Source organism: Schistocerca cancellata, chromosome 6 (genome assembly GCF_023864275.1).
Source record: "Schistocerca cancellata isolate TAMUIC-IGC-003103 chromosome 6, iqSchCanc2.1, whole genome shotgun sequence".
Taxonomy (NCBI): Eukaryota; Metazoa; Arthropoda; class Insecta; order Orthoptera; family Acrididae; genus Schistocerca; species Schistocerca cancellata.
Window position 1 is genome coordinate 683489287 of NC_064631.1, and position 72089 is coordinate 683561375.

The window sequence follows — 72089 nt, forward strand, 5'->3', positions numbered from 1 at the left end:
TACATTCTCAGCAAGTACACAAGTCCTTTCATCCATACATGTATTTTTTCATCATGTGAGAATGCGTCTACCTGGACTCTAATCAGTCGCCGACCGAGATGTCATAGCTTACAAGACCTAGTTATGTATACAGTAATATGCCTTTTACATTGTATACCTTCTCCTGTCTTAAAGTTGGTAATGATGAAAAAATACATGTATGGATTAAAGGACTTTGTGTACTTGCTGAGAATTTAACAAACTGGTGATGTAACCCTGTACTATAATTATTAATAAAGTGTGATCTGTAGCGTCAGCCATTAACCGGTGAGCATACATCGCGAACCGGAAGCTCGAGGATGCAACGATTCTCTGACAAAAGGCTACTGAGTAATAGGAGCTAAAAAACAAATGAAATTTCTAACTTACATGACAATATTGATTTCTTTACAACTTTTATCATAATTAAGCAAGACTGATGAAACTGAGTTTATTTGAAAGCACTTATAAGGGCTTTCATATGATATAAAACAATTACCTGAAAATTTACATCCATTTCTATAAAACATGGAATTTACTTCTGAAAATCTCGATTTATATATTATATGACACTTTTCCTCCACATATTCTGAAAGTTTTAAATTAAAAACAAGTTGCACCAGAGATAGGCCTCAAGTAAGTTCAATCTTAGTCCTTGTTACTTATTGTTATCAGCCCAGTTCATCATGCTCTAGCAAATCAGTTCGTTGTCCCATTTCTGCTCGGGATAATGTATAGGATCACCCTCTAACAGGATTCAAGAGTGCCTTTGGTTCACTGCTGCTTATGGAAAGAATGTCTTCATGATTGGAGAATGTGGACAGTCCACTTGCATGTAAGAGGCTAATTTTATTCATTTCCTAACTTTTTCCAACTACACCATTGTAAATTATATCCACAAGCAACATATCTAAAAACTGTCAAAAACCTGACTTGAGTTTTTTGACATCATTGAATTACACGAAGTTCCTTTGGGGCCTGTGGACAGTGAGCTTAAAGAATGTGGGTTCTTAGGATTTTGCTAAGAATTACATCTGTTGCACAGCATGAAGTTCAAGGATACCACAACCATCACATAAGTAACAATTCATTCATTATTGCAATTATGGTGAAAAATATGAGCACACAAGTCCAGTCATTATACCAGAATGCCTCAACACTTGCCATCCATCTGTTCCAGTCGTCCTTGATTAACCCTAGGACTCACTCTGGGGTCATAGGTGACCCCAATCATCTTTACTATGGATAAAATAATATTTCTATTTCTTGTAAAAATCCAGAATTTTATGACTTACCACACAGTATTGTAGTTCTCTCACAAAAATTTTTAGAGCGCTTGACGCAACATTTAAATCAATAATTAACAAAAACTACTGTGGGGGTCAATTATGACCCCAGATAAATTATATGTAACATTCATAGAATGTATAGATTATCAACTATCAATCTCTTTCTTAGGTATTTTGAGTTGGTAACACTATTCAGGTGTTACTCAGAACTAACCTCAAACGAAGTTTGTTTGTACGTTTGTTGTAGCAGTGTAATTTCAGCATGGATGGAATACGTTTTGCTCCTGGCTATAGTGTAGAACAAGCTATGGAAGACTTATTTCGTAGCAGTAGTGATTCAGAAGGTAGTGACGCCGAAGATGATGGAACAGAGACACAGGTAGACCAAAGTGATGAAATTTGTTTACATGAATTAGAAGAAAATGATATTCTTGCTGAAAATGATGACAGTGGAGAAGATGAAAGTGCAGTACTGGTAAGCAGGGGTCGGGATATAGCATTAAGTACAAAAGAATTCGTAAATTTCCAATCCGCAACATACGATTTTCAGCAGGTATTCCTAGTACAGTTAGTGTTAGCTCAGCTGTTGACTGTTTCAGGCAGTTTATTACTAATGAATTGCTGGATATAATAGTTCAGTTCACAAATCAACGAGGAAATGATAGTGTTTGGAAAATTAGTTGACTGGCGTGATACAGACAGACGCGAGCTGCTTTCATTTTTAGGCTTGCTGATTCTGTATGGCGTACAGAAATACGGCACTCCTCTATTCCATGCTACTATATCGAGGAGGCGATATCAGGACATTTTTGAGTTCACTTCGTTTTGACGACCGCATCACAAGACTTGAAAGGAAAGAGAGGACTGGAAATAAGGCTCAAGCTGTACAGGAAATATTTGATTTGTTTGCCGTGCAATGTTAAACATCATTTATACCTTCCAGCAACATTACTGCTGATGAACATCTTTGCGTATACAGAGGTCGGTGCAGTTTCAAGGTCTACATTCCTTCAAAGCCAGGAAAGTATGGCATCAAGATATGGTGCGCAGTAGACTGTGAACATGGTTATCTGAAAAATCTTCAAATGTACACTGGAAGGAGTGGTGATGTGAGAGAAGTGAATCAAGGCAAGAGAGTGGTCTTAGATTTAGTGCGTCATCTGGCTGGCAGTGGTAGGAATATTACCACTGACAATTTTTTCACGAGCTATGGCCTTGGCCAAGAATTGTTGAAAATGAAGTTGACACTTGTAGGTACTCTACGTTCTACAAGAAAAGAAGTCCCAAAAGAGTTTTTGCCTTCAAAAACTAGGGAAGAATGCACTACCAGATTTGCATACAGTGGTAAAACCCTATTGGTTTCTTATGTTCCACAAAGAAATAAGGCTGTGCTACTCCTGTCAACGTAACATCAATCATTTGAAGTGCCCAAAGAAAACGACTTGAAACTTGTATTACAACTCAACTCGTATTACAACTCAACAAAATCGGGTGTTGATGCGCTAGATCAAATGAGCTCTACTATTCTGTGAAAAAGGGTACAAAACGTTGGCCATTAGCAGTATTTTATGATACTGTCGATCTAGCTGCACTCAATGCCTACAGACTCTTCTGTGTTGCTGTTGAAAAAACAGATGTCTTTTTCTAATGAAATTGGCCAAAGAAATGGCAAAGCCCCAAGTGTAACATCGTTTGAGTTTACCACAAGCAAGGAACAAGGATATTATTAGCAGTATCAAACGGTGTGGATTTGATGATCTGTTAGACAATGGACACCCAGACATAATACCCGACAATCAGAAGAGAAAGCGAGGCAGATGCTCCATTTGCCCCCGATCAAAGGACACAAAATACAGTTCAATAGGCAAACTACTTGCATAATATGTGCAGATGACTATGGTACAGATTCCGGTTAGAATTATGTTTCCTGTTGAGTTGTTCATCACATTTTCTGTAAATTTGAAGCCATTGTGAAACATTTATGAGTGAAGCAAATAACAGAGTAATATTGTAACTTCTGGTATGTAATTACTCTGCCATATGTAATTTAATCCTACTATGTACACACCTGTTAGAAAATATGAAGTGTCTAAATAATAAATAAAATGTAAACAAACAGTATTAAACGACAGTACGTTGTTCTCTGAATGATTAGTACACACAGTCAATTATATATTGATTGGGGTCATGTATGACCCCAGATGGAGTACTAGGGAAATTTTAGCAGAGTGAGTCCTAGGGTTAACTGAACAAAAAATTAAACTAAGAATATAATATTACTTCTCTAATGGAGTGGTAACTCAGTATAAAAACTCATCAACCTCTGCTATCAAAGATTATTTCCATATTGGAGCCCAGTGGCAGTTTTCAGCCACCTCACAGTAAAAGAGCCTAGCAATGGTGTTTGTGAACAGAAGTGACAGGCTGCTTGAGCAAGTCTGCAATACCCATACACTGACCAAATCATGGCACCTGAACAACTATTTGTCTGCGAAGGATAATGTAAAATGGATCAATTTCACGTATGCTACTATCGAAGATAAGTAAAATGAACTTTAACTTATGAGAAATGTTGCACATGTGTAGGGACAAAAACTTCACACCTTCAGTCCCCTTAGCAAAAATAAAAAAAACTGCATTTGGACTAATGAAAGCAAAATTTAACTAGTGACAGCTATTAGCAGTGACCCAATATTGTTTGATGACATCAAAGGATATATTGCTTGTTAATATAATGGATACTCGTGAGTGGCCTGTAATCTGTGTGGTTGGAACAAATCAGGAGAAGAATGAAATCCGTTAACATCTTACATTCACATGGACTGTGCACATCCACATTCTCGAGCCTTGCAGACAGACTTTCTGTAAGCAGTGGGGAACCGAAGACAATCTTGATTCCTCAAACTGCTACAGCGTGAACATACGTCACTTCAGGCAGGGGGGTTACCTTCATAGTCTTTGATGTTATTGAATTTAGTGTATGTTAAAATTCAGGAGCAAGTAAGAAACATTTGTTTTCTCCAAATAATTCCTGCCCTGGGATACAGGCCTCCAAAGCTGACACTGCGAACACCATTCTGAAGATGCGAATGATAGAAAATTTTTAAAACTGCTGTATATCTGTAATAGTTCTACGCACTCTGTTAGATTTTTTTTAAATTTGGAAGATAATTGCTCTACGATTAAAATGGTATCCTCTGTGTGAACAGATCTGTCTCAAGTACTTTTACTGTCGCCTTTCGAATTTTTCTATAATTACAGAATTTTTTTTCAAAAAATGTCAATCCAGGAAAGTTAAGATTTTTCCTGTTGATTAGTACCATGTAGTGCTGTATTCTCCATAAAGGAAAACTTCCACTTTTAAGTTCAACCGGTTTTATTTTTAAAAAAAATTATTTTAAAGGACTTTGAAATGTCTCCTTACTGGGGTCACAGGAGAGTGACGGGTGCTAACTATTTGCATATCCATAAAAGAGTTTTATATAAGACAAAAAAGACTTTGTTCAGGTTGAGAATAAGTGTTCTCATTTGAAGACTTGTTTCAAAGTTAAGATGTTTCCAGTGACTACTTTTGTGTTCTAAATGTTTTGACAGAATGACAACAATGATAGTATCTGAACAAGGCGAAGCCTCCAATAGTGAAGATTTTGCATCAATAGAGGAAGAATTAAATACCCTGAAACAGTCAACTACAGAGGTCACAGGTAAGGGCCTTGTGATGGTGTAGGAGGCCTGCTGAAGCACCATGCTGCAAAACAATCTTCCAGACCAAACAGAGCAGTCCTCATTCTTGTTCCAAAGAGGAAATCAAAGAATTCTGTGAGCAGGAAAAAGAAGAATGGTCCAAACAAACTACTCCTGTTAAAGGAATTCAGAAGACACCTATTTTAGACTCAGTGGTGGACAAACTCATATTGCATGCACTTTAAAGAGCAAGAAAGAAGAAATTTCATCCATTCAGCCAACACATCAGAAACAGCAAGATAACATTCAGATTCACAACCTGGATTTGGGGACATTTGTGGCGTGTGTGTATGACTGGTGGTTTGTAGAGATTATGGACACCAGTTACAAGTTAAGTGAAATTGTAGTGAACTTTATGCTACTGCATGGACCAGCTGCTAGATATAGGTTTCCAGCTGAAGAACAGCAACCACCACCAGTGCTCACATCCTGTTCACAATGTTTTGAAGATTTAAGTGCTCCGGTCACTATTTGTTCAACAGGAAGGCATCACTCTACACCAAAGGCAGATACTGAAGCAGTGGAACACATTTTTAGTTCACTGAACGAATAATTTCAGTACAAAACAGAGGGCACAGAAGTTGTATAAATTGAAACCTTGAAGTCTTTGGGCCTTTCACATACATTTTTGAACCATTTAAAATGCTTGAAAAATGAGTGTCTTACTCATCCTTCAAAACTAAATTTTTGTTAAATAAGGCTAGGTTTTGATTTTTATGGGCCTGTTATGTAATAACAGATTTTATGTATGGCAAAAATTTCAATTGTTTATAAAATCTGTTCAACCTAAAGGTGGAAGCTCTCCTTTTCAGGGTATGTAGAACTATATGGTACTAATAAAAAATTATGGACGGTCATTTTTGGAAAAAAGGTTTTCCATAAATTATAAACTTCGGAACACTATAGTTAAGAGAGCTTTGACAGATAAGACCAAATGGAGGATTCCTTTGTAATCATAAATCAATATCTTTCAAATAAAAAACAAAATATCTTAACTGTTCCAGAGATACAGAATATTTAAATTTTTTCTAAAATTCTCATCTTCAAAATGGTAAGCGCAGTGTCATCTTTGGAGGGCTGTATTTCAGAGCAGTATTTTTTTTGGAGGAAAAAAAAAAGTTCCTTACTTAGTCCTTCATTTTAAGATATACTAAATTCAATAAAATCCGAGACTATGAAGGTAAGTTTTTTTCTAACCTGCCTGAATTGATTTTGACCATGCTCTATACATTATCCCATGCATTAATGGTGATGTGCAACAAAGTGACTAGCTAGGAGCATGATGAATTTGACTGATGTGGCTCCACTCAATAAGTACAAGGATTAATATCAAACTGGTTTCTGGTATTAGTTCAACACTGATTAATTTTTCTGACTATTCTATGTTACTTTATTTTCAAGTCTAACTTTACCTATACAGTAGTACATAGCTGATGAGAAGTATGACTAATATTTAAAATAAATCAATTTTCAAAGGTGTTTTACAGCATCGGCCTACACATAAAATTACTTTTGATGATAATCCCATGTTCCTGTTGAAGTTGAAACTTTTGAATATGTAAAGGAAAACTAACTTTCACATTTTCTGACAATTTTAAATATCTTTACAAAATTCAGTTAAGATCTATGTTTTTTATAAAAAGTTTATAAAAAACGGGGGACAAGGAAGGAGCCTCCACGAGAGCATTCTAAAGCAACACCGGATTATAGCATGCCCGTGTCACTTGGAAATGTTATCAGTAACGGAAACAGTCAATCCTTCCACCACCAGAAACCTTGGAAGAAGGTAACAAATAGGGACTTCTCACAGCCAATCCTGACGATTGTACGGAAAAACTTCAAGGGAATTACAAACAAACAAGACATCTTATCGAAACTCTGCCAGACTCAAATGCCACGTGTTATGCATCCCAAAAACCACAGAGCCGCACAAGCAAAAACACCTGAAATACAAGGCATATGACTAGCCATGGAAGCACCACATCCTAAACACTGCAGTGCCAGTCAGAGCTGAGATGACAGTCACTTGTGTCGGAAAATCTACAGACAACGATATCGAAATACCAATAGCTGGAATTGGAAATTTTACCTTAACATTCTTGTACGAACCAGCAGGAAAAAGTTTGCTTTCACCCTGCCAAAGAACTTCACAAACCAAAACACCAAATTCATTGTATAAGATTTAACTGCCACAGCACCACTTGGGTATATAGTGAAACAGACGAGAAGAGACACCTGTTGGAGGAATGGATAGAAATAAGAAATCTCAGTATCCTACATGATCCAAAACTTCTCCCCTACTTCACAAGTAAAATATGGATATGTGGATAACCCAGACAACTGCATTACCAGCTCAAACATAGAAGACTGCTGTACTAAAGTAGTGTATCAACAAACAGCACAGACCAGCAGGGATACAGGTGTTTACAGCAGTCAAGACCACTAGAGGAACCAGACAAAGCCACAGTAAAGCTTGTCCCAACCCAAAAGAACTATCAGGCATTTGTGCAAATGCCTGAGAGAATCTCCAGACAACATATACCACAAGGCTGCCGACAGCAGTACATCCCAGGGCTCTCACACGACAAAGCATCTCCTAGCCAAGTGCTACAAATTATACCAAAAGGACCCCTGTAATCAAGAAACAATAGCATGTGGTACAGCTTTAATGGAAATGCTAAGTGAAGCCCACCAAATAGATGTATGGACACATTGGAGATGATGGATGACACAGCAAAATAGCCTGGAATCTTATTAAAAAAATTGACAGAGACCCAAACGGCCCCTAACAGTCTGCCATGGTAACACCTAATCAAATGGCTCATCAACTGCTCCTGAATGGTAAGACTAATACAAGACAAAGTAAAAATTAACAGGACTTTAGAATCAGAAACTAATATGTTTTTAACACCCTTCACAATGAAAGAATTCAACAAGGGTCTCAACAATATGAAACATGTCAAAGCAGCTGGGGTGGATGGTAAGTGTTCGGAGCAGATCAAACGCTTTAGACCGGGCACAAAGAATTTATTCCTGCGACTTTTTAATCAATGTTGTGAAACATGTAAGACCCCAAGACGTGAAGGAACTCTTGAAACCGAGAAGGCACCCGATTCACCAAAGGACTACCACCCAATCTCTCTCCTGTGTCATCTTTACAAATTGTATGAGAGACTTATTTTAAATCATATGTCAGACTACCGAGATTAAACTTATTCCTCAACAAGCTAATTTTGGACCTGGAAAATGATGTACTAGCCAAATTCTGTGCTTAACAGAACACATGAAGGAAGGATACGAAAATAAAAATATAAGAGGGCTAGCTTTGGTCGACCTTAGCTCTGCAAATGATACAATTAACCACAGGCTGCTGCTCCAGAAGATCTATAATGAACTAAGACTATCAATTTGTTGAGATTATCAAGTCTATTACAAAACAGACAATTTGATGTTCTCAATGGGAGAAGGAGCAGATGGGGAAATCAGAAAAATGGTCTTGCCCAAGGGAGCATTTTGGCACCCTCCCTATTTGATCTGTACACAAACGACCAATCAATGTCTAAGCATACAAGACGTTTTCTTTATGCAGATGACCTGGCTATTACAGCACAGGGGAGGACCTTTAAGGATGTAGAACAAAAGCTGGAGAAAGCTCTTAGAGAAATGTCAGTGTATTACAAAAGCAACTTTCTGAAGCCAGTCAGGCACCTTCGATCCTGGCAAGCTAACCATAAACGTAACATCTCTTGGAATAATACCACATTGGAGCAAACCAAAAACCCAACTTACCTGCGCGTGGTGCTCAATAGTTCTCAGACATGCAGGTACCATTGCAAAAAGATGCGACAAAAGGTAACTGCCAGAAATAATATTCTGCAGAAACTAGCTAATAGAAAATGGGGTGCTAAACCTTCCCTGTTAAGAACCATCACACAAGCCTTATTCTTCTCTACAGCCAAGTATGCATGTCCAGTATGGTCGAGATTAACCCATGCAAAGAAGGTCAACAAGTCTTAATGAAACATGTTGATTTACAATAGGACGCATGAAACTTACTTCCCTACCAAAACTGTACAGAGCTGCCGGGTTTGCAAGTTCCAATTCTCTGAGAACATCACATGAATTCACAGAGGCTCAGACAAACTATTGACTACAGCCTCCCTTTTTGGTAGCAAGTGTAAATCCAGAGGATTGAAATCCTGTAAAATGTTCTTAGCCACAATTACTGAAGAACCACCAGCTGATTACCCACCTGCACAGGAAGTGCCCAGCTGATTCAGCACAAACAGCAAGACATGAAGGACACTGGACCAAATAGGGACATCAGTGGCCCCAGTTTAGACAAATATGATAAGGTGGGGCCTTGGAACCATGGATAAGTGTGACTAGCACCGTGCAGGATATGGAGAATCTGCTCACCTGGCCAAACTGCACTTATAGGTGCAACCCCAATTATTTATCCCTGGACAAGAAAGATGCCTTACACATGGCTGGGCTGAAAGATTGTGACCTGGTTTCCCAAAATGAAAAAGTAAAGCAAGTTTATAAAAAATGAATACATATTTTCAGCTAATTATGTTTTATATCATACAAAAGCCTTTTTTCAAAGAGCTTTCAAATGGACTCAATTTCTTAGTTATACTAGCTTAATTAGAATACGAATTGTGCACATATCAATACTGTTCCAGAAGTCAAAACTGATTGTTTAAAATTTGAGCTCTCATGGCTCAGTAACCTTTCTGGACACACCAACTTTACTTGCAGCACGAGGAAAACAGGTTTTCTTGGAGGGGGTGGAGGTGGATACAATTATGAGGCAAGAGCAGTAAATGTATAAATTACTAAAGGTCAGGAAGACGCAGACAAAAAGCAAAATGAAGAAGAGAAACTAACGGTAGTCAAATTTGTACAAGATCAGAAAGAAATCACAAAAATTTAATAAGTTGTCAGAAAAATTATCCAAATACACACAGGTGCTCAAAGAGTTGAGATGCGACCTGAAGATTAAAGGCAAACAATTAATGGCACCAGTTTGACGTACAGTAAACAAGCCCAAGGATAGTAACAAAAAGGTAGAGCAAATAGTATAGGGGTGAGAATTTCATAAGAAGAAACGTGACAGCAGGGGAAATTAGCTGGGCATCTATGAAAGACTGCATTACAACTGAAAATACCCAAATTAGAAGTAGAACAAACATGTGGTGAAAATTTAACCATAATCATTTCTGCAGAATGAATAGAAATGTTAACTCTAAACTTAACAGAACAAGCATATAAGATATACTGTGATCCATGTAATGTTTGAGAATCATTGACAAAGAAATTAGTTATCCCAAATTAAACAAGATCAAATATTTTCTAATGGTAAAGGTGTAATTTTCACGCAGTACCACAAAATAATAACTAATTACAGAATGATTAACTGGAGGTAAATGAACATGGAAGTAGTAAAATAGTAGAAAATCAATTCATCTGTGAAGCAGGATAGATGTTAATGCAAATATATGGAAGATGAAGCAGAAAGTAGTCCTTCAAAATACCAGTAATAAGGCACCTGAATGCTGATGAACTAATAAGCATAAAAATAAGTAACAGTTGCAGAAAGGAACATGTTTGAAACATTGAAAAGTTGTAGAAGGTGAAGGCACTTTATTTAATGAAAATACTGCAGGACGTGTGATGTTAGAAAAAATTCTTAAATGCAATGGACATGGAGGCAAGCAGCACAAGTGAACACAAGTGAAACTGCTAACAGTCCCCAAGGTCACACAAAGGAATGGAAAAAAAGGACAAAATGGTACTCATTGACAAAAAATATCTAGTATGTAGTAAGGAAGCACAAAATAGTATATATTACACCTTAGGAAGACCAACAGGCAGTACTGATATGCAGGATTAACTGTCAGAACAGTGTCATTTTTTTAAAAAGCAGATGCCACCCAAGTTAAACAATTCTAAGGAAGTGTCACAAAGGATATAGATCACAAAACCCTCATTCAACAGATACTATTATACTGCTTATTAGTCTTGAGACAGTTAAGAATAAAGGAAATTGAGACCACAAAGCCCAAAAGGGTGTCACAAGCATCATCAACAGCAGTGAGACAGGAGTAGTCAATTAGCCACTACTGCCCTGACCAAAATTTAAAGCTAAAGCAAGTTACACCCACCTCGGGTCGCAATGAAATGTCATGACATCAACCCACATACCAGAACTAGACAAACCACACCAGGTGCATGCCTGAATGTCTCACGTAGTTTGCCCAACACACAGCTACTAAGAGGAAGCATAGTTCTGAGGCAGCCTCAACCAAACCAGGCACTGACATCAAATATGCAGTGAATAAGGTATGCAAAATACATCAACATTAAAAAAAAAAACAACAGGTATGGAGACTAAGTACCAAATTCACAATAGTGTAGGGCCACCTGCAAAAGCTGACCCAATAAGGACCAGACGTCATGAGAGCAGCTGGCCAAAGGATGTGGGTGTGGCAAAATCAAGTTCAAATACTGCTGCAAATATAGTGAGTTTGCTTCTGTGGCACCTGCTATACCATTTGGCTTTAGGTGGGGACACACTGCAAAGAAAGTGTGTGATAAATGTGTTAAAGGGAAAAAAATTTGAACCAACACCAAAGTAGAGAAAGTAACTTCAGCAGATACTAATAATGTTTTTTTTTTATCTTTGCCTGTGACAGATCTAAAATCATGAATAGGGTTTGCAGCACACACAACACATTAATACTTGTATCCTCCATCAACAGGCCAACAGAACTTGCAGATAAGACAGAGTATACTGGGTTAAGAGTTTTGATGCTGTCACAAGAAATGACTTATGAGGAAGAGTTAACTTAGTATGAAGTTTCCCTTTAATTCATTTGCAACAAATTTGGGGGGGGGGGGGGGAGCTGATAAAAGGTATCAGTATGACTGTCACCACTTGCTAATTTTCCAATGATTTGGCCTTCTGCAAAACTTTTTCACTTTAAAAATATTTTAGTACTAAGCTATTACACATATCGTACAATCTGATTTCAGCAGTACTCAGTTCCCATATTTACAGACAACCAAGTACAGGAAATACTTTACAAAATAAGGTAAAGGATTTGATCTCTGCACAGTTTGAAAACTCCAAGGTAATATACAGAAGCAGCTCCTCCTCAGTATTAGCGGTACTTAAGTTTACCAATTACATTCTCTGCTAAACACTTCAACCTCAATAAACTGGCACCTTGTAGTGGTTTGACAACTGCTACTTGTCTTCAGTACTGCCCTTGCAACTAATCCACATTTCTTCTTGCCCTTGCAACTAATCCACATTTCTTCACTTCTGAAGCAATTACAACAAAATTGGGAATACATCCACCATATAAAAACAAATTAGTAATGCAACACGTTTTGGTACATCCACCTGAAAATATTTTCCTGGCATGCATTCACTCAACCAATAACGTACATATGGCACAACTTAAGTGACAAATCATTAAAACAGATCAGTTGTTGCAATACACAACTGATGTCTTATTACCACATTACTTGAACAACATGAATAAATTTTCCAACTGCATTCATTCCTTATATCTAATTACAGTGGCAACATTTCAAACACAGAACATGGTACAGTAATTTAACATATCATACAAATTCAACACTGTGCTACAAACAAAAACATGATGTGTTAGCTTATTCAAAATTTGTTCTTTTACTTTGAATTTCTGATTTGCTTTTCACTGCTCACAAAATTAGTTTGAGACTTTAGCCAAGAGAAACCTACCTTCAATAATTGTGACAAATCATGTTTACAATTAAGACATCAGTTCTGAAGAAATACCCTAAAAAGTGGCTCTCCTATACTGCAAAAATAAAAATTAGGAAAACTGAATAATACTGAAGGCACATTGGTGTGATAGTTTTATTTTTCATTATAAATCCACCTTAACGTGCATCTGTTAAATATTGTTAGTATAAAGAATATTGTGGCTTTGTTAACATTTCAAGTTTGCAAATAATTATCTCTTATCACAATTCCATCCCCGTGAAGCATTTCAGGCAGATAGAAGTGTCATTATACTATAATATTCTTACTATAATAAGTGCAAGGGAATGTTTGATATTTAGAGATAAAATCTTTTCCAAAACAATATTATCCAAACACAAAAGTTACGGATGTATACAAATAGTACAGCACAACTGAAGCGTCTTTTTGTAAACTATTGACCATCAAATCAATGTTTTCTGCACATTCAAAAACCTTTAAAAGTAGTCTATTATCAAAGTGACTAAAATATGCTGAAAACTTCACTTGCACTTTGATCTTCACTCTTAAAAGTATGGAACTTTCAGAAAAGTTCTACAAATATTAACAACAAAGTTACATATGAAATGAGAATGAGTACAATAAAATATTAAAATGAAATGAAACTGGAAAGTTTAGGTGATGTTATACACTTGGAAGGAAATATGGGGGGATGATATGGACTGCCTGCAGGGCGGCTCAAAGCATCATACTGAGCTTGGCCACTGTCAATTCACAGAGCCTAAGGGAGGCCTACAGTATTTAAGTCAGTACAAAAATAAGTTCCGTATTATTAAATTACTGGGCAAGGAACAATGCAAATAAATTACAGAAGTATATGTAATCAGCACAGTTTCTGTGCTGTATAATAAATTATCCCATGGGGAATGAAGATACTTATGAGTCAAATGCTTATAAATATGTTTCAATTTCAATACAAAATCTATGCTACACACACAAAAAACATCAAAAACGTATTGACAGCACTATCATGAAAATGAATGATGATGCACAGTATTTTGTACTTGTGTGAACACCCGGCATAAAGGAGTCACAGACTATCATGGGCACCAGCACACTCCCATATACTTTACCACAAGAGCCCACACAACAAAAAAGCTTATCCAGGTCAGTCCAAACATCCCTAGAGCACCAACCGTTAATTCATACATTTTATAAACATTTCCTTTTTCCCAAATAAAATTAGAGACCTAATGCACCCTTCTTGCAGGGTATTTTCCATCTCTCATGGGATCTATCTAAATTTAGACATTCACAGCTCCCATCTTCACATTATCCGGCATCTATCTTCTCCTTGCGGATCACCCTGAAAGAAAGAAGAAATCTTGCTGGAATATTTGAACGTAACTTAGAAGTTACTTGCAATGGGTACAGAGAAAACATTGCAAGGGAAGGGTCTAGTTGAAGATCATTTTCTAACCCCAGTTCACACTGAACAAACTGTAATAGGGAACTCAAGTCGCTGTCAGTCTAAATACTGATGTGAGTACACTTGCATCAAGAGGAGATGCAGATTGTAGAAGAGTACTTTTCCTGATAAATATTTTATGGCTGTCCGAGGAAAAGTGATTGTGGAAATATAAAGTACCCAAATACACCATTGCTACAATATTTAAAAACTTACATTTTGAAAGTGTGATTAAACTTATGTTAAAATCATGAGGCTGAGGGGAAGCTATGATAAGATAAGCACAGGGAAGGAAATACTGTGCTTCAGTTTGAGGAGCTATCCTGAAATTTGCCTTTATTTGTGGAAACCACAGAAAATCTTATTTCAGATGGCCAGGGGAGGATTGTGCTAACTTATTTGTTGGTACAGTGGGATACTAACCGAGTCCATTGCTGTGTGTTCTAACAGTTTTAATATTACAAGGCTACATTTAATTTATAGTGGCTAAGCATTAAGTCCCTCTCAAATTTCCATCAGAAAGACTTAATTGGCAAAGAAAGGTGATGTTAATACTGAAGGACACACAAAAGAGCCAATCATTTCTACTCCATAAACACACTACAATCTGTCCTGAGTATCTAACTGAACATGTTACAGATCCGTAACTTCCATGCTATGTTCATCAGCTGCCATCCAGCAGTCACATATACATAGAATGCATAGGTGACATGCTTGTACCATATTGTTGAGCAGTAATCTTCCAACTGATCAGCCAATCTTTGTTTACAGACAAATAAAATATCAGATCATTCCTCAGATTTACTTTATCTAAAATCACAATTACCTTTTAGGGAATGTGGATTCTGCTGACTAATGAAAACCAGATGTGACACTCTGGGAAGCTCATCAATGTCTTTACAAAACTTTAGTAGCTTGTATGTTTGGGACACTAAAACATATAAAGTAAACTTTATCCCAAGTGGCTATTTTCCTGCATTTTCATACGTTTTCTACTTAACAACAAGGAAAAAGAGACTGCTACTCACTACATAGTCGGTGTACAGTTACAGAAAAAGAACGCTTCAGATTTTGGACTTCTCTTCTCCCCCCCCCCTCCCCCCCCCCAATCCAGAACTGTAAAGGCTGACATCTTACTTGAAAGTAGGTATGCAGTTCCACAATTGACATTTATAAACTACAGAGTATAAAATATTTAATACCTGCTGGTGATATAGTTCTTCACCATCAAATGTTCTATGGTGACCATAACCAGAAGAGATTTCCCTGTGATGGGATGATGAACTGGTCAATATTTGGCGTTTGCGCTCACTGACTGCCATTTCCTGGAAAATGCAGAAGTTTTATTTTACGTAATACACATTAGCTAACTATTTAATATTGTACTAGTAACTAAGAGTCAGTACCTCTCCTTGGTTGTTCAAAAGTGTAGTAGTCATACTTTCTCCAACAAACCACTTCTGTCCTTTCATCACAATATTATTCGGTGGCTCATGTGTCTGCCCTACATCTGATGACCACACAGTGATGGTAGCACCACCCTCAATTTTAACACTACGGTGAAATTTAAAAACTGTTTCATTATCACCTGCACGTCTTATCAGTTGCCAGCCACTCAAATTCACTTCCTGTGAAAAGACAGAAATATACAGTCTTCTCTTTACAGTGGAAAAATATTGACTGTCAGTCCAAATACTATCAAATTATATTCATAGGTTTATAAGAGTGTGTTATGCAAAAACATATGAACATTGTTAATTTAACAGTCAAGCACAGAATTGTCCAACTATGGTGGACAAAGGCTCACTATTAAGTCCTATTATTTATGAGAATTAAAGAGGCTGCACTGTAGAGAATTTAGAACAATTAATATTTAGCTATTCAGACAAATTCATGTATCCAAGACAAATTGGAGCCCTTTGTATAATTTCAATAATGCTAATTTGAAGTAGAACTTGTCAGTAATGTATTGGCATTGATATTTTAAAGTGCCTTCAAAGAAAGGACGTAAGGCCCTAGCAAAATACCCCAAAATTTCATGGGTCACCACTGATACAAAAATACAAGACCTGCCATTGAATCAAAACATCAGACTACCCCATCCAGTTAAAATACTGAGTAAAGTCTCAAAAGATACTAGTAAAAATCTCTAATGAGAAATTTAAGATTTGCTAAGAATACAGGACATGATGGTTCTTTAGAAATAACTATTAAAATACTGAAAGTGAGTCCCTAATACCTCACATCACACAGGTATTAATTCACGTTCCGCACGGTTTCCTTTTAGCTGCTTAAGGTATACCGTATTTACTCGAATCTAAGCCGCACCTGAAAAATGAGACTCTAAATAAAGGAAAAAAATATTTCCCGAATCTAAGCCGCACCTGAAATTTGAGACTCTAAATTCAAGGGGAGAGAAAAGTTTTAGGCCGCACCTCCAAATCGAAACTAAGTTGGTCCATTGTAATACGAGATACAATTTAGGTCGAATGAAAGACGATACAGCTACAGTAGTTTGGTTCGAGTCGTAAGCTTAGCAGTTAAGCTTTACCAGGTAGCCATTGCTATGTGTCAGGCGCTCCGTCCGTATTTATACGGGTACCCTTCCTTTTTCACGTGCTTCGTCTGGTTTGAATCGATTGCTTATTTTGCTTTGATCTGATAAGTGCCGTTTTCCTTGTTATAGGTGTTTACGTCACTCTAAGCTGAAAATGCATTACTGTACTGTGTCATGCATTGTTTGTCACATTCTGATTGTGCGTGTTCACGGCCTGTCGCCGCTTGCGGCACGACTTGCTTTTGTGCGCGCTACCGCCGCTTAAAAAAAGAATCGTCTCATTAGCGAAACAATGGCAAGAGACTGCAGTTTGTTGTTACTTACACTGCTGCTTTCTTTGATAATGATCAACAAGAACCAAAGAATAGACTGCGTATGATAGAACATGTTCTGAACGAGAGTTAGGCGCAAATTTTTCTCCGTTTGAAAATCTTTGCGGCCGCTTCTTTAGTATATCAAATTCTGCACAGAAATTAGTCATCTTACATTTAAAATCTAGTCAGTTGCCGTGTTTCATTTCTGACTATATCACTATTAGGCATAAGAATAATACGAATATAAACATGACACGATACGTATATTCTTCCGCGTTTGCTGTTGTTTCACTCTAGTTTCGTAGTTTATTAGGCAGACAGGATTTAAATGAGAGCAGCAAACACGAAAGAATACATGGTAAAATGTTTATTTTCATATTATTCTTATGGTGAAGAGAATACTGCATGTGATTCACATTTTATCAGGTTCTTATTAGCAACCATCTCTTCTCACGGGTAGGAAAAAACTCTGAACGTAGAGTTGGCCATATTGACAAACATCCCTAACAGTCTTGCCAGTCGGATTTTCGTAGTACATTGAAATTCTGCTACATTCGAAGATGAACAATACGGAATTTGTATTTACTTCGTTGGACAATGTGTGAAAATGCAGTGGTCGAAACTCGGGGCGGAGAAAAAAAAAAAGGTTTTGGCGCCAGTATTTACCTTTGTGCCCACAAAGCATGCTTGTGTAGCACTACATATATTCGACGGCAGAAGTTAGTTGTGGCGGCACCTACCAACATTTTTCATTTTTCAGAACTTCGTCTTGCTTTGCACTCTATTCTAAGCCGCAGGCGGTTTTTTGGATTACAAAAACCGGAAAAAAAGTGCGGCTTAGATTCGAGTAAATACGGTAAACTTTGATGTTTAGACACAAAGTGATGGCTTCTTAAAACAGTAATTTTCAAAATCTTTGACTGCATGTAATCTTCGACAGTTCTGATATGTTTCCAATGTGTGTCAGTATGGATCCATTGCTTGCATTCCATTGATTCTTCAGGGTTGTATTCAAAATTGTCTAAAAAGAGCATCTACTGCAATTTTTCTGGACATTTCTCACAACACTGTACCATAAAATCTTTTGATTCCAATCTTCATACACTCTTGATCTTTTAGTCATACACTCTTGATCTTTTAGTCATCTTGGATGTACCTCACTGAAACCAACATTCATTTGACAAAAACATTCATTTGACATTTTATTGAATTGTGTATACACATACTGAATGAGATCCAGAAGCACCACTGTGTTACATCATTTTGGCCTGAGCTCAGAAAATTCTGATAAGTTCAGTTTATTTCCATATAGCTAAAAATATTCTTTCTGAATACAAAAGAGTAGGCACTTCTGCTTGAGAATCTTTTCCCATTTATTCTTACTGCAACACAATCTTTTTTGCATGGGCACAAATGAGAAACATATTCTCAAAACATGAGGACATTTTGTTTTTCTTTGTGACTGAGCTTTTTCTCTTTTTGGTTTGCAGGTGTTGCCAAAAATCACACCATCAACCTTTAGTTTCCTAGCCTTCTTCACCATTTTAGTTGAAACAGCAAACTATTTAGCCTTTTTTTCAGTAGTGCAGCTATTTGGGGTGAGGGTCAAAACTAAGTTTACTGCAACTGCTTGAAATCTAAAGCTTAATCTTTAGTTCTTCAGTGAAGATGTCCATGTCTTTACTTTAAGAGACTCTTCGATTTGTATCTGGCACACAATAGCAACTGTGGAAATTACATTAGGAACACTGCTATGGGCTTTAAGAACTTTGCACTATATATCCCGTTGAAGCCCTTCTGCTGATCTGAAGTTTTAATAGTAACTCTCGAAGTGATGATAATGAAGTATTAGCAGTAGAGCAAGCTTCACCAACATCCATGTCTTCACTGGATGGTGATCCTTGCTTAACCTGGTGGATGAGTCTTTTTGGGCCACTTAAATTTTCTGAAGAATTTTAAAAAATTCATTATTCAGTAACTTCAACCTGCATCAGACACTGCAGTGGTTAATGGTGTTAGAGCCTTCTTGGTTTAGCATTTTTCTTTACCAAATTGCATTGCATTAAGTCTTCTGCAGGAATTGCAATTTTCTCATCAACAAGGCATTGTAGTATAAACAAATTTGAGCATCTTCAGTAAAATCAAGCACAGATCTAAATCATGGAAGCTCCTTGTCCATTGGTGACATTTCCTTAACTGGCCGTATATGACTTTGGCCATAACAGAATGGTGATGGCATGACAATCAGTTCCACTAGATCCATCAAAGTAGAAGCTGGGAGCAAGAGGGTCTTTATTCATTTTATACAATAATTTATTAACTGATAACAAGCAATTTTGAATTTTCCACGCAAGTTCTGAAGCATAACTTAAATGATGTTACATTGATTCATACGAATTATTCACTTAAAATCTCGCATTTTTTAAAATTTACTTTTAACAGATTGTCTTGTTTGTATATAAAATACACAAATTAAGTTATTACAACATTTCCAGCTACAACAATGATTACTGACTACTGATGATTCAAACATTCAGCACTACAATTGTACAATGTCACAAGGAAAATGAAACCGCACAGGTAACTGCTCATTTGAAAATTGCCAACAATGAAAGCAACAACTGAAAGTGGCATGATTCAGTAGTATCATTGTGAGGATAAAGCTTTAAAATATTGCTGCTTTATAAGGCCGATGGAAAAAGGTGACAATGGATATATGCACCACCACGCATTCTAGTGTTAAAACATTCTAAGGCAACATAGCATTCCATTCAGTCTTCTAGATTTTATAATTTTAAGAATATTATGGAAAAGATAGTTTCTACTTACCATATAGCAGATAGGCACAACAAAAATACTGTCAAAGAATATTATGGAAAAGATAGTTTCTACTTACCATATAGCAGATAGGCACAACAAAAATACTGTCAGAAAGCGAGCTTTTGTACACACACACACACACACACACACACACACACACACACACACACACACACACACCTATTTTCTATGTTTGCCTTGTTGGTCAAAAGCTCACTTTGATAGTATGTTGTTGCTCTGTGAGTCAGCATCTCTGCTATATGGTGAGTAGGAATTATACTTTCACAATACTGTCATAATGTTGAGAGTATTTTATGAGGTTTTCTAACATTCATATCCATCTACATCTACATGTACATGTATTCTCTGCAAATCACATTTAAGTGCCTGACAGAGGGTTCACTGAACAACCTTCACAATAATTCTCTGTTATTCCAATCACAGCGCACAGAAAAAACGAACACCTATATCCTTCCATGTGAGCTCTGATTCCCCTTATTTTGTTGTTATGATCTTTACTCTGTATGTAGCCTGGCATCAACAAAGTATTTCCACATTCAGAGGAGAAGATTAATAATTGAAATTTTGTGAGAAGATTGCTCCGCAGTGAAAAACTGCCTTTGTTTTAATGATTCCACCCCAAAACCTGTATATTTCAGTGACACACTCTCCCCTATTTTCTGATAATGCAGAACATGCTGCCCTTCTTTGAACTTTCTCTATGTACTCTGTCAGTCCTATCCGGTAAGGACCCCACACCGCACAGCAGTATTCTAAAAAGAGGACGGACGGACAAGCATCGTGCAGCAGTCTCTACTAGATCTGTTATATTTTCTAAGTGTCCTGCAATAAAACAGTCAGGTTAGCATTCCACACATTTTCTGTGTGTTCCTTCCAATTTCAGTTGTTTGTAATCTTAATTCCTAGGTATTTAGTTAAATTTATGGCCCTTTGACGTGACTTATCGTGTAATCAATATTTAATGGATTCCTTCTAGCACACTTAGATGACTTCACACCTTTCATTATTTAGAGCCCTTGCCACGTTACACAACATATTCCAATTTTTGCACAATATAGATATCTTGTTTAAATCTTATGCAATTTGTTTTTATCTTCTGATGACTATTAGTCAAACAACAGCATCATCTGCAAACAACCTGAGACAGCTGCTCAGATTGTCTCCTAAAACATCTATGTAAATAAGGAACAGCAAAAAACTATAACACTATCTTGTGGAAAGCCAAAAAATCACTTCTGTTTCACTCTGTCAACTACGATGAACTGTGACAGGAAATGACGAATCCAGTCAATGATAAGACGATATTCCACACGCACACAACTTCATTACAAGACCCTGGAGTTTTACAGTGTCAAAAGCCTTTTGGAAATCTAGAGATACGGGATCAATTTGAATTACCCTTTCAACAGCACTCAACACTTCATGAGAGTGAAGAGCTAATTGTGTTTCATAACAACGATGTTTTCTACATACGTGTTGATTGGGTGTCAATAGACCGTTCTCTTTAAGGTAATGTTATACAGAAAACTAATATAAAAATTCTTATTGTTGGCATAGTTACCTACCCTGAGCCACAGGAAAATCTCATTAAAAGACACTGCAAGTTATACATATGTTTATTTACAACTAGGTATTCTTATTCACCAAAAGGCAAGATCCAGAAATTAAACAATATACCCTTGAAAGCTCAAAGTGAACAAGTTCAGATATTGCCCCCAAAAATAACCTAAAATTAGCACATAAATTTTGGCCAATATTGCAGATGCGTATCTTTTCATTTAGGCATCCAAAGTTAAGTACATTTAATCCCTATGTACATCACAGGTGAGAACCTATGGAGTTTGTGTGCCATTGGTTCATACAGAAACTAGCTGTGGCCAGTAAAACCTTGGGGTTACGAATTTTACAACAAATCTTTCAGCGACTTCAGAGGCTTGTACCTTTATGTTTATTTATGCACATGACCAAATGTTTGCTAGAACTTGTAAAACATCTAGGGAACTTTGCACATTTGCACCTTCATATGTGATGTGAAGGTGAGTGAGCCTATTATTAAAAGGCCCCAAACATTCAACTACTGAAGATACTTAAACTGAAATTTGGTATATAACCATAAAAAGACGATCTAGAACCTTCACACCAAATTTCATTAGATTTTGAGATGGTAAAGTGGAGACACTTTAATATTGGACCCTTTGACATGAAATAACCCACTATTACACTTACTTCCAGTAAGAATTGGACAATCGAGATTTGTCTTACTGCGGAATCAAATGCAATGGTCAAACAAAAAGTACTAGCATAATATCAAATCGCTACTGAATCAAATATCAAATCCAACAATATTTTAGCTGTTGTAACCGTAAACTACAAAGAACACCTATATCACACAGTGTTTCCAGTATTTCCTGCTAGCATTATTCAGCTCCATATTTAACAGTCTTAACATACAATTCACTGCCCACAAGCTGCTAAGAGAGTACAACGGTCACAAATAATACAATTAAGGTTAGTGAATAACTTTTTTACCCTCCATCAGCTCAGGGAGGCAAACTGCTTCCCTCCTGTCAATACCTACCTTTCCGCTTTTATTCTGAAGTCTGACAAATCTGCCATCTGGGCAGACTTCAGTGATGTGCACTTCACCTTTTGCACTGCTCTTAACTTTATAGTCTGAAAGACTGGCTTCCTCAGATTCTTCCAGCATAGTGCGCTTGCGCTTTTGTGCTCTCACAGGAGTTCTGCGCAGTGGGGTGCTTCTCGACACACGCCCTGGAGAAGCGGGAGACTGCCCTGGGCTTATGTTCAACCTAGAACAGTATCAGAAATATTGGATTAACATAAGGTCACCACATTTTCATTTGAAATTTGCAAGCAAATTACATCTGAAATAAAGCACTTCTGATAAATACATGTTTTGGTAATTTATATGGAAACAACTGGCACCTCTGTTCTTCCGATTCCAATAATTTCCTGTATGCAGCTATCTCCAGATCTAAAGCAACTCTGATGTCCATGAGGTCTTGATATTCTTGCAACTGATTTGCCATTTCATCACGCAAGGCTTGTAGTTCCTTTTCCAATACATCACGGTCAAGTTGAAACTTAAGTCTCTCGTCATCCAACAGTTTCTCAAGCTCGTGCAAACGTCTCTGTAGGATTGAAAATACTTTAGTATACATCCAGGAACTATCTTGAGGTACACAATACATTTCAGTTGATAAGACTCACCAGAAGAGATGCATTAGCTGACTCCAGTTCAGCAATCCTGCCATTGAGGCCCTCAATTCTTGTGCGTGACTGCCTGAGCTCATCTACGGCCATCAACGAAGCATCACTGTTGCGTTGCAGTTGATTCTGTAGGCTCTTCACCTAGAAGTCATTATTACACTATCAGAAAATTACAAACCACATACAGTAATTTTACAGAAAAAGCTGTAGTAAATTAGACTGCTTTTGCTTTGTTGGTACAACTCACAACAGCACCAGATTGTGACTGCAAATGAGTAATTATTATTGACCCATCCCACTGTTGTATAAAATTTTTATATTATTAAAATAATAGTAATGAACTGCTTGTAAAGAAGCAGTTGTAAACCATTTTCTTTTGTACATTTAAGGCTGCCATTTAAAAACATAAAATTGATGTTACACAAGAATTACCATGATTAGTAAAACAATAATGTGTGATAAACAATGCACATTACAGAATAAAAAGTTAACTACAAAGTACCACATACCTTGCTCTCATACAAGCTTTCAATCTCGTCACGATTCTGCTTCATCTGTTGCTCATACTGGTCTCTTAGTTCTTGTAAAGACTGTTGAAGCTTAGCTTCATATTGCTGTGTGAGTCTTCCATCAATTTCACTTATTTCAATCTGACGCCGTGTTCTCACTTCCGATAATTCTTGATCGAATACCTAAACATTATGTTTTTTATAAACACTCTATACTTATTTTCTATTTGTGTACAAACTACATGCAAAAAATTGATTTCATTTGGTAAAATGGTAGTGATTCCTTTCTAGTGAAGACAAAGCGAACCCTTGTGAGGACACCTTTGTGTAGAAGGCTGCACCTCCACATCTTTGAAACCCATCTAATAAATGTATGAGCAATTGAAGCTTAATCTCAATAAAATGTCCAAGCTTAACTTAAGTATTGATCCAGAAGGTTTAAAGCTTATTTTGGAATTTACCAAAATTTAGTGCTGAAGCCACATCACATCAATTAATCAAGACTTAAAATATGGAATACAAATGTGACTAAGAAAATAATTTTTACTCTAACATAAAAACAGTATGTAATCTTACTTTGCAGATATTACAACAAAGACTGTGTTAAAAATCTGATAGCACAGTACAAAACGACATTCAACACCTACATTTGGAACATCTGGCATAGTCTTGCGGTAAGTCTTACACAATAAAAATGTCAGTTGGCCCAGCAGTAACATCAAGACTTAAAAGTAAGGTCATCAAACAACAAAAAATGCCAAGGCTGTGCTTCAGTCAGTACACAAAAAAAATAAATGGTTGGTATTGATAAACATAACTGTGCTTGTCATGAAATACAACTGAAGCATTATTTTTTATCCATTCCTTGAAAACATTACACATTGCAATTACACTTTTGTGGTGTCATCTCACTGACAACTACTGTCCATAGTACTGAAATCTACTTCAATACCACTTTGGAACAAAGCACCAGACTTGCCAAGTTTCTGCTGAAACATGCAAGTTCCATATACCAAATAGTTTGTATTTAATGCTAGAGTTAGCTAAATGTTATTGTGAATTCCTATGATGCCCTATTTTTTATAGTCTATATTGCAGAACAATGACATAATTACGTTGGAAGTTATGTCTAAATTTAGAATATTTTCCCACTGAACACACAAACCCACGAGAAGTGTACTCCCAAAGTTTTACTATATAAGAAATAGAAACCATGATACAGATTACAATTTTCTCCATCTGCTTAATTTAAACTTCACATGTGCAAAATTATTTTATTGCATGTGGCAAATGGTAGGAGCAAACTAACCTGTTCCTTGAACTGAAGTTGTTCCTTCAATGTTTGCAATGCGTTCTCAGCATCAACTCTTAGTAATGTTTCATCTGCCAGATGTTTGCGGTGTTCTTCAATTTGCTTACGGAGAGCTTCACACTCTTTCTGTAGTTCCTGCACAAAGGAAAATCTTTAAATTAGTGATTATCATCACCACACAAAATTGGAAATTACAAATACTGTGATACAAACCCTTAGTTCTTCAACAGCTTTCAGCCGTTCATTTTCTGCCTGCTTGTATTTGTTGGACAAGTCATTAAGTCTCATATCATTGAGTTGTAGATTCTTCTCAGCAGCCGCCAATGCTTTCGACTTGCGATCTAACCTAGGTACAAACAGATTAATATCACCATCATTTCCATTAGCAAGTCTACAAGATATTTATTTCTACAGGTCAACTGTTAGCCAACTGAATAACAGCACTGTTGTGGCGTATACCCGTCAGCTTTGATCAGTATCGCCATAATTTAGTCAGTTAATACTCCATTTATTTTAAGCAAAAGATAATAAATCAAGTATCTCTGTAACTACGCATGATAACTGTAAATTGAAATAAATGTGTTGTTAAAAGACAGGGCTAGGTATGATGCACACATTTTGTCACTTTTAATTTAAATCATTTATGTTCCAATGTATTAGGTACTTATTTTCATTCTTAGGGATTTGAGATTTTGGAGGAATTTTTTGATTCTGGATAATTTGTACCTTTTGCTGTTCCTTTGTAGGTATGGATTTATCTATTCCAATGTTCATGGATGACTTTAATGAGGCTTAGGTGTAGATATGTTGGCTAATTCATTTCTTTCAGCTGGGTGGGATTATGGCTGATTATGTTTGTCATCAACTCAAGTGTGGGATGCAACTGTCAACTGAGGTTCTCCATGGCAATGTTAAGTATGTCCCTTTCTTGATTTCACTAGCACTAGTATCTTATTCTTCAGCTTACCTATACAGGTAAACTTAATATGGCACTAGGACTGCAAAAAGCAATTTACGTAACATACATTTGAAAAATGGATGTATGTGATGTATGTCCACAATCTGTTTTCTCTATATTACTATTCCTTTGTTTCTCAACATTCGTCTATGCTTTTACATCTGCAATGCATCATCTGTGGTAACTTGTGACGACGTTGCTCAAAACTGACAGGTCGTATCCCATTCTTCGCTATTTCCCTGTTGTGAACACTTCAAAGTCCTGAGCATCACACCAAAGAAAAAAGTTTAATTATACTTCATTGAAACAATCAAAGCAGTAACTATAACATCTTTGTAACACTACTTAAGCTCCATGTAAAAACCAATCAGTCTGGTAACTAACTGGTTTGGATTATTAAATTTCAACATCAAAGTCACAGCTAACAACTTTAATTTATTTAAACCCTCACACATCAAAGTACTGTATTTTCAAGCATTATTAACTTTATATTTTGTGCAGGCAGGGCCCCACAGCTCAAATATTTAAATACTCACTGCTGTCTCACATCAACAGACCACAGTGTTGGATAAAAATTTCAATTTTTATTAACTCTGTCAAATGACATTTTGACACTATAAATTCACCAAATTCCCTTCCTCTATTACTCCCCACAAACGTAATCTCTAACAGTTGGAAAACAAAGTTAACTGCTATTTAACAAACAGAGCACTTGTTTCTAAAGTGCTTCAAATACCCTACCAAGTGCCTGCTGCATCATTTAGGCTGAAAATTCTTCAATGGACTGGATAGTTTTGCAAACAGCTTCATGACAATAGTGTCTTAATTATTTCCCTGATCAATTCCTTAATAGCAGTTGAGGAATCTCACCTTCCAGTATAAACCTTAAACAACATTGTTCAACTTATGAGGTGAACCAGATGATTTCTCCAGCAGGGGCATCATCAACTACTGTTTTTAATCAGTGTCACTGACAAACCCACATTGAAAGTTGCTTACAGCTTAATACTGCCTCAAAAACCATGACATGCTAATCCCTTAATTTTATCACAACAAATTCATTCAAATGTCTACCTGCATGGTATCTCTGCCACCCCCACCCACAGTTTACTTACATGAAATAATTTCATGTCAAAAGAACTTTCAATTAGCAACCACCATTCCAGGGCCTTTCTGGGATGCTGCAATATTTTCCTAATCTACATACAGCTGTCCCAAGTTTGCAACCACAGACACACTAGATAAACCCTAATCCTAACCCTGCTGCAATGTCACTCTGTGGTCCACATGCCAAATGATTACTTCACTGTAAACATTGTCCTATCTGCTTCTTTTCTGATGCTGTTAAATCTCATTCCTATTTCCTGATGCTTAACTGATTCGCTGAATTTCTAAAGTTAGTTTAAAGGTCAGTTACGGTGTTTTTGTAATTTGAGAGTGTTAAAGAGTATTACCCTATGGCTAAAAATATTTGTGTCATACTATTTCCAAGAGGAATGTAAGGGGAGGTGGAGGGTGAAGGTGAAGCGGGCCACAAAGTAAAGCGACGCTCACGTCACCAAACCAATGCGGGCCGTGACATCATCGCTAAGTAAAGAACGCCGCCACCGGCGGCGCTTTCTCTTAGGTAATCCGTGACGTCACCGTAGTTTCAACGGTTGCCTGGCAACTCGTTCGCGCCCGACATGCAAATTCCTTCCGCTATCGCGTAGAAGCACGATCAGTCGAACAGTATGTATGCACGAGTTCATAGTTCTACCAGCCCACATCACATCTCACGCTTATCATTGTTGATCTGTGTGTCAACACCATCTTCAGCTATGACACCATGCTGTCATTTTGTTGTGACTTCATTACTTTTATTGCTATATTAAGTTCCCTATGGCACGAATGGTAACGTGGAAGGGATAGGGAAATGGGTCGGTGTGGCAACATGGGGACGCGGCGACGCCGTTCTCTGCGCGTGCAGCTGTAAGCACACCGTATATCCCCCGGAAAGAGATATATATATCTCTCGCTATTCGCAAACACTTCCACCCCCTCCTACGTGAAGAAGCAAGCCGCGGTGGATTCACCGTGGGAGAGCTGAGCTTTAGTAGTACCAACTAACAGTTTGGAACACCGAATAAATGCTGGTAACGGGAAAGTGGGGCAACGCCCAGAACGAACAGCGGCAGAGGCAGGCAGGTTAAAGGGATCAATAGCCTGGGCCCATATCCCGTGAACACGCAAAATGCGAATTACTCTACCTGGAAGTGGAGTTCGGGTCGCTCGTTGCTCGTTTAATTTAGTATTTTAAATTATTTTCATTTTTCCAAATAAAAAATAATGGTTAGTTTCGAATGTATGATCTCTTTACAAGATTTTAGCAGTATGGTTTACACTTTCACTTATAAAGCTTTAACCGCTGCCACAAATGGCATTTCTACATTAAGATATAATGGTGATATCTTCTTCAATATGATACGAACCAGCCATGTAAAACATAACTGCTACTTAACTAAGTGTGTGTGGCCCCAGCAATTTTATAACATTCCCGTGTGTCTGATCGTGGCTCAGAACGAAGCGAGGACAAAAACCATCACAGAAATGTCGCGCTAATGGGATCAAAACTGTGGGAATTCATATATTCTAAGCTTAGGGCGACAGCTCTTACTATCCCATAAAGTTTCAGATACGCAAGCCGCACTTTCTCCGTTGGCTTCACTTTCGTATTTAAATGGATTTTATAGTTGCAAGAAATTGCCGTCAAAATACGCATGCTAATAAGGAGAACGTACGAACTTCCCCTCGCCGATTTGACTCATGGCAATACTGATTTCAATATGCGTAAACAGGTCATGCGAGTAAGCACTTAATCTCAAACGTGAGAGGTCTTTGGGTAGAATCTAGCTGCCGGTAGTTTTCTTTTTCACTCCCATTTCCATTTGTTATGACTGTACGGATTATCAATTCTTTATGATTCTTTTATTGTGGAGAGTGACCGAACTCCACCCTGGATGCTCTATCTAAAATGACGACCCTAATCATGTAATCCAGGAGAACATAATTGCTGTCCAATTTCTTCGGGAGTAGTAATCGTCTGACAAAGACGCTTCTACTTGGTGCCTAGAAACAGATCACCTTCGATTTATCGGTGGGAAATATTTCGTTTTGTACTACGAGTAGTTTCTCCGCTAACATTTCAAAATGTTCTGAAATATTTGTTCTACAATTTCCATGTATTATTCTGTCATTACTACATAAGGAATCGACGCAATGTGTGTTCTGGAGAAAGTTTTTCACTACACACGGGTGCAGTTTTAATAGCACATTTGAAACTACATTGTAAAGCGTTTCGGGTTCACATTCTCCTGATGCTTCGTACCAGGCATAGCACTACACTTACTCAAAAATCGGACATCTTGGAGCGTGGGTGAATACCACGGGGAATAAGAATGAAGTTTTCTGCAGGTTTCTAAAAGCTGCTCTCTCCTTTCACCAACCTGAAGTCATTTGTGCATATGCAGTTGTTACTGGTGGGTCAAAACTATCTGCATGAATACCGGGAAAGTGTGTTCAGCGATGGGTGGAACCGTACCTGCGCAGATACCGGGAAAACGGGGCCCATGGTGAGTTGGAACGTATGGTTATGAGAAACTACACCAAAATTTTAGAGAAAAATCCGATTTTCCAGGCTGAAGGTTACGAAAATAACTTCATTAGACATAATTTGCGCAGTCAGAAAAATCAATTACGTGAAATGGAAAAGCGCCGACACCGGGATTCGAGCCAGAGACCTCGCTCTGATGGAACTAAGCACGCACTCGCTCGGTTGTGGTCTCCTTGAACACTAGTGACCATACAAGAGATATATCTCCATGTAAAAATTTTCAAACTTGTTTTCTCGAAAATAATTTTGAGTAGAGTCTTCCCGTTTACATAATATATTGGTAGTCCTAGATTAAAGTGGTTCAGCCAGAAAACAGCTGTAACAGGTTCGCAGCAACTTCTTGGGCTTCCCCAAATGCGAACTCTCAAAATATGTGGCATTTTTGTAGTATCGCATGGAAGGAAGAGAGTACTTACAAGTGCTTCTCGGACTGTAGCAGTGTCTTATAAAATGCTGGAAGAAGTGGGCTGACAAATCATTCTACATAGGATCAGTGAGAAAAGGAATAGGTGGAAACTCACACCAGAAGGTACAAAAACTGGCGGAGGGGGAATAACATGAACAAAAAATAATTGGGGGCATCGGATGTGGTCCTACTCCAAGATTGGCACAGGTTTTTACCTGTCCTATTTCGAAGAGGCTGACAAATTTGTGTATGATGTGACATGGCAGGTCACTAGCCGTGTCCGGCGCCAGTACTGTTACTTATTAAGAACCATCCTGTAATGACGCTTAACCTGAGTAGGGCTCGCGCAACGGCAGTGAGGGGGACGGCGCTCTTATCTTGCTCAGGTAGTGTGTTAACTTCGTAGCTGTCACTGCGTTCCCTTCACTATCGATGTACACAGCACAAGGAAGAGTAACTGCATTATGATACCTATCTGTACTTCAATAAACAGCCCTTTATGTTGCTGCTCTGTTGCGTCTATACTTTCTTCTGTCAGAGGACAAAAACGGAACAACGTGCTGAAAAGAAACGTCCTGGTGGTGTCCAAATTGCTCTATCTCTTTGTATACCTGAGTGTTTGAAAAGACATGCTGTCAAATTTGTGCATAACAGCGTGTACATTTTTATACAATTTAAGCATTTTTCAGTAAAACTGACTATATATGCTAATTTCACTATCTCATAAAATGTCTTTTCCAATTTTTAAAACAGGTTTCGACGATTCAAATAACACGACTATTTAACAAAAATAAAGGATGGGATCACATGGTGCGCAACACGAATGTATTTCATTTATAGTTGCAATGCAGCAACCGTCCACCAGCAAGTGACGTCAGTGTCAAAAGTCTCGGTAATAATGTTCCACAAGTTTATCTTATGCTTTCCCTGTAAGTAGCACACGCGCCTAAAGCAGCAGGGAGGGTTGGGTTGTTTGGGGGAAGAGACCAAACTGCGAGGTCATCGGTCTCATCGGATTAAGGACGAGGAAGGGAGTCGGCCGTGCCCTTTCAAAGGAACCATCCCAGCATTTGCCTGTAGTGATTTAGGGAAATCACGGAAAACCTAAATCAGGACGGCCGGACGCGGGTAAATCAGCAGGGATATACAGATATTCTGACAATAGGGTTCTTGGTGCGAGCCACCAAGGCCTGGACGTTAGTGCGTGTCTTGACCGAAGACCAATTTTTTTTTTTACACTTCCAAACATGGAGATAAGAGCGTTGCCAAGACAGAAGTGGCCAGTTTCCACCGTAACAACAGGCTCGCCAACGAAGAAACAGGTACATTTTGAAGAGAAACAGCTGAGGCATAACAGAATTCCACTTTGTCTAGACGTCACCCAACACAGCAAAGAGCACCTACTCAAAACTGCCACCAATAGGAAAGCAGGAAACATCTTGCAGAAACTTTTGGTACAACATTGGGTTCATCAGTTTGAGCCTTATGAACTTCTGCTATTGGATTGTTTTACCCAATGGCAGAACATTGCGCTACAGCCTGGATCAATAGCCCAAATCTACTGGACTCGATAAGCAGTTCACATTCGACGTTTTAGTCAGCAATTGTAAAAAATATTCAAGAATGAAGACTCAGGGAAATTAATTTTATCCGCCTCCTGATCATGACGTGACCTTGTTTCTACCACGGAAACTTTCTCGTCTAACCAGCTGAACGAAGGGCTGGTGCTCAATTAACAGAAATGTGACGGCAATCAACTGTTCCGAGATACCAGCACAATCTTCCAATGATACCTGCTCAGTTTTTAAAAACAAACCACAACTTCAAAAGTTAAGTGACGGTGCGTTTGGTATATTTTCGCCAAATGAACCTGAACGAAACAGCGATATGTTTCTTAATGTAAGTTATGAGATACCAGACAAGAACCGCAATTTATTAATCTGATGTCACATGAGTGAGAAATTTAAATTCAAAGGCGAGACTTCAAGAAAGTGTGTCTAGTTCGACGAACGCTAGCAAATTTGAAAGAAGTGTAGCACGTGCGTGTAAGAACCACGTGTGCTTCCTTGTCAAAACAAGGCGTTTAATGCTGAATGCGCTATCAGGCAGGAAACCCACTTCCTGATATGCGATATTTCCCTCACACAATTTAAGACTCACTTTAATTCACGTAGCCTGTCCCAGTTTCTATGACAACTGAGGATTCTTGGTTAAAGTAAAATTTAGAAGCTAGACATCACAATGGGAAATTAGCAACAGATTCCACCTGCACTTACTACTACCTGTGCATTACTTAGCATTTGCGCTATTAAGAACAGACTACGCTTTTTTCAGTGTCCCCAATATAAGAAGGCACATGGAAATAGAAGGCGGACATTCGAGAAGCTGGAAGTGTTTACAACCTTCTACACAATTTACATTTGCCGCTGTTAAATCCTTGACCGCAATACCCACCACTAGGCACCTTGAGTATGAGCAACTGCTTCGAATTTCAGTACTGAATACGTGGTATCAGCTCTGCAATGCTAATGCAAACCATTTCGTCGTCCCTATTATTTTTTAGTACCGGAAAACTCATGGTGACACACACACACACACACACACACACACACACACACACACAGAGAGAGAGAGAGCTCAGGTTTTGAAGAAATAGCGATCACCAACCTGGCAACTATGCCGTGAGAAATGTTCTCGAAAAGAATACTAACTAATACAACAATTTGCATTCGCTACTACTACAATTTCTTCAACTATTTGGTATATATGGTTACAGAAACACTACCGCCGTACGTTCAGTTCCTGCTGAATTATAGAGTATGCTTTACTTTTACAAGACCGCTGTAAGAAAAACATTTTTTGTTCATTTATTCGAATGCCTGGCCGATGAACAACGTTCTACATACGTAGCGTGTGAGATTTTTCGGAGAACCAGTCTGACACGCGCCGCGCCGCGTAACGCTTCCGTCGACGCGATGACATCATCCTGACGCCATTCACCTCTGCCAGCGCAAACGCTATCCGGTTTTAGTGTAAGGGCGGGTAGCGTCGTTGAGGGGAACGTCATCACTTGGACAGAACAGGAAGACCGCGCCCTCAAAGACCCGCACGATCCTTGCCATTCCGCCAGTGTTCATGCGTAAACTTTGGTTTCGATATAAACAAACTACGTTACTGGGCTTGAACGAGCGTCGCACCCACGTACTTCGAATCGATGTAAGCACCTTTTAGCCTACCTTTAGTACCTACTACACAGTAAGGGTGGGCGTTGGTGATAAGAGGTTCCTGGAACTAAAGCATTCATTCAATAGATATGCGAACCACAAAACCGCTTTCAATGTTCATGCAACCCAGGTGAGAGTAAGGTTAGTTGATAAGATACTTGGGAAACTATAAAGGATATGGCTCACGCGTATAGGATCCATGCCAATTAGCATTAACATGAGATACATAATGCAACACGAGTGATCTCAAAATTTGACCCACGGGAGAGAATGACATTAAATGCTAAACGACGCCAGCGGATGCTTTAAAAAAGGCGACAACTATTGACCGGAAGTCTACTTACACAGATACAAGAACTATTGAAACTGGGAATCTATGTATACAAGTTCTAGCTCTCTCTGCATTACTTCCGTAAAGACTGCAAAGACAAGATTATAAACACTGGCTCGCGAAAAGTCATTTATACAATCATTCTTCCCGCGCTTCGTACGCGAATGGAATGGGAAGGAGCACATTCGTTGCTCAGTTAAGTAAACAAGGTAAGCATAAAAGGATTTTGGGTCATCTTCAACGGGAGGGCAAACTCGTTTAAAGGGTAACCGAGCTGTCGCTTCAGATGTACACTTTCTCTCGATCGTGGAGTTGTGCAATTAAGTAGGTCAGGGACAATAAGGCCACGGGTTTTGAGGTTGTGCCGAAATGGGGCGATACCTCAAACAAAACAACAAAGTCGCTACTTCCTCACAGTGTACACCAATCAGCTCTTCATCTATAATCAGAAAAAAATAGAAAACGAAAAAGAATGAACAGTGCGCGGTCTCGTTGATTGTGTGTGTAAAACACTCACAAATACAGAGTTAGTGAACTCTGTCAACTAAACTTTAACAACAATAAATTTTTCTGGCGGACAGAATATCCCTGCGACAAAACAAATGCAGTACCCATTCGAAGCACTTCATGATCTGCTTATTCATTTTCCGCAAATTCATTCCAAGAAACATGTACAACGCTCCCCAGCCCGTTTCCCTACTTGCAGCCCCGAGTCCACCGCCTCCCAACGATTGACAAAATGATTCTGCAAACGTTTAAAAAATTAAAATGAACGTAAGAAAGAACTGCCACGAACAAAAAAGGTATACTTGTTGCAAAACATGCCAAGATTTTATAGCTACATCTCATTGGAAAATTTTAACTCAGCGCAACCCATATGGTGTTTTTCGAATGAACTATCTTCGACGAAAACCTGTCATCAGTAAACAGTATCACTGAAGGAACCACCAAAAATAACAGGGCATAAGTCGGGCAAGGTCAGTCCAATACGTCACCGACATTTAACGTCATCACATCACAGTGGCTACGTTGCTTTTATGTTCCCAGTTATATTTAGCTATCACATCATACGCAAATTTTCTCTCGTGTCCGAACAGTTCCACTGGGCCGCCATTCAGATACACAGTAACTATACATACAACAGTTGATACAGCCATGAATAAAAACAATGCTCTAAGCACCCCGTAGAGTTTCACTTAAAACTACGCACAGTCACCGAACTTCGCATTTCCAAGTTTCGGAAAGTCTTAAAGTAACAATTCACACACACACTTAGCAAGTGCCAATTCTCTCGCACCAAGATGCCAGTGCAAACCTGCAGCGAAACTCTAGCTGGTTCTAATTATACAAACATGTGTAATATGCTGTTGGAACGCGCTCCAAATTGTTGGCTATGTTTTTATTTACATATCCTTAAGCATTACTGAAGGCTTGTCAGTCTTCCAACACTAGTCGTTACCAATCCTTGCAAATCAAAATGACAAAATTAATGTAAAACTGATCCGAATGATGTGCAAAAGTTCGATGGGCGAAGGCAAAAACGCTCAGGAAAGGAATTAAATTTAAACAGTTATATACAAGTCACGTTCCCTAGTGGTGAAATACATGCTCTTTCACTTATTGTTTTCCCTCGATTTAAATTTAGTAGAACCTAAACAACCAATGGAAGAACTATGCACATAAACATACCGTTTGTTTACGTTAGCTATCTTATCCAACAGTGAACTATGCTTTAACATCGTTATCAACTTCATTTTCGTTGTTTTATCTGTCAAGCCGTGCACCTTCTGCAATGAAACTCAAGGACAATCTTGCAATACACGTAACAGCAATGTAGGAACTAAAATCATATACCCCATTTCTGAATGACACTAATGAGAAACATGCATATCTGTACCCAGATTAATGTAGATCTATAGCCAAACAATGGTACATAGGTCCTACAAGAGTTAACAAAAGTACGTTAGAAAGAAAATGCATCAATTGTTGCATAATGTCCGCAAATCACTGCAAACCTAACTTAGAAGCAACAGACCAAATTATGCACAGAAAAATTACTCTTACAACAGATTTCCGCAAAAGCACAGAACATTTGTTTCTACCAAGATGAAAGATGCTACTGACAAGCTATAATTTCGTAACCACAATATAGAGTGCAGAACAATTTTCCTGTGGCACAAATTTAACACACAATGCAATAAATATAGTGACAAACGCAAATAGAACCACTTCAATATATCTGCTTAGAATAAAGTTCAACTATTACGTGAAGACTAGCACCGTCACAACTTACTATCAGTTTGCAAATTTTATCAAGCACCAAGACAAAAAGTACGGTACCTCTTGTGTAATGCTCTGCTAACTTAATTCTTGCACCCTATTTTATTTAAAGCTGAAACATGTAATTACAACACACACACACACACACACACACACACACACACACACACACCGCTGCTTGTTACTGCACGAGAAGATAAATTACGTTCCAATCAGTGTACGAAATCCAAATAATTATAATATAGAAAAAACTCTGAGCACATACGATCGCCTACTGCTATATGTCAACAGATTCGAAGGATGATCATATTCCCACCAAAATTAATGAGTTTTGAAACGCAGTTTTACTACCTGCAATCATGTCAACAACCGTTGCATTGTTAAGTACAAACATTTACAATACTTGGACAAAAATAACTGTACTTACTGCGTTTTCAAGCCATCGTTGTCATCCTTCAGCCGTTTTACTTCTATCTCGAGTCTTGCCCTGTCTCTTGCAGTTTCATCCAGCATCTTCCTGGCTTCGGCCAACTCTTGCTCATAGATTGATTTTAAGTTCTTAACTTCTCTTGTGACAGTTTCCTGACTGCTCTGTATCTCTCGAGTTAGTAGGCTATTTTCTTGCTCTAGCTGCCGCACGCGATCAATGTAAGTTGCCAGCCGGTCATTGAGATTTTGGAGATCTGCCTTTTCCTGCAAACGGCTGTACCGGGTCGGGCTTAAGGGACTACCCGGCCTGCCCGACCCCGGTGTAGGGGTAGAAGTGCCAGGTTGAGGCGATGAGATCGAAGAAGATGCAGTAGAAGTTATAGTGGTCCGCTTTACAGACTTCGTAGCCATGTTTAAGCGGATCAACAACTAAAAACACAAAGTACACCGACAGCAACGCCCAACTACGCCACGCTAATATGGCCACACCAAGCAAAGGAGTACAAGCTCACTGGTACCGAACTTATCACTCCGTACGGAACACGTGACCTCTGACGTCACAGACGCTCTCCTCTGTTTGAATTTCGTTTGCGTTGGCGAAGATGATAGACCTATGCCACAGATGTTTACCGTCAACATCAAAGAACTTGTTGTTACAGATATGAATTACCTGTTTTCATACAAACAAGCAGTTACCTTTCAACTGTATGTCGTAATCCAATTGAATACGTGTACCAATTAAAATCTGAAGAGAAATCTACAAATGTATGCCCTCCACGAAGGTCGAAAATTACCTTTTCCAATTTTTCAGTATTTTTAATCTGTGATGGCTGAAAACAACGCCGACTAAAAGCAAATAATAAATAAGCATAGGAAATACCTGTATCTTACAGCAGCCACGAAGGTCACATCAATTAAAGAACTAGTTCAAAAGATGCTCATTTTTTGCGACTGAATGCTTCCTTAGCAAACTACCTCTGTTTATACCTTTCTTTAATTTTAAATAATTTCCTCTTCACAAGCAATTTCTTATGGTTTCAGGATAGGCCTGTAACAGAATTTTGCTCTGGTAGTTCTGAAGGTTTCCCTCTTTAGGTGCGTAATTCACGCGCTTTCACCATTGTCTCTAATGATTTATCTCCCTTATCAAGGAATGGCGCAGTCACAAAACGAGTTTTCTTCACTGACAAAAGATTTGTTACAACGTTCCACCCTACGAAGCATAATTAAAAGGAATTGAGTCATTTCCAGTTCAAAATATATTGTCACATAGCAAATGTATAGAACAACTTCGACGCAATCCAGACCATTGGATGTGAAATCTGCTATGCTTTGAAGGAGTACATTGCCTTCATCCAAAACGTTCTTTCCAGAGCAATAGATTTACGAAAATAGTAATGTCCATTTGAACTGAAAATGTTTCATAGCCGGCTGTACTGTGGTTAGTTCTCTGGTGACTTCCCCTGGCAAAGCGTGGCTCATGTGATATACCCGCCACCTAACACCAGTGAGCTCTTCTTTCTCCAACTTGACTCGGGCGTTCAAGTTGTCATTGTGTTTATTACTGTGGCTATCATTCTAGTTTTGACTGTGGTTATTTCTATGGCTATTTTTCTATTACGGCTCCTAAAAAAGTCGAAAAGAAAGAAACTGAAAAGGCTGTTTTTCAGAAGGGGTTGGAGATTAAGTACTTTTCAGTACACAATTCCGATGCAAAACCTCAGTGTTTAATATGTACAAAATGCTTGAGTCTCTTCGCTCTTTGAAGCAATACACAGGCGTTACTCTCATGACGATAACTTACAGAAAGAGGTACAAAAGTTTTCTGGACCATTAAATCTTAAAGGAAAGAGTTGAGCTGCATCACATGCTTAAAATTAACAAAAACTCAGAAATTCTTCAACGATGGCCTAGTCGTGAACCTATCTGCAATAAAACTGGAAAACCGATTGTTTCCGATGATGCTCCTATACATTTTAAAACAGCTGCTTTGCCATATAACATTGTGAGTTCGTATGCGACATAACATAAAAAAATAACAATTTAATTTCAACTGCTGGTATTATTTTTTGTGTGTGGACGAGAGAACTGATCGAACAGATCTTAGTAAACTGCTATTTTTTTCATACTAAAGGTGTTAAAAAATGCCCTGCAATTTGTGCCGATGGTACACAAACATGCTGTGGTTGGTAGTGAGAACGGTTCCGTCGGCCAGTTAAGAAAAGATTGAATAGTTTTTTTTTTTTTGCGTTATTCATCAGGAAGCACCATGTGGGAACAATCAGGCTGTTGTCTGGAATGAAAGATCTAACGAAAATTGCGAATATAATACACTGAGGAAATGGCTATCTCATCGAAAATTTAAACAACATTTTGAAGTAGTTGATGCAGAATATGAAGACTACTTTTACATTATGAAATGCGGAGGTTGTGTGGAGGAAAATGCTAACTCGTTTTTTTTTTTTTTTTTTTTTTTCCACATAGAATATAACGTTTCAAATTTTTTACTATAGAAGTGAAATCGGATAATAAGGAAATTGGAGATGAGCTGAATGATTCACTTTTCCATTATTGGCGAAGTCTGATGAGTTTCACAGCCTTTTCAAAGTCTATAAGTGTATAGAGTCGGATATAATTTTGTTTGATAATCCAACGAAAATTATTCTTGGAAGCGTTAAAAATATTTTCAAGAAGAAGTTTGCAGGTTACAGAAACATACACCGAAATTTTTTAATTGTGCCACAATGTCGATATCCAAAAATTCCAGACTTCGCTCTTAGCATATTTCTTCTAGTCAACATAAGTTCCCGAAAGTACATTTACTTCAGTGAAGTATTGGTACATTAAATCTACTCAACGTAATGCTGTGTGGAATGAGTCGCTGGGAATCAAATCGTTTCTCTGTAGGGCAGATTGCAATCGAATTGCAGAAATTGTCAAGACAAGGAGAACATTTCGAAAAGAAAGGGAAGCCTCATTGAAGTCGAAGAGACACTGCCCCACTTGCCTGCTTATAAGCAAACCAAACGTGACGAAAACACATGAGTAAAGTTTGAGGGGCGAAGAGCTCACAGATGAACAGGTGGGGGGGAGGGGGGGGGGCAATATCACATCAGCCACACTTTGCCAGGCCTGCAGTAAGTGATCTTATTGAGTTGCTGAATGTTAGAGTGGTATGCCTATTGCACTGTTTAAAAACATTTGACCACTTTAGTATGCATTTATTTAAGTAGATGACGACTGAGCCCATTACTCTGGTACGACATTAACTTAGCACCTACATCAACCAACGATTCCAGTTCTGTGGTGTCGAACGATCCACAATCCAGAGTAGAATGTATGCAGATCCAGCAATCGGAAATTGCTGAATCCTATGGGCAAATAGTGCAAGAGGTGAAGTCATTCAAAAAAGTACCATGCCTTTCATCTTTCGAAACTTATGCGTAAGTTGGCATGATAGTGCGCAAGTAGGGTGTTTCCAGATGTAAGTGGACCTATGCAAGTGGTGGTGGGGGAATGATCCTGTAATACCTGTGGAAACCCTAAATAGTCATGGTTTTCAATAATTATTGAAAAATGTTCCATTCAAGATTGACTGTTATAAATTTATGCATGTGGAAACCTTACTTAGTCCGGATTTTCAATAGTTATCGAAAAATGTACCATTCAAGATTGACTGCGATCTTTGACAAAAGTAAAATTGTCTTTGGATGCCAACATGGTAGCAGTGTAGCCACAAAATTCAACCGAAACAGCTACTTTCAACCCGATTAACTATGCCCTATATGCAGTAGACAATCACACAAAAAATCGGGTTATTCTTAGACCAAAGAAAAGAATTTAATAGACTGATCATTCTTTGTTCCTGGGTAAGCTTGAACGATATGGATTAAATCATATTTGGAAAGTCGCTCTTAGGCAACAGAAACAAATTACATCGAAGGAAATTAAATGCAGGCATACCTTTCAGAGCCACGCGTAATCAGTCAAGGTGCTCCACAAGTCTTAGTTTTATGTCCATTTCTGTTTTTGGGGTACATGTTGGGGATTCAGAGTCAATACTGTTTGTAAATGACACCAGTCAATTGATCAGTGGACATGACAAAGTAGAAATTATTGCATTTGCAAAATATATTACTAAAGAAGCGTCTAAGTGGTTTAACGGAAGCAGGATGATAGTACAGAAAACCCCCAGAAATCAGAATTCATGAATTTTCGTACAGATCAGAATAAAAATGCAGCACAGCAAGTAATGTGTGTTCATTAGCAAAATGTCAGTGCTCTTACTGAAAGTAAATTGGTTGGGATGCATATTCAAGAACATCTTAATTGGAGTTCTCACACCACATCCCTAAACGAAAAACTAACAAACATGGTCTGTGTAGTAAAAGTCATTGCAACAGCATAGGCCTGAAACAGTTAGGGCTGCATGCTTTGCTCATGTACATTCATTACTGCAGTACAAAATCGTGTTCTGGGAACAAATAAACAGACAAACATAGTTTTCAGGAAACAAAAGACAATAATAACAGTAATGAAACAACCAAGCAGAAACCATGCAAAACTTTCTTCAAAGATCTAAAAATCTTAATCCTTCATTGCATTTATATATTTTAAGTAGTTTTGCATGTTAAAAAAATATACTCAAAACAATATTGTCTGTGATTACACTACAAGTCCAACTGTGACATACGCCTTAGTCATTACAATGACATATTGCATCAAAAAGGTGCATATTTGCAAAAACGAAATCATACAATAGATTACTTAGATGTATAAAATATTTTTCTGAACTACATATGCTTACAAAATCTGTGATGTCCTATCTACTGCAAAACTGCTTTTATTCAATCTCTTAGTATCTTAGTACACATGAAAATATGTAATTCACTGTATAGAATTAGTTTTTATTTATTGATCCATTTCATCTACAGCTGCACAATGTGCTGATTTTTTTGTTAATTTTAACATTTTTATATATAATTATACTTTTGTTCATAAAATAGCACATTACTCTATCAATTAATGATGAATACTTAATTAAATGGTGCTATGCTATATATATAGGGAGATAATATGCAAATTTCTATATGAGACTACATTGAGTTAACATAGAAATAATTATTTTTGTAGATATTCATTTACTGTGTAAAAGCTGTGAGCAACCAAGTATGACCTCAATTTAGATTTGAAGTGACCAATGTTCTGTATGTGTTTAATAGTATCTGGTAATGCAAGGTACAGTTTCATAGAAGGATGTATATGACTGTTTTGAAATAACTTTGTGTTAGTACTTTGAACTTGTATATCCAGTTTTTGTCTTGTATCATAGCCTTGTATTGTGTGATTTTGAGTGATGAGTGGTCTTTTTGTGTTTAAGTTTTGTTTTAAATACATTATATTTTCAAGTGTCCACACACACACACACACACACACACACACACACACACACACACACACACACACAAGGAAAAGGTGTGATCATTCTTTATTTAAGAAATGGTCAACATGATTTGTGAGTATCTGTCCTTCCAGAATTTCCTTAGAACATAATCCCATACCAGAGGTGAGATTGTACAACTTCATAATATACACGCTGAAGAGTCTTGTAGCTGGTACAATTTTTTAATGTCCGCAATACAAAACAAGTACTTAACTCTTTGTTCATTTGCTCAACATGTACTTTCCATTTCAAGTTGTGTTGTAAATGAAGTCCAAGAAATTTGGTACACGCTGCTTTGGTAATTGTCTTTCCATATGGCTCTAGATCGAGTGATATCAGATTTTTTGTTTATGCTGTTTGTATATCCACAGCTACAATTAGTAACATGATAACCTGTCAGTGGCTTCTCTTATGTTTTTACAGGCATTTCTTCTGAGTTTCCTGTAATTAGAATGCTTGTATCATCAGCAAATTGAAATATTTTACTGCTCTCATTGCTTCTGTTTAGGTCATTTACATAGAGTAAGAACAGAACAGGACCCATTACTGATCCTTGTGGCACACCATATTTAACAGTCAGTAGCTTGGAATTATATTTCCTAATGACATTATCCGTTTCCTGATCTATTTCCACATATTGTTCCCTGTTCTTAAGATAAGAGCTGAGCCAGGTCCTAGCTATTCCTCCAATGCCAAGATTTTCTAGCTTGTATAGCAATTTATCATGACTTATGGTGTCAAATCCCTTCAACAAATTAAAAATATGCCACGGTAACTTTTGTGTTGTCTAGTGCTAACAGCATTTTAAATAGAAAGGAGTGAACGGCTGATTTGGTTGAAAGGTTTGTTCTAAATCCATGTTGAGATTCTGAGAGAATCCCATTATCCTCTAAGATGTCTTTTAGTCTCTTATTGAAGAGCCTTTCTAATATTTTTGAGAAAACAGACAAAAGTGCCAATGGTTTGTAGTTGAAAATATCATCTTTGTTTCCTTTTTGTACAATGGCTTTATTTTGCTATTTTCAAACTCGAAGGAAAAGTTCCTGTCGTGAAAGACAGGTTACAATGGCGAATTAAGGGCTCAGTAATCAGGTCCCCTCATTTTTTTGTAATAAAATCAGGTATATCATGTATTCTTGCAAAGCGTTTTTTTAGACTTTTTATTGTAACCTGTACTACTTCTACATTCAATGGGTACAGGAACATGATTTCCTTGAGACTTTTTTCTTTGTTTTTGTTATCTGTTCTCTAGCAGAGGTCTGTTGTAGTAGTTTCTCTGTTATATTTATAAAATAGTTATTAAACATTTTACTTTCCTTTCTTCTTTCCTTTCTCCTTTCCTTTATCCTTTCTCCTTTCCATTTTCCTTTTTCCTCTTTCCTTTTTCCTTTCCCCTTTCTCCTTTGCCCTTTCCCCTTTCCTTTCCTTTCCTTTCCTTGATGTTGACGCTGTGTTATGTTTATACTTTGTACTCATTCGTAGCACACGAAGATATGGTATTATATTTTGGTGGAATACCAGTTTGCCCAAACACTCGATTGTGCTTCAAAAGAGGGCAATAAGGATAATCTGAGGTATGACACACAGAGAACCATGTAAAAAAGTTTTCAAGGAACTACAAATCATGACTCTACCATGTATTTATTTTTATGAACGTATATGTTTTATGAAGGCATATGAGTAACATTCTTTGGTGACAGTCAATTTCATAACTACAAAACAAGAAGTAGAAATTACTTTCATAGAGGAAGTCGTACAAAAGCTATGTATCAAAAAAGTGTCCTTTATCAGCAAAAATCTTATTTAATGCACTACCAAAGGAAATTGAAAGTATATTTCAAAATTCCACATATTCAAAAAAGAACTTAAAAAATGTGAATTAGCAAGAGTTTTTATAGTGTCAAGGAATACTTAAATCACCAGCATTCAGTATACAGTAGCTTATTTCCTTCTTTGTAATGACTCAAAATGCTCATTGAAAACAAGGTTGTATTCAACTATTATTCTAATTTAGGATATTATGAATGTTGTTACGCATATGGTTTCATGTTATATGTAATAATATTTTATTTATGGACATATAATTGTAAATCTTTTAATGTCCTATTTTCTATGTAAGGCAATGTATGACAAATCCTATATCATTTTTATAATGATGAGATACAAGGATGCTAAGTAAATAAATAAATAAATAAAATTTTCTATGTATTTGTCATTGTCTCATTTTATTTGCCTCCTTTATTATTTTATTTAAGATAGATTTATATTTTTTGAATCAAACTCCAGAGCTGTGTTACAACTTCTTGCATCATTATTGCATAGGTACCATTTTTTAGCACAAGACTTCCATATTACAAAAAAAAGCCATCAGGATCATATCCTCTAGCAAAAGACTGGACCACTGTAAGCCTATTTTCACCAGGCTAGGCATAATGACTGTTTTTAGCCAGTATGTGTTTTTCTGCCTCATTTATATAAAAGAAAATCAAAGGAATTTTAGCATAAGAATAGAAATACATAATCATGACACTCGCTTTAAGAGGAACATCGAAGTGCCATGGTGTCGCCTATCAAGTACACAAGTCAGCTTTCCAACAGTTGCCCTAAAAATGTACAATCAACTGCCTCCAGAAGTGAAATCCCTGCCACCTGAATTATTTAGGAAAAAAATTGTTCAGGACTTGAAACAACATCCACTATATTCCTCGGAAGAGTTTTTCATCAGTGGTTCTAGTGAATGGACAAAATAATAAATATTGTTATATAATTTTGCCTAAATTTAATCTTCTTTTTATGTTCTCAGTTAACTGCATATTTAATTTTGTGTTTTACTTAAAGTACATATTTTGCCAAAATGAAACTTCATATGTGTGATCTACATGGTCTTGTAAACATTTTGCTTTATGGTATTTTCATTTGCTGCTATGAAGTTTTACTTTCCTGTTTAGTTATATTTCATTTTCTCTATGTTCTATGTGTTTTTGTGCACTGCATAAATATTTTCTTTTAGCTGTAATATAAATTTTGTATATGGTGTTGTATAAATGTTAGTTGATAAACATTGTATTTGTGACACAGTCTGTCCAGCCATGGCTGGTAAACGACAAAAATATAGTAATAAAGTAATAGTATACCACTAGTAATCTGCTTGTTGCATTTAGTGGTTTTCATCATTTTGGCTTTCAATGGAAAAGCAAGATCAAAATAATATTTAAATATATTAATGAATATCTGAAACTTATCAGAAATGTTTTCTGTACTATACACTAGCTCCCATGATTTTTGTTGGAGATAATTCTGGAATGTTTGTACTGCACCATTACTGAATGTTCTGCCCATGTGTGCAGTCTTCCTCATAGAATTATAAACTCAGTTAGTGTTTACACAAAAGTGTATAGCCTGAATATGAAAATAACCTCACAAAGAGAGAACATAACATGCCAAAAATGATTTTCCAATAACTTAAATGACACTTTAAAACTGTAATATTTGCTGACAGAACAAATTCATTAATTGAGGGTCCTAGCAGAAATGGCTCCAATAATAGCTGAACAGGCCTATAAGAGCTTCATAGCTAACAACTTAATCTCACAAAGATTCATGTTATACAGTTTTAAACTAGTAATAATTACATGTTAGCAACAGAAGTAGACATGAATGGTCATAAACTGGATGAAGCATAGTGTAAAATTCCAAAATAACAAGTTGAAATAGAGTCAATATACGGGTAAATTGATCAAGAAGCTCAGTTTAGCATGTAATGCCATTTGAAGCAGCTCCCATTGTATTGGCCTAAAGACAAGAGTGTTGGCTCATTTGATATGCTTTCACTACCTGCCATCTGCACCTAAAGTAAATAACATATTCGTTCAGCAGAAACAAACAGTAATAATATTATGTGAAAAAGATTTTGGAATTCTTACACTTGCTTCCCAATACAATTATTTTATTGCGGACAATAAAAATCAGTTTCAACTGAACTGTGATATACACATTCACATCACAAGACATAAAAATACTTTTTGTGTAGACTTTACTTTGTTGTCAAGGATTCAGAAGGGGTTATATACTCTGGTGGTAAGACAGCCAACGAGCATATGTCTACCATAAAGTATGAAATTGGGAATCCATACCAATTCAAAAGAAAATTAAAACATACATCATTAGTCACTCTACAAATTATCAAAATACCTGGAATCAGATTGGGAAATTTCTGTTAGCTACATGGGGAGTAGCAGTGTTCGTTTAAAGCTGCATGAAAAATAATAATGCAGTATAAATACCATTTCAGCCAAGTAAATATTAAGTTTCCAGAGCGAAAATTGCACTTTGCAATGGAGTATGTGCTGATATGAAACTTCCTGGAAGATTAAAACCGTGTGCTGGACTGAGACTCGAAATTAGGACCTTTGTCTTTTGTGGTCAAGTGCTTTAACATCTGAGTTACCCAAACACAATTTATGCCCCATCCTCACAGCTTTATTTCTGCCAGTACCTTGTCTCCTACCTTCCAAACTTGACAGAAGCTATCCTGTGACACTTGCAAAACTAGCACTCCTGGAAGAAAGGATGTTGTGGTGACATGGTTTTTGCCACAGCCTGGGGGATGTTTCCAGAGTGAACTTTGCACTCTGCACTGGAGTGTGCACTGATATGAAGTTTGGAAGGTAGAAGAAGAGGTACTGACAGAAGTAAAGCTGTGAGAATGGGGCATGAGTCGTGTTTGGGAATCTCAGATGGTAGAGCACTTGCCCGCAAAAGGCAAAGGTCCCGAGTTCAAGTCTAGGTCCAGCACACAGTTTTAATTTTTCAAATTTACAGGGCGGAAACTTCAAATTTCTTACGGGTCCATATTGATGAGTATTTAAATTGGAAAAAATTTTAGAATTCCTAATACAACTTAGTTCAGCCACATTTGCACTTAAAATCATTGAAAATCGCGGATAGAGACAAATCACTAAATTGACATGTTGTTGTTGTCTTCAGTCCTGCGACTGGTTTTATGCAGCTCTCCATGCTACTTTATCCTGTGCAAGCTTCTTCATCTCCCAGTACTTACTGCAACCTACATCCTTCTGAATCTGCTTAGTGTATTCATCTCTTGATCTCCCTCTATGATTTTTACCCTCCACGCTACACTCCAATGCTAAATTTGTGATCCCTTGATGCCTCAGACCATGTCCTACCAACCGGTCCCTTCTTCTAGTCAAGTTGTACCACGAACTTCTCTTCTCCCCAATTCTATTCAATACCACCTCATTAGTTATGTGATCTACCCATCCAATCTTCAGCATTCTTCTGTAGCACCACATTTCGAAAGCTTCTATTCTCTTCCTGTCCAAACTATTTATCGTCCATGTTTCACTTCCATACATGGCTACACTCCATACAAATACTTTCAGAAACGACTTCCTGACACTTAAATCTATACTCAATGTTAACAAATTTCCCTTCTTCAGAAACGCTTTCCTTGCCATTGCCAGTCTACATTTTATATCCTCTCTACTTCGACCATCATCAGTTATTTTGCTCCCCAAATAGCAAAACTCCTTTACTACTTTAAGTGTCTCATTTCCTAATCTAATTCCCTCAGCATCACCCAACTTAATTCTACTACATTCCATTATCCTCGTTTTGCTTTTGTTGATGCTCATCTTATATCCTCCTTTCAAGACACTGTTCATTCCATTCAACTGCTCTTCCAAGTCCTTTGCTGTCTCTGACAGAATTACAATGTCATCAGTGAACCTCAAAGTTTTTATTTCTTCTCCATGGACTTTAATACCTACTCCGAATTTTTCTTTTGTTTCCTTTACTGCTTGCTCAATATACAGATTGAATAACATCGGGGACAGGCTACAACCCTGCCTCACTCCCTTCCCAACCGCTGCTTCCCGTTCATGCCCCTCGACTCTTATAACTGCCATCTGCTTTCTGTACAAATTGTAAATAGCCTTTTGCTCCCTGTATTTTACCCCTGCAACCTTTAGAATTTGAAAGAGTATTCCAGTCAACATTGTCAAAAGCTTTCTCTAAGTATACAAATGCTAGAAATGTAGGTTTGCCTTTCCTTAATCTATTTTCTAAGATAAATCGTAGGGTCAGTATTGCCTCACGTGTTCCAACATTTCTGCTGAATCCAAACTGATCTTCACCAAGGTCGGCTTCTACCAGTTTTTCCATTCGTCTGTAAAGAATTCGCGTTAGTATTTTGCAGCTGTGACTTATTAAACTGATAGTTCGGTAATTTTCACATCTGTCAACACCTGCTTTCTTTGGGATTGGAATTATTATATTCTTCTTGAAGTCTGAGGGTATTTCGCCTGTCTCATACATCTTGCTCACCAGATGGTCGAGTTTTGTCAGTACTGGCTCTCCCAAGGCCGTTAGTAGTTCCAGTGGAATGTTGTCTACTCCCGGGGCCTTGTTTCGACTCAGGTCTTTCAGTGCTCTGTCAAACTCTTCAAGCAGTATCGTATCTCCCATTTCATCTTCATCTACATCCTCTTCCATTTCCATAATATTGTCCTCAAGTACATCGCCCTTGTATAGACCCTCTATATACTCCTTCCACCTTTCTGCTTTCCCTTCTTTGCTTAGAACTGGGTTTCCATCTGAGCGCTTGATATTCATACAAGTGGTTCTCTTTTCTCCAAAGGTCTCTTTAATTTTCCTGTAGGCAGTATCTATCTTACCCCTAGTGAGATAAGCCTCTACATCCTTACATTTGTCCTCTAGCCATCCCTGCTTAGCCATTTTTGCACTTCCTGTCGATCTCATTTTTGAGACGTTTGTATTCCCTTTCACCTGCTTCTTCTTCTTCTTCTTCTTCTTCTTCTTCTGCTTTTATGGTCTCATTGGACCACTTCAGTCAATCATTTCTGGTCCTCTTCTTTGGTATTTTCCCCTTCCGAGTGGCCCAGTATCTCTTCATTCGTTCCGATGCTTCATTTACTGTGTTTTTATTTTTTCTCCTTTCATCAATTAAATTCAATATTTCTTCTGTTACCCAAGGATTTCTACTAGCCCTCATCTTTTTACCTACTTGTTCCTCTGCTGCCTTCACTACTTCATCCCTCAGAGCTACCCATTCTTCTCCTACTGCATTTCTTTTCCCCATTCCTGTCAAATGTTCCCTTACGCTCTCCCTGAAACTCTGTACAACCTCTGGTTTAGTCAGATTATTCAGGTCCCATTTCCTTAAATTCCCACCTTTTTGCAGTTTCTTCAGTTTTAATCTACAGTTCATAACCAATAAATTGTGGTCAGAGTCCACATCTGCCCCTGGAAATGTCTTACAATTTAAAACCTGATTCCTAAATCTCTGTCTTACCATTATATAATCTGTCTGATACCTTCTAGTATCTCCAGGATTCTTCCAGGTATACAACCTTCTTTTATGATTCTCGAACCAGGTGTTAGCTATGATTCAGTTATGCTCTGTGCAAAATTCTACCAGACGGCTTCCTCTTTTATTTCTGTCCCCCAATCCATATTCACCCACTATGTTTCCTTCTCTCCCTTTTCCTACTGTCGAATTCCAATCACCCATGACTATTAAATTTTTGTCTCCCTTCACTTCTTGAATAATTTCTTTTATCTCATTATACATTTCATCAATTTCTTCATCATCTGCAGAGCTAGTTGGCATATAAACTTGTACTACTGTAGTAATGAAAGCCACTTAAAAGTAAGCAGCAGTAAAACATGTTGGATGGAGTTTAACAAAAGTAGTTTGAATAATGAAATTAAATTATACATGGGCAACGAATTGGTAAAGAAAGAGTCTAGTGTAAAATTCCTTGGCGTAACAATCCAAAGCAACCTGAAATGGGACACACATATTGACTCTCTAGCAACTAAGCTGTCAAAAAATATATTTGCAATCAGTACTATTAGCAAGTTCTGTAGAGACACTGTAGTCCTAAAGACTGCATACCATGCTCTTTTCTCCTCTCACTTGAACTACGGTATTGAAATTTGGGAGGCAACAACCAAAGCTAATCTAGATAAGCTACTCATTCTTCAAAAAAGGGGTGTGAGAATAATCTGTGGAGCAAAATATAGGGAATCTTGTCGCAACTTGTTTCCAAAAACAGAGGTGTTAACTGTTACAAACACATACATTCTAAAAGCCATATTGTTTGTGAAAAGACTGCACCCAAACACTTATTCAGATTTCCACCAGTACAATACTAGGAATAAAGAAAGATTTTACATTGGCAGCCACAGAACAGCACTTTACGAAAAGGGGCCTCAGTATGCAGGTATAAAATTAGCTAATGCACTGCCTAGAGCAGTCAGGGCTCTTCCTACAATTAAACTGAAACATGAGCTTAAGAAATTTTTAGTAAAACACCCTTTCTACACATTAGAAGAGCACCATACTTATATGAAGAACAACAAATGCTTTGTGAAATTATGTGAATAGAAATAAGTAAACACCTTATTGTAATTTTGTTGTAAATTAATGACGTATTCAGAAGAATGTGTCTTGTGTATTGTACAAATAACTTTAACCATTACTGTTTCTTTGTACATGTGCAGTGTACCACTCGATGTTGAGTAAAGCTATTATTATTATTATTATATTATATTATTATAGGCATGGGCTTCTTGTCTATCTTGGCCACAGTAATGCGTTCACTATGCTGTTGGTAGTAGCTTACTCACACTCCTATTTTTTCATTTATTATTAAACCTACTCCTGCATTACCCCTATTTGATTTTGTATTTATACCCCTGTATTCACCTGACCAGAAGTCTTGTTCCTCCTGCCACTGAACTTCACTAATTCCCACTATATCTAACTTTAACCTACCCATTTCCCTTTTTAAATTTTCTAACCTAACTGCCCGATTAAGGGATCTGACATTCCACGCTCCGATCCGTAGAATGCCAGTTTTCTTTCTCCTGATAACGATGTCCTCTTGAGTAGTCCCCGCCCGGAGATCCGAATGGGGAACTATTTTACCTGCGGAATATTTTACCCAAGAGAACGCCATCATCATTTAACCATACAGTAAAGCTGCATGTCCTCAGGAAAAATTACGGCTGTAGTTTCCCCTTGCTTTCAGCCGTTTGCAGTACCAGCACAGCAGTACCTCATGAAGTTTGTTGGAAATAATTCACTACAGCTCAAAAGGAACAAAGGAACAATCCTGTACACAATTACAATACAGGAAGGAGACATGACATTCATTACTAGATTAGATTAGGTTGTCTTTAGCACAAAAATGCTGCAATAAAATTTTTTTATCACATACCAAGTGATATAAAAGGCAGGCAGCAAAATAAAATCTGAAAACAAACAGAAAGTTTCTCCTTGACAGCTTCTTCCATTCAGTAGAATAATTTCTATTATTGTAATGTGTAAATGATGGTGGGTAGGAATTGCTAACTCATATCTTTATCATTTCTTTCATTTCGTAATAAATAAATAAGTAAACTTAGAAATTTTCAGAATGTAAGACTATGTACAAATTAACTTGTTATGTGATTGTAAAATGACCTGTCTCATGTCATTATGATCTATCATGCAAAATGATTCCTAGAACACACAGGGGGGGGAAAAAAAAAAAAAAAAAAAAAACGGAAAGATAGCAGATAAATAGCAGTTAAGAAATAAAACTCAGGAGGCAGCAGCATCCTTTAAAAAATAACAGCTTTCTTACTAATCCACTCAATTAAATTTAGGTAGCATAAGTGGAAATAGCATCAAGCAGTATGGTGACAGTTTATTGCTAATACAATTCACAATTCACAATTGCACAAACAACAACCGAGGAATCTTTCAATGCTTTTTCTAGTACATTCATGTCCATATTTGAGATGTGTTTCCCAAAAAAGCTCACAAAGATCAATGTCATGCCTAGGAACACAAGCCAGTGGATAACACCTGCTATTAGAGTATCTAGTCAAACACTAAAACATATCAGTCAACTCAAAAAAGATAACAAAGATGAACACTTCACAGATTATGTTAAGACATACAAGAAAATTTACAGGAAGGTGATCAAAAAAGCCAAGACAATGCACAAAGAGTGTAATTGCTGGGTCAGCAAACAAATCAAAAGCTATATGGAATGTAGTAAAAAAAGAAATAGGCCCAAGCAAAAATGTTAGAAATCCAGATGACTTTGTTTTAAAAGATGATCAAGGTGTGCTAGTCAGAAATCTTACTTTAGCAAATTACATTAATGACTACTTCATAAATAGTTCAATCAATCTGAGTAAAAATTGTTCTAAGATTTGTAGAACATCAATCCCAGAAGAACAAAGTGTTAACTCATTATTGCTACCTCCCACGAACAAATTGGAAGTTAATCAAATAATAAAAACAATGAAGAATAAAATGTCCTCAGGGATTGACAAGATACCTTGCTCAGTCATGATGAGATGTGCTAGTGTCATATCAGACCCACTCTCACACATCATAAACATATCATTTTCAGAAGGTGTCTTTCCACAACGATTAAAAATTGAAAAAATAAAACCATTGTATAAAAAGGGCAATATACATGAAGTGGGAAACTATAGACCAATAGCTTTATTATCTGTATTTTCAAAAGTAATAGAGACAGTCATGAAAAACAGAATTACAAATTACCTCGAGAAATTCAATCTATTGTCTGTAAACCAACATGGTTTTCGCAAAGGAATGAGAACAGAGTCAGCCATCACCCAATTCATTGGAAATATTGTAACGGGGCTAGATAAAAACAACAGTACAATAGGAATAAATTTGGACCTCTCAAAGGCATTTGATACTGTCCAACATGATATCCTGCTAGGCAAATTAGAATATGTCGGCATACAAGGAGTAGCCAAAAAGTGGTTTCAGTCATATCTCCATAATAGGAAACAGGTAGTAGAAATTGCAACAACTAACAGTAAAAACCAAAGTATTGTTTACAGATCGGATATTCAGACTGTGCCAATTGGGGTACCGCAGGGGAGTGATCTAGGACCTCTTCTATTTCTTCTTTACATAAATGATATCAAGATTCCAGTAAATGGTACTCATATGACCCTGTTTGCGGATGACACAAACATTGTAGTAACTGACATAAACCGGGTATTGCCAACATCTGCCACCAGAGTTATATAATATTTGCAAAATTGGTTTGAAGTGAACAAATTAACCATAAATATCTCTAAAACTAATTATATCCATTACAGGAAAGCAAAGTCACACTCTGATCTAGATCTCAGAATACAAAATAAAGAAATTGTGAGAGTTGCTACCACAAAATTCTTAGGTGTACATATAGACAAAAATTTAGATTGGAAATCCCATATCCTGTATCTCTCACATAAGTTAAGCTCTGCTTGCTTTGCTTTACATGATATTAGCTTTGTATGTAGTAGGGAATTTAGCAGAGCTGTTTACTTTGCTTATATACATTCTGCTATTACCTATGGCCTCACCTTCTGGGGTCATAGTAAGAAAAATCTCAAAACCATCTTCACTCTACAAAAACGAGCTGTTAGAATAATTACCAACAGTTCAAGGCTAACTCCTTCAAAGCAATTATTTAAAAAGCTGAATATTCTACCCCTACCATGCCTCTATATACAGAAAAGCGTAATTAATGTAAAAAGAAATATTAACAATTTCCAATCCAACTTGGATCTACATACTTACAACACAAGAAAGTGCAATGACATTCATATAAAAAGAGTCAACAAGGCTTTGGCACAGAAACAAACTAACATACAAGGAAGCAGATTGTATAACAAACTACCAGTAAAGATAAAAGAAATTAAAAAATTGTCTTCAATTAACCAACTGCTATTATAGTGTAAGAAAATACCTGGAATAGCTCCATACCAAACAATTATATTTATGTACTCTGTGCCAATAGTAATTTTTATCTGACTGTTGCTATGATCTAAATAAAGAATATGTACAAAAGTGCAAGAATTGTATGTGTTATATCTAAATATCAACTGTTTCTGACTGCTTTGTATTTTAGTGTTGTCTTCAAATTGAAAATTTGTTCTGCACAGGATTGGTGAGGGCGAAAGCCAGCTTGGTATTCACCAATACTGTGTTCGAGTTGTTCTTGTGTTCGTTGAAGAAGACAAGCTGAGAGGATTTTATAAGTGACTTGGAGAAGGGAGATTCCTCGATAGTTGTTTATATCTGTCATGTCTCCCTTTTTATGTAGTGGATGAATTAGGGCACATTTCCAATCTTCTGGTAGTTTTTCTGTCTGCCAAATGTCTGTGATGATTTTAGTGAGTTCTTTGAGGGAATTTGGTCCAAGATTTTTAAGTAGTTCTGCAGTGATATTATCTTCTCCGGATGCCTTGTTGTTTTTCTGTCTATGAATATGTCTTTGGATCTCCTCTAGTGTAGGTGGTGGGGATTCTGGATTTGTGTAGACAGCAGTTTCTTGAGGGAATCTTGAAGAAGGTTCAGGGCAATTGAGGAGTCCGGAAAAGTATCTCGCCAGCTCCTCACAATTTTCCCGATTTGTGAGCGCTAGTTTTCCATCTGGTTTCCTAAAACATAGATTTTGTGAGCCGTATCCATTGATTCTCCCAGCAAAGGCCTTATAGAAGTCTCGTACATTATAGTTACGGAAATTTTCTTCAATAGACTCACACTGTTCCTTGAGGTACTTCCTCTTGACTTGTCTGATTGTTTTTGCCACTTGTCTTCTGGTGTTGTGGAAGTGATCTAGATTTTCTGGGGATTTTTTACTGTTATATTTCAGAAAGGCTTTCTTTCTTTCTTCCAGCACTTTTTCACACCCAGAGTCCCACCAGGGGTGTTTTGTGTTCTTTTTCAATGGGATCAGTTCTTTTGCCTTCTTTGTAATTTTTGTTCGAAATTTTTCCCAAGAGTCAGCTGGTTCCTTTTCCCACTCCTCCTTCAGATTGGTTTCTTTGATTGTTCGTGTATCAAATTTCATCATGTGTGTTTTCTTCGGATAGAATTTTTTTGGGGTGAATTTCACTTTAATGCGTGTTAAATAGTGGTCTGAGTCAATGTTCGCCCCTCTGCGGACTTGGACATCATGGATCTCTTTCTGTACGAAATAGGAAATGGCAATGTGGTCAATCTGATATTCGCCGATCTCTTGTATGGGGGACCTCCAGGTCTTTTGTTTTCTAGGTTTTTTTCTCAAAGATGTAGACATTATTTTTAGATTATTTTGTTGGCATAGTTCAATAAATCTCAGTCCGTTTCTGTTGGTGAATCTGTGTGCTGGATATTTTCCTACAGTTTTTTGGTGTTCTTTCTCTCTGCCAATTTGTGCATTGAAATCTCCCATTAAGATTTTGATATCATTCCGGGGAATTTTGGCCATGACATCTTCAAGTTTAGTCCAGAATTTTTCAGTTTGTAGTTGGCGTTTTTTGTTGTCTATGTTTGTGGGTGCATGAACATTTATCAATGTGTATTTCTTGTTGGCGCACTGGATACGCATGGTCATGAGGCGATTATTTATGGAAGAGACCTCTCTAATTGAGCCTAATATATTTCTGTGCACCGCAAATGCCATGCCCAGGAGTGGCGTACCATTGGCAATTTGTTTGTCAGTCTTGCTCTTGAAGATGCGATAGTTTCCATAGTCTATTGTATTTTCATCTGTGAATCTAGTTTCTTGTAACGCTAAGATCTTAATTTTTTGTTGGTCTAGCTCTGTTACTAAGTTGTGTAATTTTCCAGGTTGAATTAGGGTCAGAATGTTAAAGGTACCAATGTACATGGGAACCTTGGGACGAAGTTTGCTTGAGAACTCTGATCGTGATGGCCCGGGTTCCCCAGAATCCGAAAACCCAGTTGTCGTCTGTCGACGAGTGGATTGGTTACCACCTGGGGTAATTTTGTCATTACTCTCACGAATCATGATAGCTTGTAAGTTTTGGTCCAGTGTTTCCACTGGGTGTTTAGAACCAGGGATTGTCAGTTCCTGGAGCATATAATACAGCCGCACCTACTAGATGGACAGACGCTGACCTCGCTGCCGCTCGACTCGAGTACAGACGCATTGAGGATTTGGAATGTGAGATTTTTTTTTCAAGGTTTTCTCCTATAGATCCGCCGTGTTCTGCATTAACAGGGTCACCTCGTGTAGGATGTGGCTCTTCACCACGCACGGACGGTCTTGGACGTAGCTTCCTCAGAGACAAAGGTCTTGCATACCTCCTCAGCTCATCCCTGGGGTGGTGAGGACCAGTACTGAGTCAACCCCAAGCAAAGGTGCTACCTCTACCAACCACCTTGATTCAATCGATAGGCAATCTCTCTTTATTATCCTTGAGGAGCTAGGACTCGATCCGAAAACCGTAAACCTTATCAAAGAAACGCTCACAAACAAAACTTCTAAGATAAAATTCCTGGGTGAAATATCAGAGCCCTTCCTGATCAAAACCAGCGTCAGACAAGGTGACGGCTTGTCTCCACTCCTCTTCAACCTTGTCTTAGACAAAGTCATCCGAGAATGGGAAAAAGAACTGAAGAATCAAAATTACTGGAAGCCTATACAACTAGGAAGATCGAAAGATGGTATTAAAATTTCATGCTTGGCATTTGCAGATGACGTGGCCATTCTAGCAGAAAATGAGACCACAGCAATTAAACAGATAGACATTCTCAAAGAATGCGCCGAAAAAGTTGGGCTACAAATTTCCTTCCAAAAACCAAATTCATCTGCTCAAAATTTGAAACTCAAAAACTGACTACAAAATATGGACAAATTGAGAGAGTTCCATTCTTTAAATACTTAGACGAGGTCCTAGAACCCACAGGGGGAGAGAAAACTGCACAAAAAGTTCGACTGCAAAAACTGAAAAGAGCATACTGGAAAACCCACAACATCTACAATAAAAAATGTCTCTCCATTCACTCAAAAATACGACACTACAATACAGTAATCAAGCCCGAAGCACTATATGCCAGCAAAACACTCACACTCCATAGAAAAGGTGACCTGGAAGGCATCCTGAAAGAGGAACGCAAAATTATCAGAAAGATTCTTGGCCCAAAAAGAACTGAAGATGGATACAGGTTACAGTCTCAGAAAACTACAGAAAAATTATCTAACCTCGCCGCAGACATCCGGAAAAGAAGACTAAAATTTTACGGTCATATCCACAGACTCCCAACACCCAGACTCTCCCACAAAATTTTAATATACATTGAAAAATTGAAAACCATACCCTGGATAAAAGAAACCAAAACAGATCTAGCAAATGCACAAATAAATTCTTCAGAAGTTATAAACAGAAATGTATACAGGCAAAAAATCAATAGTTGGAAAGTACAACCCGAGAATGAAGTTTGCAAGAGACAGGGGACAAAATGGACAGAGGAAAGAAAGAGAATTCATGGGGAAAGAATGAGAGAAGTTTGAATTAAAAAATTGAATCGGAAAAGCTTTGCGTGATCCGTATGGGTCCAATAGCACATAATAATAATAATATCAACTGTGTATTCCATGTAAAAAGTCATTCTCATACATCAATGTAAATAATCAAAGTTGTACATGCTATTTCAATGTGGTCTGATGTTATGTAGTCTACTATGCACATCTGTATTTTGTACAGTATGTATTTTTTGACGAAATCCATGCAATGTACATTGTCTCTGGATGAATAAACTACTACTACTACTACTACTACTACTACTACAGTACTACAGATTAAGTTTGCATGATATCTTTGTCTTATGTTAATATATACGTTGATTCATTTCAACTCCCTGAAAGTTCATCTTCTTGAGGGGTTCTACAGGACATAATTAATGAATAAATGAATGATACTGGTCAGTGAAAGGTTATTTATGTAATTTTGTTGAAAGTACTACATAAAAACAATAGTTGAGTGATATGACAGGAGGAGCTTTTTTCCCCTAAATAGCCATTTCCTTCTTACCATGCATATGTAATACAATTCAGAAGTAATTATATAATTATCACTTTAAGTAGATTAATGCTGATAATTTGTTGTTATTGTACTTTACAGAAGAAGCCAGCAGTAATTGCTTGTGCCTGTTAAAAGATAACTTGACTCCTTCCACATTCCTGACAATGTTTCTTCATGAAGAGACTTATGTAACATGACTCAAGAATAAATGTTGAGTGAACAAACACAGAAGTTGCACTACTTTGCTTTCTAAAGATCTGCAACATATGACTTCTAGTAATCATCTAAGAATTAAGAATGTCTGTCACACTTAAAGATTGATCATCTTTCATTACTTCCAGTTGTTTTGAAGCAGCAGCTATACATTTGTATGAAAAACAGGGAAAAGTCATTGTCATAGCAATACACAGACCACCTACTGGGGATACAGATATATTCATCAATCAATTAGAAACACTGTTTAACATTTTACTGAAAGAGCCACTGTAGTTGTCTGTGGGGATTTCAACATAAATCTTATGAATGACAGTAGGCTAAAAAAATCAATTCCGAAATCTATTAGGTAGTTTCAATCTGTTTCCGCACATACATGAACCCACAAGAGTAACATATAATATAAACAGTCTTATAGATAATATATTTTCAAATTAGGATCCAAAGAAGTAGAAGTAACAACTACTGATTTGGGATTATCAGACCATAATGCTCTTGTCCTCAATATTCCTTCAATGCCACTGCAGGAAAAAGTGTACTTCATGTATAAAAGAAAATTTGCCACTGAAAACTGTGTAAAATTTACAAATGTCCTAACTAGTGAGTCTGGGCAGAAGTGCTGTCCTTAACAAATACAAATGATGCATATAACACTTTTTCTTCAGTTTTCATGTGATATTTCAAAATGTGCTTTCCAAAGAAGCTGTCAAGAATCACATCACATCACAATACAAATCCAAGTTCTAGGATCACAGATGGCATCTTGTGGAACTCTAAGGAGACTAAATTCAAAATTAAAGACAGCTACAGATCCACAGTTCATAGAAGATGTTAAGAATTACAAGAGGGTATATAGAAAAGCAACTGCCAATGCAAAATTTATGAGTAATGACAACTTAATAAGACAGTCTAATAACAGATCAAAAGCCATATGGGGTATCACGAAGACTGAAATAAGAAAGAGAGGATATCATTTCCAAAAACACAGAAAATATTAATATTAATAAACAAGATTTGCCAAATTACATCAACAATTATTTCATAAAAGCAACAACTTCCTTAAGCGCAAAATTTAAAACCCAAGAAAAACCAGAATTTCCAAAAGCTGCTTATAGTATGAGGATAGATCCAACAGTGAATATGAAGTGTTTAAAGTAATAAAAAGCTTGAAACCTAAACCGTCAATAGGAGTAGATGAGGTGCCTGTTTGTATCTTAACAACGACAGCTGCACAAATTGCAAGGCCCTTGGCATACATAGCCAACTTTTCATTTAGTGAAGAACTGTTTCCAGAAAGGATAAAAATGTCAAAAGTGAAGCCATTATTCAAAAACAGCAACTATCATAAGGTAGAAAACTATCGGCCAATATCCCTCCTTCTGGGACTTTCCAGCATAATAGAAAAATTAATGAAGCATGGAATCAACAAATATCTAAATGACCATGAGTTACTAAATAGAAATCAGTATGGCTTCCAAGCCGGTAAAAACACAGAAACAGCAGTAATGAGTTATACTGAACAAATAATAAAAAATCTAGAAAAAGACAATTGTGTAGTAGCAAGAAATTTAGATCTCTCCAAGCATTTGACACTGTCAGTCATGACATTCTTTTAGAAAAACTGGAAACATTAGGTGTTCATGGGACAGGGAAAAAGGGGTTTGAATCATACCTACAAAACAGAACACAGATTGTAGGTTTGAGGTCAGATTACTCCAACCACAAAATAAATTTAGTATCAGATGCAAAAAAAAAAAAAAAAAAAAAAAAAAAAAAAAAAGTGGAAATAGGAGGCCACAAGGTAGTATTCTAGGCCCCTTATTGTACCTTGTCTACATAAATGACATTCACACCTCAGATGGAGCAGCAAAGGCCACTATTCACAGATGACACCAGTGTGATAATAGGTGCTCCAAAGCAAACATTGCAAAAACTACTGATCAAGTAATAAAGAATGTCCACACTTGTTTCATTGCAAACCAGTTGACATTAAATGCAAATAAAACAAATTATATGCAGTTTGGGAAAATATGTCAAAATGTAAATCTCGATCTGTTGTAGGGTGACAGGGCCATAGACAGAGTGGCATCAACAAAATTACTGGGGATTCATGTAGATGAAAATCTTAATTTTAATGACCATGTAATGAAACTTGTGCAGAAACTTAACTCAGCCTGTTTTGCTCTTAGAATTATTGCAAATGTTTGTACTGCAGAGGGTGACAGAATGGCATATTTTGGCTATTTTCAGTCTCTTGCAAAATACTGAATAACATTTTGGGGTTCCACCACTTGTCTGTCTCAGTGGATCAGGTTGTCAGACAAATTACATCAAATGGTTGTATCATCAGCAGTTACTGCTAAAAAATTCTTTCACCACTTTTTTTGATCATACCTTGTACTTTGATCCATATGACAGCTGTGTAAATGTAGTACTCAGTTCTCCTGCACTGGAGTCATTCCAGACAAACCAGCTCATATCACGAAGCTGTGCTCAACTGATTGAGCCTTGTGTCATGTACTGTAGGCTTCCTTCCACACCATGCTGGTGCAATGAGTTGTCTACCACAGTTTCTGGACAGATTTTACATGCACCACTTGGACAGGGCTTTGGTGAATCGATGTTCCATCTGAGTCCTATGATTAAGCTGCCTACTTTTCAACTAGTTATCCCAGAGATGTGGTTTTCGATGGTTGAACTCACTTTGAATTATTATGGTATTGTGGATGATACAAGGAAATTTGTAACCTTGCTGTTCAACCTCTCCAGCGAAGCTCACATTCTCAGTGACATTCTACAGGCACCTCTGCGAAATTTGAAGTAGTGAAGACAGCACTCCTACAATGTCTGATAAAGACACCAAAACAACTTCGACAAGATGTATTTGAAGGAAGAATTGGAATCTCACAACTTTGGAGACTGATATGAGAATCCATCCCGCTGGATATTATGTCATACAACGTGCTGTGGGATACTTGGATTCTTAAACTTTCACTTCTCATTTAGTCTGTGTTAACTGTAAAAGAATGTCATACTATGGAGAACAGGTTATGTTAGGCTGACAGGTTACATGGTATTCAACTGCAATGCCATGGAGCTGCAGTTGCCTCTCATAATCCTCAGCACTTGCTGCTCATGGACATGAAGAGGCTGCAACAGCTCTGCACGGACACCACTAACCAAGTTGTCCTGAGAACTCCCGACAATACACAATGGCAGTTCACTTATCTTCAGCCTATATCTGACCCCACTCTCACCTGACATCAGCACTTCACATGCCATGGCTTCGGTGCACTCACAAATGTGTTGATATCACACACTCTTCGGAAAGAAGGCACAGAACTGATAATTTCCATATAATTACTCAGAATTTTGGGATGGCTGAGGATAGGTGCACCAGGCTGCACTCAAACTAGAATTTGCCTAATTGGCCAGGTTATTAGCCAAAAAAGTGTAACACTGCTTTCAGGAATGTTCTTGACCATGACACATGTTGTATTGTCTCAAGCTCCACAGTGAGCATCTTACAAGGTACTTCAGACCCCTCACAGTACAGCACATTGGAATTGTAGAACTAAGATTAGACATTAGGCTTAGTGAAAAGTGCACATGGTAGTTTTTTATTGCAGAAATGAGTGAACTGATTTTATTTATTTTTATTTACACATCTAGTACCATAGGACAAAATTGAGGAGCAATTCTCCAATGTCATGGAATGTGTCAGTGCATGAAATTACAACATTAAAGTAATAAAATGTTATGAACCAAAAAAAGGTAAGACATAAGTTTAAGTAAATGCAATCAACAATATAACACAACAATCACGTTAATTTGTCAAGGAACTCCTCAACAGAATGGAAAGGAGTGGCCCATGAGGAAACTCTTCAGTTTCAATTTGAAACCATGTGGATTACTGCTAAGACTTTTGGATACTTGTGGTAGCTTATTGCAAATGGATTCAGCAGTGTACTGCACACCTTTCTGCACAAGATTTAAGGATGTGTGATGCAAATGGAAGTTGGATTTCTGCGAATATTAACTGAGTGATAGCTGCTTATTCTTGGGAATAAGCTGATATTGTTAACAAGAAATGACAGTAAAGAATATGTATAGTGAGATCCCAGTGTCAAAATACCCAGACTAGTGAATAGAGGTTCACGAACATACACCACTTATTCCCTGAGCTGCCCGTTTCTGAGAAAAAAATATCCTTTTAGAATGGGAAGAGTTACCCTAGAGTATAATACCATAAAACATAAGCAAATGAAAATAAGCAAAGTAGACTAATTTTTGTGTCGAACAATCATTTACTTCAGGTACTGTTCAAATAGTAAAAATGGCAGCATGAAGTCTTTGAGGAAAATCCTGAACTTGGGATTTCTATGACAGTTTACTATCTATCTGAACACCTAGAAATCTGAACTATTCAGTTTCACTAATCATATGCCCGTGCTGTTAAATTAAAATGTCAGGTTTTGTTGAATTATGTGTTAGAAATAGTAAAAACTAACTCTTACTGTGATTTAGCATTAGTTTATTTTCTACAAGCCATGAACTTATGTTATGAACTGCATTATTTGAAACCAGGCCATTGTTGCACACAACATCCTTTACTATCAGCCAAATGTCACCAGGAAACAGAAAAAAATATAGAATTACCCGAAATACAAGAGAGCATATCATTTATATATATAAGGAACAGGAGTGGCCCCAACACAGATCCCTGGGGCATCCCCCACTTGTCCATACCCCACTCAAACCACACATCACAGCCATTCTCAACACTGTGACTAATGACCTCTGGCTGTCTGTTGTTAAAGTAAGAGGTGACCCAATTGTGAGTTACTCCCAGTATTCTGTAATGGTCCAACTTCTGGAGCAATATTTTGTGATCAACGCAATCAAATGCCTCAGTTAAATCAAAAAATATGCCTAGCATTTGAACCCTTTTGTTTAATCCATCCAGAACCTCAATGAGAAAAGAGAATATAGCATTTTCAGCTGTTAAAAGACTTCTAAATCTGAACTGTACATTTGATAGCAAATTATGTGATATAAAGTGATCAATTTTCCTTACATACACAGCCTTTTCAATAACTTTAGCAAACATTGATGGCATAGAAATAGGTCTAAAATTGTCTGCATTACCCCTTTCTCCTTTTATAAAGTGGCTTTACTACTGTGTACTTAATTGTTCATGAAACTGACCATTCTTAAAGGAAAAATTACTAATTTGGCTAAGTAAAGAGCTAACATGTGGAGCACAGGACTTTAACAGTCTGCTAGGTACTCCATCATATCTATGAGAGTCCCTAGTCTTCAGTGATTTAATTATTGACTCAGTCTCCCCCTTGTCAGTATCACGGAGGAGTATTTCAGACATCAGTTGTAGCATTTGCCATGAGAGTTATATGATTCCCTGTGGAAAATAAATTTTTATTTAATTCACCAGCAATGCTCAGAAAATGATTGTTAAATACTGTACATATATCTGACTTATCAGTAACAGAATTGTTTTTGCTACGAAATGACTTTATATCTTCAACCTTGTGCTGCTGACCAGACACTTCCTTCACAGCTGACCGTATGGTTTTAATTCTATTCTGTGAATTAGCTACTCTATTTGAATACCACATACTCTTGCCTTCCTAAGAACATTTTTAAGCACCTTAGAATGCTGTTTGTAATGGGCTACTGTAGTTTGATTGTGACTACTTCTAACATTTTGATATGATTCCCACTTTGTTCTACATGATATCCATATCCCACTAGTCAGCCACCTAGGTGGGAGCCAATTTCCTAAGTTTATTTCAATCTTGCAACTGATTTGGCAGCAGGTTTACTCCAACAGGTGTGAAGAGGAGAGAGAGTTTACAGATGCTCTGTGACACCTCTGGTTCCATTACCTCTCTGTCAGCAGCAGGACTCTAGCAATGAGGTTGTGGGACCTGAGCAAGCTTTACCACAAGGTCTCTGCAGCAGGGCAAAGAAATTCAAGGATACTAGATAGGAACATCTGAATTTGTGTACAGCAAATATAGAACTGAAAAAGAAACTACTCTCATAATGAGAGGACTTGAGCAATGCCTGCAACAGCATTGCCCTCTTACAACAGTGTCAGCGACAATGGCAACATCTCAACAGCAACCACTTGGTGGCTGCAACAGCAGTGTACACGGTGCCTACACCATGAGATGTCACTGCCTACATGGGTATCAGATGCAGAATAGGTGGCCCAGGTTAGTCCAGCACATGTTGTTATAAATGTACATTCCATCTCTATGTGAGTGATGAGTGACACTACTCAGCAGTGCATACAGTTGGCCAGACAATGTGAATGATGAGACAGTGCATTTTATCATTATGATGCTGAGAACATGAGTCCATTATAAGTCTTGGCATATGGCACCTGAAAAACTATGTTTAGCAATGCATATTACAGATGAGTTACTCAATGCTGAGATTATGAGACCATCAGTCAGTGTTGAGATTTGCCAATACATTTGGTCTCAAAGAAGAATGGGCCTCATAGAATGTGTGGGGACTGTCATTCACTAAATGCTTGAATGGTACCAAACAGGCACACCATTCCAAACTTCTGGAGTTTTCTCATGCTTTAATATTGGGATCTGTTTACAGTACAGTCGATTGCAAAAAGGCATATCTCCAGATATCCATGGCTCAGTAAGACATGCCAAAGACAGCTGTTATTACTCTATTTGAGTTGTACGAGTTCTTTTTCATGCCTTATGGCCTAAGAAATTGTTGCAGATGTGGCAACATTTTGCTGATAAAATTTTAAGACATTTTCCTTTTCGTTATTTATACCTTAATAACATTTTGTTTTCTTCACCTACTCTCGCTGAACATGATGTACACTTTTGCTCTGTGCTTGACAGCCTTTCAGGAAGTAGCCAAAAATTAGCAGAAGACTTGAACGCAAATGATACTCTTATCTTAATGGCTGGGTCGAACAATACTTAATACTCGTACAACAACATTGTGGAAAGCATTGATAACGTGTTACCAAGTGTTCTCCAACTCAGCAACAAGACAAATATCATTTTGCATTCAATTCCCCAAAGATTCGACAAAGAATATATAAACGAAAAAATTGACACAGTTAATCATCATTTAGTGCAAACAGTGAACTGTTAAAAATCTTGCAACAAAAGTAGAATATCTATAAACTTCGAAATGGAAAGACTATCTCGTGATAAATTCACACATCATGGATTCCACTTGAACAGACAGGGGAAGGAGCAAGTATGCAACAGACTGTCTTCGTTAATTAAAATTAACAATCGTACAAATCAGATGCATGTATCTCTGAATCGACCAGTCTACCTGAAGAAATCAGTGCTTCACCAAAATAAATACAATGTGAAAACCAGTGCAATACAAGTGCCTAAAATGAAACAAATGCTACTTGACAAGTGGATTATCATTAGAAGCACCACAGCACATGAAAGGCAGGGCCCAGAATCCAGGGAACCAGCTAGCAAAGAAGACACCACCCGTACCTCAAATTAAGGAGGATTTTTTACAGCTAACAATACTAGATGTAAATAAGAGGTAAGTGGTCAAGCAAGACACAATATAGTCCCTGCTTCATACTTTAAATTGTTCCATCAGAATGTTCAGTCTTTTTCCAATAAACTGAATGAAATACAAATCTTGTTAAATGATATGAGTGATATTTCTGTTTTATGCTTTACTGAGCACTGGCTAAATAAAGACATGGTAGAACTAGCATACCTACCTCAGTTTAAATTAACTGCCACATTTTGTAGATAAGTACTCAGGCATGGTGGTAGCTGCATATATGTTCGAGAAGATATAGACTTCACTAACATAACCAAATTTGACAGCTTATCTAAAGAAAGAGACATAGAACTCTCAATAGTAGAACTGCCAACTAGCAATTCTGTAATCATCTGTATATATAGGTCACCAGATGGCGATAAAAAAGTTTTGTATAATCATATGGAAGAGCTGTTAGAGGACTTCAACACCCTTAAAAAAATATTATCATATGTGGAGATTTCAATGTTGATTACTCCAAACAAAGTAAATTTAAATATGAAATCAAAGACTTACTGAAGTCCTTTAACCTAAAACCAACTATAACCAACCCAACTCGTATAACCACTACTTCTGCAACAACCATAGATCAGGAGTTTGTAAACACAGATAAATATATCTGCAACACACAGACTGCAAACACTGGTTTTAGTGATCACAATGCCCAAATACTAACAATCACTATTCCAGGAAACACGAAAGCCCAGAAAACTAGAACTATTGTGAGGAAGTTTAATAATGAAAACATAGATTACTTTTGTTCTCTCTTGAGAAGAGAAATCTGGACTGATGTATACAGTTCAAACAGCACAGATGACAAGTTTGATGAATTTATGGCCACGTACAAACATTTTTTTGAAATAGCCTTTCCTAAATAAACATCACTTATGAATTCTGTGCACAAACCAAATAAATGGATCACAACAGCAATAAAAATATCATGCCAGAATAAAAGGAACTTATATGAATACTCAAAGCAAACCACAAATACTGCATTTATCAATTACTTTAAACAACATAAACAAATATATCTAAAAACAAAGATGTGAATATAATAGAGGGAAACATTCCACATGGGAAAAAATATCTAAAAACAAAGATGATGTGACTTACCAAACGAAAGCGCTGGCACGTCAATAGACACACAAACAAACACAAACATACACACAAAATTCTAGCTTTCGCAACCAACGGTTGCTTCGTCAGGAAAGAGGGAAGGAGAGGGAAAGACGAAAGGATGTGGGTTTTAAGGGAGACGGTAAGGAGTCATTCCAATCCCGGGAGTGGAAAGACTTACCTTAGGGGGAAAAAAGGACAGGTATACACTCACACACACACACACACACACACACACACACACACATATCCATCCGCACATACACAGACACAAGCAGACATTTGTAAAGGCAAAGAACTCTTTGCATAATTCATCTGGTTGTCTTGCACTTCTACTTTTCATTTTTGTTGTCTGTCTATTGTTTGTTTTGGTGCAAGACTTCAATAATATTTTCCTTTTGATGACTGTGGAGCTGTTGAAACTCTGTTGTATTGTTAGTGACTGAAATGTGAACTCTAAATGCCTTCATAATTTTTTATCTTGCTTTCTGCTCTTTCATTGTCTTTGCTATAAAAAAGTTTCTAAATGTTGGGGTACTACTTGTGCTCTCTGAGAAGTCCTTCCTGGTTTATTTTCTGTTTGTTATCCTTTTCTCAATGATGCTGCTGGGTTGTTGCTTCTTTTTTGGAGTTTGACAAATTTCACATTCTTCGTGTGGTGCTACATGTGTGTGTGTGTGTGTGTGAGAGAGAGAGAGAGAGAGAGAGAGAGAGAGAGAGAGAGAGAGAGAGAGAGAGAGAGAGAGAGAGAGAGAAAGAAGATTCATAACCTAAAGATGAAGCTGGCCAGATCTTACTTTGATGAATTGCTGCTATTGCGACATAAGACATTATTATTTGTTGATGATGCATGGCAGTAGGACAAATTTCACATTCTTCTTGTGGTGCTCTGTGGTGTGTGTGTGTGTGTGAGAGAGAGAGAGAGAGAGAGAGAGAGAGAGAGAGAGAGAGAGAGAGAGAGAGAGAGAGCTTGTGGTGCTCTGTGGTGTGTGTGTGTGTGTGTGTGTGTGTGAGAGAGAGAGAGAGAGAGAGAGAGAGAGAGAGAGAGGGGTGATTCATTTTTCACATTTAATACTGATGGTTCATTCTTGATCAGTTGATCTCCCTCTCTTTGATGGTGTGATGGATCCATTCCTGTTGCCAACTCTGCATAAGCTGGTTCTGTTCAGGGATCAGTATGATTTTCCTAATTTTCAGAGTTAATGATCGAGTTAACACATTCAATGTTGAAACTTCCTGGCATATTAAAACTGTGTGCCAGAGCGAGACTCAAACTTGGGACCTTTGCCTTTCACAGGCAAGTGCTCAGCCATCTGAGCTGCCAAAGCATGACTCATGACCCACCCTCACAGTTTCATTTCTGCCAGTATCTCGTCTCCTACCTTCCAAACTTCACAGAAGCTCTTCTGTGAACCTCGCAGAACTAGCACTCCTGGAAGAAAGGATATTGCAGAGACATTACTTAGCCACAGCCTGGGGGATGTTTCCAGAATGAGATTTTAACTCTGCAGTGGAGTGTGTGTTGCTATGAAACTTTCTGGCAGATTAAAACTGTGTGGCACAGCGAGGCTCGAACTCAGGACGTTTGCCTTTTGTGGGCGAAGGTAAGAGAGAAAGTACTGGCAGAATTGAAGCTGTGAGGATGGGTCATGAGTCATGCTTGGGTAGCTTGATGGTAGAGCACTTGCCCGCGAAAGGCAAAGGTCCCGAGTTCAAGTCTTGCTGTGGCACACAGTTTTAATCTGCCAGGAAGTTTCATATCAGCGCACACTCTGCTGCAGAGTGAAAATCTCATTCTGGAAACATTCAATGTTCCTCCAGTGAGTTCTACTGATGCATCTATGCAATCTCCCTGATTTTTTAATTTATTTTGAAGGTGATTATCTTTCCTCTGTTATTATGGTTTGTACTCCAATTCCTTGTAATTTTGTGGTCTGGATTTCAGTTTTGGCCACATGCTGTACAATTCCTTCCTCCCTTTCTTATTCACATCTAGTACTTGCCATAAGAAATCTTGATTCTTAAGAACCTGTTTACATCAGCCACTTACTCACTTGCTTTATGGCGTTGTGGCAATGCTCTAGTATGTGTCTGTGCTTGCAAACCCATCTGCTCTAGCCAATGATCTCACACTGTAGCATATGACTAAGTCCACAAGCACCTGAGGACAAGATTTTCTCTGCCATGTGCATCTTTTCCACAGTGTATATAGTTTTTCCCTAAAGCATCCTACAGGAGGCATCCACAATACACAGCCCTTCCTGTGCTGATGCTGAGCTGTCCACACAATGAGTTCAGTGATTTAATATTACTTTGGTGTTGAGTTTGTGTTCAAGTTATTTATTATAAAAATTTACAGCTTGCCGTAGTGCTATCAGATGGGTATGCAACCCATGAGGACATCAACTATGAGTCTGTTTTGTGCATCTATAAGGCACACAGCATTGCAGGCTCCTACTACACCCATTACAACAGCTAATAGACAAGATTGACATCATACTTCAGGGCAACATTATTCAGAACCTGACTCACTGCCTGATGTTTTGCTTTCCATTATATTATAGTGATTGTGGCAATGTCTGATTCCTTTCTGTGAACTATATGCAAACCACTGTGGCCCCACACTTGCAGCCATTAGATACAAAAATCCCCAACTGTGTTAGATCAGCTTCACCTACAGTACCTCAAGTTTGTTTATTTGTATCTTTTATTTGCTTCAGTCATTGTGTTAGATTAGTGTCATTTACAGTACCTCAAGTTCATTTATTTGCATATTATATTTTGCTTTCAGCACTGTGTTAGATTAGCTTCACCAATGGTACCTCAAATTTGTTTATTTGTATTTTGTATTTTGCTTTGATCACTGTGTTCTATTAGATACACTCACTGTACCACCAAGTTCATTTACTTGTGTTTGCATATTTCCTTGATCAGTGTTAGATTAGCCCTGCTTAACATACCTCAAGAAAAATTAAAGATGTTTCTCATGTCGTCTTAAAAAACTGTGTAAACTGATTCCGTCACACACAGATGGTGGACCCCTGTTGCACATACTCATAATACCTTCATGACTTGTAGGAGCTATTGGGCTTATTCATTGGGAGTTTTCGTTCATAGCCTTTTTTTACCAACCTAACTTTGTAAATGTGTTTTGTAACTAACTGTACCCATTAACATTATAATAAAGGAATTGTTTTGTATTCAGACCATAAGCATTTTGGCATTGAAGTCACAAACTGGCAGACACCTTGTGCATGTCCACAAACAATGGCAGCCAAGGGCACCAGTACCTGGTGGCAAGGTGGGAGTCCAGTTAGACTAGATTAGATTTACTCTCATTTCAATTGATCCCTAGTGAGGAGGTCCTTCAGGATGTAGAACATGTCAGAAAAACAATAAGACATGACAAATATTTACAACTAAAAAAATATGCTAATGTACCTTCCACAGGTCCCAAGTGGAATGATCGTCTTTCTTCCTTTCTTTTTTTTATGAAAACTATATGAAAAGTACATTTTTTATTTATAATGTAATAAACATATAATAGAACTACTACAATCCTTATTTACAATGAACACATTACTCCACTGAAATGGTGCAGAAGTTAGATTGTACTTTATATATATAGACAGACACACACACAAATCTGTTGGTTCTATTGAGAAATTCGTCAATGGAGTAGAAGGATTTGGCCACCAATAAATTCTTTAGGCTTCTCTTAAACTGAATTTCAGTGGTTGTTAAGCTTTTTATTGCTGCTGGCAAGTTATTGAAAATGTGTGTTCCTGAATAACGCACACCTTTTTGTAGAAGCGCAAGTGACTTTAAATTCTTGTGAAGATTATTCTTATTTCGAGTATTGATTCCATGAACTAAGCAGTTGGTTAGAAAAAGCGATATATTTTTAATGACAAATTTCATTAAGGGATAAATATATTGGGAAGCAGTGGTTAGTATCCCTAGTTCCCTTAAAAGGTCTCTGAAGGATGTTCTTGAGTTAACAACACATATAACTCTTATTGCACATTTTTGTGCACAGAAAACTTTACCTTGGCTTGTTGAATTACCCCAAAAAATAATCCCATATGACATTATGGAGTTGTAGGAAGCATGGTATGCCAGCTTTTTCATTATATCCCCCAATGTCTGACCAAATTCACATTGCAGATAGAAATTTGTTAAGAGGCTTCAGTGTTCTGTTGTATAGTTGAATTTATTATCAAGCTGTAATCCCAAGAATTTAACACTGTCCACTTCTTTTATCTGCCTGTCATCATATTTTAGGCATATACTGGTGGGACTTCCCTCAAAAGTTCTGAACTGCACTTAGTGTGTTTTTTCAAAGTTTAGTGACAAAGAATTGGCTAGGAACCTGTGATTAATATCCACAAATATTTTATTAGCCAATCTTTCTAAAACTACACTTGATTTACTATTTATTGCAATGTTTGTATCATTGGCAAACAAAACAAACTTGGCACCCGGTAATGTTATTGACGAAAGGTCATTGATATTCACAAGAATAAGCAAGGGCCCTAATGTGGAACCTTGTGGGACCCCACATGTAACTAGTTCACAGTTGGACAATGCCTGATAGCTTAACACATCTATTTCCTAATAACACCCTTTGTTTCCTCCCAGAGATGTTAGATTTGAACCATTTTGCAACATTTCCTGTTATACCATAATATTCTAATTTACTTAAAAGGATATTGTGATTTACACAGTCAAATAACTTTGACAAATAATAAAATATACCAGTTGCCTGCAATTTTTTGTCTAATGAATTAAGTTCACTTTCACTGTGAGTGTATATAGCCTTTAGAAATCCGAAATGCAACTTTGACAGTTTGTTATTTGTGATAAGGTGGCTATAAAGCTGATTGTACATTACCTTTTCTAAAATTTTTGAGAATGCTGGCACAAGTGGAATTGGACAGAAATTTTATGCCATTTCTTTATCTCCCTTCTTAGACAGTGGCTTAACTTCGGCATATTTCAACCATTCATCCCATATGACATTGTGGAATGAAAGTAAGCATAGTATGCCAGCTTTTTCATTTTTATATCCCCTATGTCTGACAAAATTCGCATTGCAAACACAGATTTGTTAAGATGCTTCAGCAGTTCTGTGGTGTGCTTCTTCCAGTTGAATTTATTATCAAGCTGTAATTCCAAGAATTTAACACTGTCCACTTCTTCTATCTTCTTGTCATCGTATGTTAGACATATACTCTTGGGACACCCCTTACAAGTTCTGAACTGCATGTAGTGTGTTTTTTCAAAGTTTAGTGACAAAGAATTGGCTAGGAACCAGTGATTAATGTACACAAATATTTTATTGGCTGATCTTTCTAAGACTACACTTGATTTGCTATTTATTGAAATGTTTGTATCATCGGCAAACAAAACAAACTTGGCATCTGGTAATGTTACTGATGAAAGGTCATTGATATACACAAGAAAAAGTAAGGGCCCCAAAATGGAACCTTGTGAGACCCCACATGTAATTAGTTCCCAGTTGGATGA

General features: G+C 37.4%; 1 protein-coding gene across 1 annotated transcript; it reads right to left on the reverse strand.

The window, feature by feature from the left end:
* Positions 1 to 12952: 12952 nt before the first annotated feature.
* LOC126191557 (lamin Dm0-like) lies at positions 12953 to 36872 on the reverse strand. Its single transcript, XM_049932470.1, has 10 exons — positions 36321 to 36872; positions 25256 to 25388; positions 25040 to 25177; positions 23731 to 23913; positions 23222 to 23362; positions 22937 to 23142; positions 22569 to 22800; positions 15685 to 15906; positions 15481 to 15603; positions 12953 to 14176 (listed from the first exon to the last, which is right to left on the reverse strand). The coding sequence occupies exons 1-10, from the start codon at positions 36731 to 36733 to the stop codon at positions 14138 to 14140; spliced, it is 1830 nt and encodes a 609-aa protein (XP_049788427.1). The 5' UTR covers positions 36734 to 36872; the 3' UTR covers positions 12953 to 14137.
* Positions 36873 to 72089: the final 35217 nt, after the last annotated feature.

What these genes read in the sequence shown, in the direction of transcription:
- LOC126191557 (XM_049932470.1), bottom strand. Translation starts at nt 36,733, where the DNA reads ATGGCTACGAAGTCTGTAAAGCGGACCACTATAACTTCTACTGCATCT. An exon ending in AAGCTGTTGAAGAACTAAGG is followed by an intron (nt 25,178 to 25,255) that starts GTTTGTATCACA and finishes TCCTTTGTGCAG; the next exon opens with GAACTACAGAAAGAGTGTGA. An exon ending in AAGAACTATATCACCAGCAG is followed by an intron (nt 14,177 to 15,480) that starts GTATTAAATATT and finishes TCTTTCTTTCAG; the next exon opens with GGTGATCCGCAAGGAGAAGA.